Source organism: Hibiscus syriacus, unplaced genomic scaffold, assembly GCF_006381635.1.
Source record: "Hibiscus syriacus cultivar Baekdansim isolate YM2019G1 unplaced genomic scaffold, ASM638163v2 tig00014445_pilon, whole genome shotgun sequence".
NCBI lineage: Eukaryota > Viridiplantae > Streptophyta > Magnoliopsida > Malvales > Malvaceae > Hibiscus > Hibiscus syriacus.
Genome location: NW_024062327.1, coordinates 47403 through 119491, shown reverse-complemented (window position 1 = coordinate 119491; position 72089 = coordinate 47403). Strand labels below are relative to the sequence as shown.

At 33.9% G+C, this 72089-nt stretch overlaps 2 protein-coding genes and 3 pseudogenes across 2 annotated transcripts; 3 read left to right on the top strand and 2 right to left on the bottom strand.

The window, feature by feature from the left end:
• Nucleotides 1–24775: 24775 nt before the first annotated feature.
• On the top strand, nt 24776–26299 carry LOC120207337 (annotated as a pseudogene).
• Nucleotides 26300–27581: 1282 nt separating this feature from the next.
• Nucleotides 27582–30138, bottom strand: LOC120207336 (annotated as a pseudogene).
• Nucleotides 30139–35453: 5315 nt separating this feature from the next.
• On the top strand, nt 35454–36269 carry LOC120207323 (profilin-2). Its single transcript, XM_039206803.1, has 3 exons — nt 35454–35645; nt 35732–35869; nt 35962–36269. The coding sequence occupies exons 1-3, from the start codon at nt 35517–35519 to the stop codon at nt 36094–36096; spliced, it is 402 nt and encodes a 133-aa protein (XP_039062734.1). The 5' UTR covers nt 35454–35516; the 3' UTR covers nt 36097–36269.
• A 10076-nt stretch (nt 36270–46345) lies between these two features.
• Nucleotides 46346–54374, top strand: LOC120207335 (serine/threonine-protein kinase VPS15-like). The gene is given in 12 exon segments (XM_039206810.1): nt 46346–46832; nt 47069–47191; nt 47285–47330; nt 47428–47588; nt 48642–48721; nt 49161–49266; nt 49499–49675; nt 49760–50132; nt 50135–52917; nt 53333–53580; nt 53658–53757; nt 53989–54374. Coding segments are annotated over 12 exon segments (4647 nt in total). The 5' UTR covers nt 46346–46559; the 3' UTR covers nt 54166–54374.
• Nucleotides 54375–65300: 10926 nt separating this feature from the next.
• LOC120207327 lies at nt 65301–66835 on the bottom strand (annotated as a pseudogene).
• Nucleotides 66836–72089: the final 5254 nt, after the last annotated feature.

Sequence of the window (72089 nt, the reverse complement as noted above, 5' to 3'; positions counted from 1 at the left end):
AATAGCAAAGAAGTAAAAGAACAATGAAAATTATTTAGATCTCACAATCCTTGAAGAACCAAAACTTCAATTATCCTCTAGTTGGAACAAAAGTATTTAGCCACTCAAAACCAAAAGAAAAACTTAAAGAAAACCTAATGAAAACTTCTTGTCTCCTATGAAAGCCCTAGCTCCCCTTTTATAAGGATTTTCCTATTCTAGATAAGGAAGTTTCCCATAAAGAAAATCCCACAAAATAGGAGTTTTAAATGCCCTCATCATTTTCTAAAGATAAAAATAATTAAAAAGAGTCTTTCAGCCATCATAAAACTTTTTTTCCCTTGTAAATTCATAACCCTAATTTAGGGTTGTACGGACTGGTAAGGTGCGCCCACGCCTTAACTGAAGACTTCTTTTGTGATAGCTCAGGATTAATAAGACGTGCCCACGCCTTATGCGAAAACCTCTTCTGGTCTTGCCAACTTCTTGGATTCTGATTTTTCCTCCTTAATTTGGGGATTTTGTAAAGAACATGGTAATCATTAGATTTTGAACTTGTTTTATCCAAATCTTCAACCTAATCCACAAAATACAAAATATAATCAAAATCCATGATTTAAGCAATTTTAGTTATTCAAATATGAGGAAAATATCATAAAATATATGTCTAATATGCATCTTATCAAATTCCCCCACACTTAAACCAATGATTTTCCTCAAGCATACAATAGTTCAAATTCATAACTCTTCTCAACATCAATCCTTATTCTTCCTTTGCTCATCCTTCTGCAATCAAAATTGTCAAGCCTTAAAGACTCAAGTCTAAACACAAGTAAGAAACGAGCAATTCGTAGAAGAAATTCTCATAAATCAACACATAGGAATAATCACTCCATCAATCTTTTCAAAATCAAAATGCAGTTGGATCTAATACCCTCACATTGGATTCACTCTATACGCTCGAAGTGTTTAGGGTGTCAATAAACTCTCAAGCCAAAACATAGAATTTTTTTACCATAGGCTTGCTAACATATCACATCCCTACCACTAATCAATGAATTGAATGCATAAAAACCTCAGGGTCTTAAACAGGGTGTAATGGGGGTTTGGTGAGGTTTGGTAGGAAATGAATTTGAGTTGTTTTATCGAACGAGTCATGCAAACTTATCCACATGGAACTCAATCTCAAATGTTCTCTTTAAGCCGCATAACTTTTTTTTCATTGCACAATCTCTCTTTCTTCCTTTGCTTTGCACGATTTTTGTTCTTTTTATTTGTTTTGTTTTTTTTTCAAAGAAAGAGATTGCAACTCGAATCACTATATTTCAACATCTTCATATTTTCTCAAGATAATTTGAATTCTTATGTAAAGAATCTCATACAATCCTCCAATTCAAGGTTCAAAAGAGGGGAAATTAACAAAAAGGATTTGATATTTGCTTGTACCATGGTTAATTTCAAACAAAAAGGCTCAGGCTCAAAATTGGCTTTCTAAGGATGATAATTAGGGTAGGCTCTTTATGAAAGCTAAAAGTGGTTTCACATAAATGTCCTTATCGTTCTTGATGCATCCAATTCTAAAATGTGGTATTCGACATGTATAGCAAAGCAAGTTTTTGAAAAATTGACTATGTATGGTAATCACTCAATCAAGAAATGGAGCATGCTGAAAATGAGTGCTCATTGGCCCAAAAACTCGCAAAAGGGGTAAACATGTATTAAATACCACACATATTTCATTCAATCAGTCATCAAGAATAATCAACCAGTGTGTAGCAAATAAGAATTAAACTACTCAAGCTAATCCCCTATTATGATTCAAATTAATTTGATAATTCAAAATAATTCAAATCATGTAAGGACAAACATCGAAAGAATCTAGAATTTCAAAGAGAAAAATCACAAACAATAACTAAAGCATACATGTTTTTTTTAAAAATTGAAGCAAAATTATGTTCAAAGCAAAAACCATATATGAAATACTCTCCCCCACACTTAATCCATACATTGTCCTCAATGTATCAAAAGTATATGCTCAAAAACTATATAAAAAATAAGAGTAGAAAACTCTCCTGAAAATGTTGAGCATCAACCATAATATCTGTCACAAGCTAGGGGTAAAGGTTTTGTTCATCGGCTGGGTTGGTTCTCGGACTGAGCGGAGACGTGGGTCGGGTGGAATGGGAGGTACGGCTGGTGGCACACATTATTCTGAAGGAGCACAGAAAATAAAGGAAAGATAAGGCACATTTATATTTAAAAAAGTTTATTTGAATCTTGTTTCCTGAACTAGAAGTGGCGTTGAGTTTAGACGTGGGCACATCTTATACAAAAACATCTTATGGATAGAGAGAGACTTTAGGAATAATTCTTCTTTTGTTAGGTGTGCCCACGGGTTACAAAAATTCATCTTCTGACCTAAAGAGGAAAATAAGATTAATTGTACTCCGAAAAATCAAGGAAAAAATAAAAATAAAATAAAATAAAATAAAAAGAACGAAAATAGAAAAAAAATTGGGTTGCCTCCTAAGACCGTCTTTCTTTAACGTCTTTGGCTAGACGTTGTAGCTTCTCAATCATCCTAAGTTGGGTACTCCAAAATGGTTTGACCAATAGTATGCACCTGAGAACCTTCATAAAAAGGTTTCAAATGATGATTATTGACCTTAAATATTTGACCTGTATCCAAACTTTGTGTTTCAACAATAGAGAAATTTTTCCTCCACCCAATAGCTTCTTTGTACTCTCTAAGCATTTAAATCAACTTTTCTTCTTCTAAGCGAGAGAGTTTGTTGGGAATAATCACCGGAATAGTTTCCTCTTCTCCTAAATATACATGCTTTAGATGATTTGGCAAAGACTTCGTTTCCAATTTGGGTGCCTGCACAAGAGAAGGAAGAAGCTTGGTGTGAGAAAAAGGTGACTCAATATAAGATATATCATACCTCATGGGTTTGAGTGATTCTAGTTCTTGGATTGTATCTTGCAAATCAAGATCCAACACAGACTTTTTCATGATTCTTTCAATCCTTCAGAAGTGAAATTCATGTTGAGTGTATCTTTCAACTAAAACGTTTCATGTTCTAGAGGATCAATAACATCCATGAAAAAACAGAGGACAAGTCACTAGAACATCTCATGGCATCATAAATATTGAATTTAATAATTTCACCATCTAATTCCATGGTAAGTGTACCATTATTTACATCAATTTTTATCCTAGTTGTTTTCAAAAATGGCCTTCCTAATAAAATTGATATTGATTTATAAAAATCATCTTCTTGCATATCAAGTACATGAAAATCTGCAGCAAAAAACAAATTCATTAACTTGCACCAAAACATCCTCTAAAACTCCCTCAGGATATACATTAGATCTATCAGCAAGTTGAATAATCACTCCTGTTTCTTTCAAATGACCAACATTCAGAGATAAGTAAATAGAAAGAGGCATGATATTTATTGAGGCTCCTGGATCTAACATTGCTCTTTCAATCCTAACATTACCGAGTTTACAAGGGATAGTAAACATACCTGAATCTTTGCACTTGGGGGGTAGTTTTTTTTCTGGAGGACAGCTGAAACATTCTCCCCTCACTTACTTTTTCATTAACCTTGAGCTTTCTCTTGTTGGTGCATAATTCTTTAAGAACTTTAGCATATCGAGGTACTTGTGGGTATCGAATCCAACAAATAATAATACTTGCTTTGAGAAATATAAATTGTAGTAGTGATAAGCAAGGTCGAATCTACAGGGATTGGGTAGACTTATTTTAATGAAAATTAAAGCGAAGAAAAAAGGGGTTTTGAAATTGAGGAAAATAAAGAGAAAAAGCAATTATAATAAACTAAGAATTTAGAGAGATCAATACCAAGAAAATATCCAGCAAAAGGTATAATTTCATAATTGGTTCAGAGAATTGATCATAGATGCAATGATAAAATCTTCTACTTTTCACTAAATTGGTTATGTTTATTGAGAAGCTCTGACAACCTATCTCTCCTTAGTTTCTCGATAATCAAGAGAAGCTCTTTGATTATTTCCCTTGTTAATGAATAACCCTAGACAAGCTCTTAAGATTTAATCCACCAACAGCATTAACCACTAGAGGGACCACCAATTCTAGCCAACAAATACACAAGCTCGATTCATTTAGACTAGGTTATATATCTTCATAACATAATCAAAATCAATTATGTTACTTTACCAATAATATTAGAACGTTTAAACAATTACGGATTTAAAGTTATAAATGGCAATTTATCAACGTGACAATTGAACAACGGGCCCTTTGCACAATCAATCAAGACAATAATTCTTAATAAAAATAGAAGATATATAAATAGCAAAGAAGTAAAAGAACAATGAAAATTATTTAGATCTCACAATCCTTGAAGAATCAAAACTTCAAATATCCTCCAGTTGGAACAAAAGTATTTAGCCACTCATAATCAAAAGAAAAACTTAAAGAAAACCTAATGAAAACTTCATGTCTCCTATGAAAGCCCTAGCTCCCCTTTTATAAGGATTTTCCTATTCTAGATAAGGAAGTTTCCCTTAAAGAAAATCCAACAAAAATAGGAGTTTTAAATGCCCTCATCCTTTTCTAAAGATATGAATAATTAAAAAGAGTCTTTCAGCCGTCATTAAACTCTTTTTCCCTTGTAAATTTGTAACGCTAATTTAGGGTTGTACGAACTGTTAAGGCGCGCCCACGCCTTAACTGAAGACTTCTTCTGCGATAGCTCAAGATGAATAAGTCATGCCCAAGCCTTATGCGAAAACCTTTTCTAGTCTTTCCAACTTCTTGGATTCCGATTTTTCCTCCTTAATTTGGGGATTTTTTGAAGATCATGCTAATCATTAGATTTTGAACTTGTTTTATCCAAATCTTCAACCTAATCCACAAAATAAAAAATATAATCAAAATCCATGATTTAAGCAATTTTAGTTATTCAAATATAAGGAAAATATCATAGAGTATATGTCTAATATGAATCTTATCAAATTCTCCCACACTTAAACCAATGCTAGTCCTCAAGCATACAATAGTTCAAATTCATAACTCTTCTTAACATCAATCATTCTTCTTCATTTTCTCATCCTTCCGCAATCAAAATTACCATGCCTTAAAGACTCAAGTCTAAACACAACTAAGGAACGAGCAATTCGTAGAATAAATTCTCATAAACCAACACATATGAATAATCACTCCATCAATCTTTTCGAAATCAAAATGTAGAGGGATTTAATACCCTCACATTGGATTCACTCAATACGCTCGAAGTGTTTACGATGTCAATAAACTCTCAAGACAAAACATAGAAATTATTTACCATAGGCTTGCTAACCTATCACATCCCCACCACTAATCAATGAATTGAATGCATAAAAACCTCAGGGTCTTAAATAGGGTGTAATGGGGCTTAGGTGAGGTTTGGTAGAAAATGAATTTGAGTTGTTTTATCGAAGGAGTCATACAAACTTATCCACATGGAACTCAATCTCAAATGTTCTCTTCAAGCCACATAACCTTTTTCTTTCATTGAACAATCTCTCTTTCTTCCTTTGCTTTACATGATTTTTGTTCTTTTTATTATTTTTTTTTCAATGAAAGAGATTGTAACTCGAATCACTATATTTCAACATCTTTATATTTTCTCAAGATAATTTGAATTCTCATGCGAAGAAGCTCATACAATCCTCTAATTCAAGGTTCAAAAGAGGAGAAATTAACAAAAAGGATTTGATATTTGCTTGTACCATGGTTAATTTCAAACAAAAAGGCTCAGGCTCAAAATTGTCTTTTTAAGAATGATGATTAGGGTAGGCTCTTTACGAAAGCTAAAAGTGGTTTCACCTAAATGCCCTTATCGTTCTTGATGCATCCAATTCTAAAATATAGTCTTTGACATGTATAGCAAAGCAAGTTCTAGAAAAATCGACTATGTATGGAAATCACTCAATCAAGAAATGGAGCATGCTGAAAATGAGTGCTCATTGGCCCAAAAACTCGTAAAAAGGGTAAACATGTATTAAATCCCACACATTTTTCATTCAATCAGTCATCAAGAGTAATCAACCAGTGTGTAGCAAATAAGAATTCAACTACTCAAGCTAATCCCCTATTATGATTCAACTTAATTTGATAATTCAAAACAATTCAAATCATGTAAGGACAAACATCGAAAGAATCTGGAATTTCGAAGAGAAAAATCACAAACAATAACTAAAGTATACTTTTTTTAAAAACAAATTGAAGTAAAATTATGTTCAAAGCAAAACCATATATGAAATACTCTCTCCCACACTTAATACATACATTGTCCTCAATGTATCAAAAGTATATGCTCTAAAACTATATAAAAAAATAAGAGTAGAAAACTCCCTTAAAAATGTTGAGCATCAACCACGATATCTGTCACGAGCTGGGGGTGAAGGTTTTGTTCGTCGGCTGGGTTGGTTCTCGGACTGAGCGGAGACGTGGGTCGGGTGGAACGGGAGGTACGGCTGTTGGCACGCATTATTCTGAAGGAGCACAGAAATTAAAGAAAGATAAGGCACATTTATATTTAAAAAAAGTTTATTTGATCTTGTTTCCTGAACTAGAAGTGGTGTTGAGTATAGACGTGGGCACGTCTTATACAAAAACATCTTATGGATAGAGAGAGACTTTAGGAATAATTCTGCTTTTGTAAGACATGCCCATGGGTTACAAATATTCATCTTCTGACCTAAAGAGGAAAACAATATTAATTGTACTCCGCAAAATCAAGGAAAAAATAAAAATAAAATAAAAATAACGAAAATAGAAAAAGAAAAATTGGATTTCCTCTCAAGAGCACCTTTCTTTAACATCTTTGGCTAGACGTTGTAGCTTCTCAATCATCCTAAGTTGGGTACTCCAAAATGGTTTGACCAACAGTATGCACCTGAGAACCTTCATAAAAAGGTTTCAAACGATGATTATTGACCTGAAATATTTGACCTATATCCAAACTTTGTGTTTCAACAATAGAGAAATTTTTCCTCCACCCAATAGCTTCCTTGTACTCTCTAAGCATTCGAATCAACTTTTTTTCTTCTAAGCGAGAGAGTTTGTTGGGAATGATCACCGGAATAGTTTCCTCTTCTCCTAAATATACATGCTTTAGATGATTTGGCAAAGGCTTCATTTCCAATTTGGGTGCCTGTACAAGAGATGGAAGAAGCTTGGTGTGAGAAAGATGTGACTCAATATAATATATATCATACCTCATGGGTTTGATTGATTCTAGTTCCTGGATTGTATCTTGCAAATCATGATCCAACACACACTTTTTCATGATTCCCTGCAATCATTCAGTAGTGAAATTCATGTTGAATGTATCTTTCAACTTGTCATCTTCATTTTGATCAAAAGTTTCCTGTGCTAGAGGATCAATAACATCCATGACAAAAACAAAGGACACATAACTAGGACATCTCATGGTATCATAAATATTGAATTTAATAATTTCACCATCAAATTCCATGGTAAGTGAACCATCATTTACATCAATTTTTTGTCCTAGCTATTTTCAAAAATGGCCTTCCTAATAAAATTGATGTTGATTTAGAAGAATCATCTTCTTGTATATCAAGTATATAAAAATCTGTAGGAAAAACCAATTCATTAACTTGCACCAAAACATCCTCTAAAACTCCATCAGGATATACATTAGATCTATCAGCAAGTTGAATAATCACTCATGTTTCTTTTAAATGACCAACATTCAGAGATGAGTAAATAGAAAGAGGCATGATATTTATTGAGGCTCCTAGATCTAACATTGCTCTTTCAATCCTAACATTGCCGAGTTTACAAGGGATAGTAAACATACCTGGATCTTTGCACTTGGGGGTGGTTTTTTCTAGATGACAGCTGAAACATTCTCCCCCATACTTACCTTTTCATTACCCTTGAGCTTTATCTTTTTGGAGCATAATTCTTTAAGAAGTTTAGCATGTCGAGTACTTGTTTAATTGCATCAAGTAAAGGAATATTTACCTCGATCTTGTGAAATGTCTCAAGAATTTCTTTTTGTTATGTATCTTTCTTGGACTTAGCAAATCTAGAGGGAAAAGGAGGATCTATGACAAATTCCTTTGGTTTTTCGCTTTTGAGTCCTCTAGGTTGGTCTTTTTGAGTCTGAGGAGCAATAACTTCTTTTTCAGTTTCTTCTTCTAAGGCTCTCCCATGTGCCAATTGACTAGGTTCCTTCAACTCCTTCCCACTTCTCAATGTGATTGCACTAACATTTTGCTTTGGATTAACAATGGTTTGTGAAGGTAGCTTACCTTGGGATTCTAATCGACTTATGGATGATGCCAATTGACTCATTTGATTCTCCAAATTTTGTATGCTTGTTCTTATCTCTTGCTGAAATTTTTGTGTATTAGTTTCAAGTGATTTGACAATTTCCTCTAGAGACATACCTAGCTTTGAAGAATACTGCTTAGGTGGAAAACGCTGGAATTACGATGGTCTTGGTCCATAGCTAAGGTTAGGATGATCCCTCCATCCTGGATTATAGGTATTTAAGTAAGGATCATATTTCCTTTGTGGGGGATCGAGAAACCTTCTAACTGTATTGGCATACTCATGAGAATCATCTTGAAGTGTAGGGCACATGTCAGTTGGGTGACCGATCGCAGTACATATCCCACAAGCTTTCACTTGTTGTGTTTTTTCTATAACTAGTTGCTGAACAAGGGAGGTGAGATGCTATAAATGATGTTCAATAGAAGATGAACCTACCTCATTCACTCTTCTTGGAGATGTGTCTTACCTAAAACCAAATTGTTGTGAATTGGGATGAAGATCAATTCCCTAGCATCGTGAGGAGTCTTATTCACTATGGCACCTCCACTAGCTGCATCCATCATCTTCCTCTCCATGGGTAAAAGTCCCTCATACAAATATTGGAAGAGAAGTTGTTCAAAAATCCCATGTTGAGGGCAGCTAGCACATAGTCATTTGAATCGTTCCCAATACTCGTGAAGGGTCTCAATATCTTTTTGTTTTATTCCACATATCTCCCTTCGAATGTCAACGGCTCTTGAAGCAGGGAAAAATTTATCAAGAAACATCCTCACCAACTCGGCCCAAGTAGTTACAGAACCAGGGGGTAAATAGAAGAGCCAATCTTTAGCTCTATCGGTTAGCGAGAACAGAAAAGCATGCAGTTTTATCTGCTCTTTAGTCACTCCTTGCAGTCTCATACTTGAACATGCCACGTAGAATTCCTTCATATGCTTATGAGGATCTTCATTCTCAAGTTCATGAAAGTAGGCAACAAATGAATCAAACCAAATTTTAATTCAAAAACTACCTCCAAAGCTGGGTAGTCAATGCAGAGCGGTTGTTGATTCACATTTGGTGCAGTTAATTCTCTTAGAGTTCTTTCTTCGTTGGCCATTGTTCCTTCTATTTCAGAATCGTTGGATGAATCAACCAAGCTAAGTGCAGATTCCAATTCAGGGGATGAAGAATAAGAAGCTTGTTTGTTGCGTAAGTTAGTTTTTTTCTTAACCTACGAGCGGTCTTCTCAATCTCAGGATCGTATTGGAGTTCACCTGTACGAGAAGAACAGGGCATCAAAATACATCTAAATAACACCAATCCCCGACAACGGCGCCAAAAAGTTTTTGGGAGTCGAATCCAACAAATAATAATACTTGCTTTGATAAATATAAATTGTAGTAGCGATAAGCAAGGTCGAATCCATAGGGATTGGGTAGACTTATTTTAATAAAAATTAAAGCAAAGAAAAAAGGGGTTTTGAAATTGAGAAAAAACAATTATAATAAACTAAGAATTTAGAGAGATCAATACCAAGCAAATATCCAGCAAAAGGTATAATTTTAGAATTGGTTCAGAGAATTGATCATAGATGCAATGATAAAATCTTCTACTTTTCACTAAATTGGTTATGGTTATTGAGAAGCTCTAACAACATGTCTCTCCTTAGTTTCTCGATAATCAAGAGAAGTTCTTTGATTATTTCCCTTGTTAATGAACAACCCTAGACAAGCTCTTAAGATTTAATCCACCAACAGCATTAACCACTAGAGGGACTACCAATTCTAGCCAACGAATACACAAGCTCGATTCATTTAGACTAAGTTACCTTGGGATTCTAATCGACTTATGGAGGATGCCAATTGACTCATTTGATTCTCCAAATTTTGTATGCTTGTTCTTGTCTCTTGCTGAAATTATTGTGTATTAGTTGCAAGTGATTTGACAATTTCCTCTAGAGACATACATGGCTTTGAAGAAGACTGCTCAGGTGGAAAAATGCTGGAATTACTATGGTCTTGGTCCATAGCTAAGGTTAGGATGATCCCTCTATCCTGGATTATAGGTATTTAATTAAGGATCATATTTCCTTTATAGAGGATTAGGAAACCTTCTAACTACATTGGCGTACTCATGAGAATCATCTTGAAGTGTTGGGCACATGTCAGTTGGGTGACCGATCGCAGCACATATCCCACAAGCTTTCACTTGCTGCGTTTTTCCTACAACTAGTTGTTGAACAAGGGAGGTGAGATACGATAATTGATGTTTAATGGAAGATGAACTTACCTCATTCACTCTTCTTGGATATATGTCTTGCCTAAAACCAAATTGTTGTGAATTGGCAGCCATGATGGAGATCAATTCCCTAGCATCATGAGGAGTCTTATTCACTATGGCACCTCCACTAGCTGCATCCATCATCTTCCTCTCCGTGGGTAAAAGTCCCTCATAGAAATATTTGATGAAAAGTTATTCAGAAATCTCATGTTGAGGGCAGCTGGCACACAGTCGTTTGAATCGTTCCCAATACTCGTAAAGGGTCTCAGTAACTTTTTGTTTTATTCCACATATCTACCTTCGAATGCCAGCGGCTCTTGAAGTAGGGAAAATTTATCAAGAAACATCCTCACCAACTCGGCCCAAGTAGTTACAGAACCAGGGGGTAAATAGAAGTGTCAATCTTTAGCTCTATCAATTAGCGAGAATGGAAAAGCACGCAGTTTTATCTGCTCTTCAGTCACTCATTGCGGTCTCATACTTGAACATAACACTTGGAATTCCTTCAAATGCTTATGAGGATCTTTATTCTCAAGTCCATGAAAAGTAGGCAACAAATGAATCAAACCAGATTTTAATTCAAAAGCTACCTCCAAAGCTGGGTAGTCAATGCAGAGCGGTTGTTGATTCACATTTGGTGCAGCCAATTCTCTTAGAGTTCTTTCTTCGTTGGTCATTGTTCCTTCTATTTCAGAATCGCTGGATGAATCAACCAAGTTGACTGCAGATTCTGATTCAGGGGATGAAGAATAAGAAGCTTGTTTGTTGCCCAAGTTATTTTCTTTTCTTAACTTGCGAGCGGTCTTCTCGATCTCAGGATCGTATTGGAGTTCACTTGCACGAGAAGAACGGGGCATCAAAATACATTTAAATGACACAAATTCCCGACAACGGCGCCAAAATATTTATGGGTGTCAAATCCAACAAATAATAATATTTGCTTTGATAAATATAAATTGTAGTAGCGATAAGCAAAGTCGAATCCGCAGGGATTGGGTAGACTTATTTTAATGAAAATTAAAGAAAAGAAAAAAGGGGTTTTGAAATTGAGAAAAATAAAGAGAAAAAGCAATTATAATAAACTAAGAATTTAGAGAGATCAATATCAAGCAAATATCCAACTAAAGTTATAATTTCAGAATTGGTTCAAAGAATTGATCATAGATGTAATGATAAAATCTTCAACTTTTCACTAAATTGGTTATGGTTATTGAGAAGCTCTAACAACCTGTCTCTCCTTAGTTTCTCGATAATCAAGAGAAGCTCTTTGATTATTTCCCTTATTAGTGAACAACCCTAGACAAGCTCTTAAGATTTAATCCACCAACAGCATTAACCACTAGAGGGACCACCAATTCTAGCCAACGAATACACAAGCTCGATTCATTTAGACTAGGTTATATATCTTCATAACATAATCAAAATCAACTATGTTACTTTACCACTAATATTAGAACGTTTAAACAATTACGAATTTAAAGTTCTAAATGACAATTTATCAACCTGATAATTGAACAATGGGCCCTTTGCACAATCAATCAAGACAATAATTCTTAATAAAAACAGAAGATATATAAATAGCAAAGAAGTAAAAGAACAATGAAAATTATTTAGATCTCACAATCCTTGAAAAACCAAAACTTCAATTATCCTCCAATTGGAACAAAAGTATTTAGCCACTCATAACCAAAAGAAAAACTTAAAAAAAACCTAATAAAAACTTCTTGTCTCCTATGAAAGCCCTAACTCCCCTTTTATAAAAATTTTCCTATTCTAGATAAGGAAGTTTCCCTTAAAGAAAATCCCACAAAAATAGGAGTTTTAAATGCCCTCATCCTTTTATAAAGATAAGAATAATTAAAAAGAGTCTTATAGCCGTCATTAAACTCTTTTTCCCTTGTAAATTTGTAACCCTAATTTAAGGTTGTACGGACTGGTAAGACGCGCCCACGCCATAAATGAAGACTTCTTCTACGATAGCTCAAGATGAATAAGTCGTGCCCACGCCATATGTGAAAACCTCTTCTAGTCTTTCCAACTTCTTGGATTTCAATTTTTTCTCCTTAATTTGGGGATTTTGTGAAGATCATGCTAATCATTAGATTTTGAACTTGTTTTATCTAAATCTTCAACCTAATCCACAAAATACAAAATATAATCAAAATCCATGATTTAAGCAATTTTAGTTATTTAAATATGAGAAAAATATCATAGAATATATGTCTAATATACATCTTATCAAGATGGTTGTATAATTGATACTCATCTTATACACCTCAATAATCATTGAAGAGACCTTCTAGTGTTCTTTGTTTTATAGTGTTAGAAGACAATGCAAATCCTAAATAATTATATGTGTCATTTAGTGTGTGTGTGTGTGTGTGTGTGTATATATTAGGAATATTCTAGAATAATATGGAAATGGTAGATTTGTAGAAATATCCATGGAAAAATCTAGATATTTGTATTATTTAATATTATATCTAGAATTATCTATTAGAAGAATCTACATATTTTTAATGTTAAATGGCTAAGATGTTTATATGTGTCAACAATCTAATGGCCTCTAGAAACTATAAATAAGGGTGAGTTTTTACCATTGTAGTAAGAGTGAAAAAGTGAGAAAATGGTGCCAAAAGTGTGAGCTAGAGAAAGAGAGCTTTAGAGGTTGAGAAGAGTAAAGTATTGGGGTAACTAAGTAATATTGTAATTGTATTTTCTATCAATAAAAGTTTTTTCTTCTCTTAAGTTTCCCAATTAAGCCTTAGTTATTTCTAAGTTCTTAGTGCACCTGTATTAGTTATATTATATGGTCGGCTCTGCCGCCTAATTGATATATGGTCGGCTATACCGCTTGAATGATATATAGTCTGCCTTGCCGCCTAAGTATTATTGTGCACTAAGAATTTAAAAGATAAAAGGCTTACCAACGTCAAAAGTGTTGGTGTATTGTCAGTGGTAAATTTTAGGTCCTCTATAGTGGGTATGTTGGGCTCGTCGAAGTTTCCAACAATTGGTATCAGAGCAGGTGATTCGGGATCTTTTCTAGTGGGGAAAAGCTTCGATAAGCATTGGACGCTTACATCGATGTGTTAAAAACAATGCTCTAAAGGGAGATTCTTCCGAAGCGCAGTTAGGAACTGTGAATCTCATTGGTCTAGGACCAAGTCTACTTGACGTCAGACGTCTTTCATGATGGAAGATGTAACACCCTTAACCCGCATTCGTACCCGAATAAAAGTTAAAAATGTCACACTTTTCGTATAACAAATACTGTTAAAAAACGATAAAAAAATTGTTTCTTTTAAAATTTCCAAATTTAATAATTTAGACTATTTAACCACATAAAATCATAATATAATATTTTAATTTCCACTTTATATTCGATCTCGCATAGTATATGGGCAGTTTAATATTATTTCATATCATAATCTAAAACTGCCTAATTTAAAACTTAACTGATTAATCTTTATAATAAAATATTGTAATACCCTCATATATAATCATTTAGTATCTTATCATGTTTTCGCCTTTCTTTATTTCTTATACTATATCATTTCCCGTTTGGGCACAATTTCTAGAATTTTTTTACAAAATTATATATAAAATATATGTAACATCTATAATCAGATTTATTCTAAAATAGGTTTCTTTGGTTGTTGTCTACCGCCACACGACCTCTCACTAACACCAACTTTTATTATATTATCTTCATTACACAGATATACATATCATTCGTATGTAAATTCAAACCAATATAATTCATAGTCTATAACTATTCAATGTAATTTACACTATGTTTATAACATTTTACTGTAATATGTAATAATTAAACCTGTATCGTTCCTTATCATATACTTACTCTTTTTCCTGTACCAATCCTTTCACTATATTATTCTTTTTCTTGTATCGTTCTTTTCACTATATTGTTCCTTTTTCTGTACCGATTTCTTTGCTATATCTTTTCTTTTATTACATTATTTCTCTTATTGTAATGTATCTTTTATTGTTATGTATATGATGTTGTATTGTTTTATATAATATATCATGTATTGTATTATTTCTTTAATTTCATTTTATAGCCCAATACATAATCATGAGAATGTATGATACTCGAGTCTCATTGAGTGATCTTTGCAGTATTCAATTATCGCTCCACCTCATGCACCACAAAGGTACATGAGTCATATGAGTGATTTGTATTCTATTCAATTATCACTCCACCTTATGCACCACAAAGGTACATGAGTGATATGAGTGATTTGTATTGTATACAATTATCACTCCACCTCATGCACCACAAAGGTACATGAGTCATGTGAGTGATATGTACTGTGTTCAATTATCACTCCACCTTATGCTCCACAAAGGTACATGAGTCGTATGAGTGATATGTACTGTATTCAATTATCACTCCACCTCATGCACTATAAAGGTACATGATTCATATGAGTGATATGCATTGTATTCAATTATCACTCCACCCCATGCACCACAAAGGTACGTGAGTCATATGAGTGATTTGTATTGTATTCAATTATCACTCCACCTGATGCACCACAAAGGTACATGAGTCATATGAGTGATTTGTACTTGTTCACTTTACCTATTGCATCATTGACTCTCATAACTTATACAATGAGCTTTTATTTATATCTTATATCTTTGTTAATATAAAACATTTAAAGAATAATTATCAGCTTCATATATTATTTTAACATATATTAATACTTTAATTAACTTAATAATTCATGTTCATATAAATGTTTTAAAAATATTATTAACGGACATTCGATACTAATTTCTTTTTCCAAATCGATACTAACGTTATTTTTTACAATCATTCACTTAACTTTTCAACATTTCATATTTAACCACTAATAAATTTTTCTTTCAATTATAAATCCAATATTTAGTATATATGCAAATTAAATCCTTAATATCCAATTTAAATCCATATCAACTATTTTCACATTATATTAAATGTAATACATTAACTTTACCCAATTGTCATATCACCGCCAACTTTTCTAAAACTTACGAATGGGATCTCTATCTTATACAACTTTCCACATTAAGCCAAATTCTAATTTAACTATTCAAGTCCCTCTAATAATTATTTAGACTTTACACATCATCTCATACTCAATTCCTACTTTAATCCCTAATTTCTCTATATTTACAATTTATTTCTTTAGCTTATACATTCTTCCCAATTCGATTCTAAATCCATAATATCATAATTTAACCATAAGTTAAATTCTTTTAAATTTTCATCTCAACTTTTCTATTTTGTTTAATATAGTCATTCTTGTCATTTAACCCTAAATTCACAAATATTCCAATTCACCATCTAGACATCAAATTTATCACTCCCACTTTTAATATCATCCTAATACATCAATTATTAAACAATTACATGTTAATCCTCATACTTCTCAATTTATGCAATTAAATCCCTATACTTGCTTAATTATAACCCTACAACACTCCTAATATCAAAATCTAACTTAATTTCATCAAATTATCAACTCCCCTTCATCCACAAAAATCACAATTTTCACCATTCAAGCATGAAATTAATAAACAATTACACCAAATTGTAGAGAATTTAATGGGGTTTATTTTCTTATTTCATACTTTAGCCCAAAATCTTACTAAATTTGATCCAAAATGCAAAATAAAAGAAATTGGTCACCTTGGCTATGAGTTTCAGCAACTTGTTGGAGAAGAAGAGACTCCCGAAATTTATGGAAAAAATTCCCCTAATTTTGACTGTTAAAACCAATAAAAAAATGTATTCATTTTAGACCAAAACCCTAAATTACCATTAATAAATTCCCAAAATTACAACCATGCCACTCCATTATATATATTTTAATATTATTAAATAGCTGTAAAAATCTTATCTCTATATTTTTCTTTTTGCCCTCCAATTTTCCAAAATTTCATTTTAGTCACTAAATTGCACTATCTCACTTTATAGTGCAATTCTCACCAAATTCAACCAATCCAACTTAAATTTCTCTATTTAAAAATATCCATATAATTTTTCCAACCCAAATCTACCTTCCTGCAAATTTTTATAAACTTTCGATTCGAGTTGGTTATCCGAATAATATACCGAACTTTATCCTTTAATAGACTTTTATGGAAACTCTGGATCAAAAATCTGAAACACATTAAAATAATTTTCTTGGGCTTAACTACTATTTTACAAATCCAAAATATAACTTTTGAAAATATATATTATTAGTCCCTATACTTTTACAACTTTATAATTTAGTTCCCAAACTTTCAAAATTTACACTTCAATCACTAATCAAATTTTTTTGGGTATTACAGTAGATATTGCAAGATCAAGAAGTGGAATAAAAAATCTCAATAACCATAACTATGGTTATTGGCAAACGTACATAGAATCCTACCTACAAGGTCAAGATTTGTGGGAAATAGTCGCTGGCAGCGATATAACTCCTCCAGCAAAGGAAAATGTCGAAGTCTTGAGAAAATGTAATATCAAGGCTGGAAAGGCTTTATTTATTTTAAAGACTACAATCGAGGAGGATCTATTGGAGCACATCCGTGATGAGAAGACACCAAAGGCAGCTTGAGAGACTTTAAAAAATTATTTTCGAAGAATAATGAAGCACGCCTCTAACTCTTGGAAAATGAGCTTGCATGTATCTCACAAGGTAACCTAACTATTTCTCAATATTTCACAAAGGTGAAATCTATTTGCCACGAGATATCTCAACTTAGCCCTGAAGATAAAGTAAGTGAGACAATGATAAAGAGAATTGTTATCCATGGTCTAAGGCATGAGTATAACATATTTATAGTCGTTGTGAGGGGATAGCCCACTCAACCATCATTGGTAGAGTTGGAGAACCTATTGGCTAATCAAGAGGCATTAACTAAACAAATGAATCGAGTAACCATAAAAGACGAAGAAGAGGCACTCTTCACCAACAATAAGAAATTCACTCCTAAAAGACAAGAAGTGACGAAAGAAATGTGGACACAAGGAGGCAAGCGTCATCCAAAATCAAGAAGCAATAATTCAGGGGGAACTCGACGAGAAAGAGAAGACCACCGCCAACAACATAAGGGGAATGATAAAAGAAGAAAAGATGAATTCTTCAACTGTGGCAAGAAGAGCCATTTTGCTTGAGATTGTAGATTCCCCATGAGGTGAACTTTCCAAGGAAACATGGTTACCAAGAAGGAGGAGAAGAAAGAGGTCACATTGGAAGCATCCATTAGTGAAGAATAATGGGATGCAAAAGCTGGATTTTATGTTGGAGCTAATGAAGAATAGATAGAGGAAGACATGAAAGAACAAGCTCTTGTAGACACCATGAACTCAAAAATAAACTATAAAGATTATTGGATCGTTAATTCTGGGTGCTCCAATCATATGACCAACGATGAGAAGAAGTTACAAGACATGGATGAATACAAAGGAAGAAGAGTAGTGTTGACGACTAATAATTCAAGGTTGTTTATTTTTAATATAGGGAAGACAACATTTCCAAAAGAAGGCTCTCACAAGCTCCAACTCGAGAAGGTGTATATTGTCCATAGTTTAAAGAATAATCTATTGTCAGTGCCACAACTAACAACAGAAGAGAATTATGTTCTATTTGGGCCTGAAGATGTGATCGTATTCAAGAGAATAAAGGTGGTTGGCAATCCAATTATGAAAGGAAGAAGAATAGAGTTGGTCTATGTGTTGTCTACAGAAACATCATATATGGACAAAACTCATAAAAATGAATTGGGTGATCTTTGGCATGAACGTCTTGGGCACGTGAGTTACAACAAGTTAAAGGATATGACGAAGAGACATATAGTAAAAGGGTTTCCTCAAGTAAATATCCAGATAGATACAGTATGTGTTGGATCTCAATTTGGAAAAGCTCACCAATTTTCATTCAAGGAGTCAGAGCATCAGTCCAAGACACCACTAGAACTCATACACTCAGATGTCTTTGGCCCAGGAAAACAAGCATCAATCAAAGGAATAAAGTCTATGGTGACATTCATCGATGACTTCTCAAGGTACATGTGGGTATACTTCATGAAGAAAAAGTCAGAGACTTTTCTAAAGTTTAAATAGTTCAAGAAGAAGATAGAAAATGAACTCAATAAGAAAATTCAGTGCCTACGCACATATACTGGAAGAGAATATTTATGAACTGAGTTCAATATCTACCTTGAGAGGCATAAGATCATAAGGTAATTAACTTGCACCAATACTCCGTAATAAAATGGAGTGGCAGAGTGCAAGAATAGTTACCTTGTTGAAACTTGTCAAAGCATGCTTCATGCTAAGAATGTACTGGGAAGATTATGGGTTGAATGTATGAAGACAACATCATATGTGATTAATAGGCTCCCACAAGCAAAGTTGGGATTTATTTCACCATTTGAGAGACTATGGAAGATCAAGCCAACTGTCATCCATCTCAAGGTATTTGGATGTGTATGATATGTCTTCATACCAGATTACCTAAGGAGAAAATTGATAAAAAGGCAATGCGATGTATATTTGTTGGATATGATGATGCACGAAAAGGATTTAGGTATTGTGATATAACTACTGAAAAATGTCACACTTCAAGAAATATGGTATTTGATGAAGCTTCTTCATGGTGGTCACCTCAAAAGATCAAGCTTCCAGAATCTCATGGCTTAGAAGAAATTCCAGAAGAAAAATAAGAAGATGAAGAACAAACATTGGATCCAAGTGAAGAAGGAGAATGCTCATCCTCCAAGGAAAAGATTTTATGGAAGACTGGTGTAAATCAACCAACATTAGAGAAGCTTCATCCAAGCTAAATGGAATCTGAGAAGCACGCACAAGAATTACGAAGATCAACAAGGAAAAGACAACCTAATCCAAGGTATGTTAATACTGCCTTTATGGATGAATCTATACCTATTGAGCCTTCCACTTATGAAGAATGAGCACAAAGTCGAGAGTAGCAGAAAGATATCGAAGAATAAATTAAGTTCCAAACCCAAAAGATGTGAAGTCAATATCTTGTAAATAGGTTTACAAGGTGAAGACTCTACCAGATGGCTCCATTAAAAGGCATAAAGCTTGACTTGTTGCTATAGGTTTCTCTTAACAATATGGGCTAGATTATGAAGAAACATTTAGCCCCGTGGAAAAGATCAGAATAATTCGAATCTTACTATCTTTGGCTACTAGTAAGTCTTGGAAGTTGTGGCAGATGGACGTCAAGAATGCTTTCCTACATGGAGAACTTGACAAAGACATATATATGGAGAAACCAAGAGGCTTTGAGAACAAGATCCATCCCGAGTATGTTCACAAGTTAAAGAATGCATTCTATGGCTTGAAACAAGCTCCAAGAGCATGGTACGGGAAAATCAATGAGTTCTTGATACAAAGTGGTTTTATAGTTGCTTCTTCATATTCTAGTTTATTTGTGAAAGAATATCAAGGAAAACTAGCCATAGTGCTAGTATATGTGGATGACTAATCATCACTGGAGATTATTACAAGGAGATCCAAAGAAAAGGGAAAATATTTCTATCAGATTTCATATGAATGAGCTTGAAGAACTCAAACATTTTCTTGGACTCGAATTGGAGCAGACGAAGGAAGGATTATTTCTAGGACAACAAAAATATACACAAGATCTTTTACAAAAGTATGGGATACTTAATTGCAAACCTATCTCAACTCCTATGGATAGTAATATTAAACTACGAGAAGATGAAGGAAAAAGTTTAGAAGATGTTACCATGTATCAACAATTAGTTGAATGTCTTATCTATCTCACACTAAGTCGACCATACATAACTTATGCAATTGGAGTAGCTAGTCGATACATGAGCAATCCAAAGATGCCTCACCTTGATGCAGTACGACGCATCTTACGGTATGTTAAAGGCGCCATTAATTTTGGCATTTTATACAAGAAAACAAAGGAATGTCAGGTGACTGGATATTGTGACGCCGGTTATGCTGGAGACTACGATACGCGACGATCGATAAATGGGTACATGTTCAGTCTTGGATCGGGAGCAATATCATGGTGTAGCAAGAGACAACCAGCAGTATCCTTATTAAGCACCGAAGCAGAATATCGATCAGTGGCATCAGCAAAACAAGAAAATACTTGGTTGAAGAAACTAATGGAAGATCTTCATCAGTCAACAGATTTTCATGTAAGACTTTTCTATGATAACCTATCAGTTATATGTCTAGTAGAGAATCCAGTCTTTCATGCAAGGACAAAACATATAGAAGTGCACTATCACTATGTTCGCGAGAAGGTCCTTGAAGGAGAAATCAAGATGGTGCCAATAAGTTGCAGATATTTTCACGAAGAGTCTAAGTAGACCAAAGTTCGAGAAGTTCAACGAAGCACTTGGAATAATCTGCAAATCATCTATGAAATGAAGTTTGCATTGAGGGGGAGTGTTAGAAGACAATGTAAATCCTAAAGAATTATATGTGTCATTTAGTGTGTGTGTGTGTGTGTGTGTGTGTATTAGGAATATTCTAGAATAATATGGAAATGGTATATGTGTAGATATATCCATGAAAAAATATAGATATTTGTATTATTTAATAATATATATAGAATTATCTATCAGAAGAATCTAGATATTTTTAATGTTAAATGGCTAAGATGTTGACATGTGTCAACAATCTAATGGCCACTAGAAACTAAAAATAGGGGTGAGTTTTTACCGTTGTAGTAAGAGTGGACAAGTGAGAAAAGGGTGCCAAAGGCGTGAGCTAGAGAAAGAGAACTTTAGAGGTATAGAAGAGTAAAGTAATGGGGTAACTGGGTAATATTGTAATTGTATTTTGTATCAATAAAAGTTTTCTCTTCTTTTAAGTTTCCCGGTTAAGCCTTAGTTGTTTCTAAGTTCTTAGTGAACTTGTGTTAATTCTATTATATGGTCGACTCTACCGCCTGATTGATATATGGTCGGTTTTACCGCCTGAATGGTATATGGTCGGTCTTGTCACCTAAGTATTATTTTGCACTAAGAATTTAAAAGATAAAAGGCTAACCAACGTCAAAATTGTTGGTGTAGTGTGAGTGGTATATTTTAGGTCTTCTATAGTGGGTCTGTTGGGCTCGTTAAAGTTTTCAACATGTAGTTTTCTTTATGGTGCATTAATTCACACTCACTAGAAAAAAATATTTTATCAATCCTCTACAATATATATTAATTTGCATATTATGTACAAGATATGTTCACCACCATCGGTGAAGGAGCGTCGGGCTCAGTAAGTTCATGCTTCAGGTAGGCTCCTACTCACATGCCTAGATAGAAACACCGGTAACTAAATTCAGTGATGCGAAAAGGCACGATAGTCTAGCTAATATGGGCTTGGCTCTCACCATTCTGCGCATAACCACAAGCTCCTTGCCACTAATACTATCAAAAGTGCTATGATAGCCTTCAAGATCCTTTTCTAATCATAATTGCATCTGATGATGGAGAGTTTGTAGTACTTGCCTTTTGGAGCTTGCTATACTCCAAAATTGTCTGCTCAAAACCATTCACAACCAAGTAATAAACAAGATTAACATATGATTTTTTTATTAAATAAATTGTTTTTTAGTATTTTTAGAGGTTTTATGGATTCTTTTATAATTATGTGTCACATGATTTGTTTTTGGATTGACAAGTGAATCTTTTTGTAATGAAAAATGGGTTAGGATTATATTTTTTAAGGTTGAAAATTTTATGAGTCAAATTGGACAAAATAAATTCTTCAAATAATTAAAAATAATAGATCAACTTAATATTTTATTAAAAGATACTAAATTTAGTTAGATTTTTTTTAATAATCAAGGGTGGTGATTATAAGATAATATACACACTCTACACACATTGGAACCTAGGGCTTCTAAAGGAACAACACTCTACTTAATCACTTAGGTCAGTACGTGAGTATAATTAATTTTTTTAATAAATATAAATATTAGAAGGTAGAAGGGTAACTTTTGCCCTGTAGTAGACTCAATTTATCACTTTCATCCCTATCGTATTTTCGCATCAATTTAGCCTTTAAAATTATTCAATTGCATCATTTTATACCCTATCCCTAACTTAGGTTGAAGGTTTATGGTTTAGATGTTATGGAGGTGTGGTTTAGGGTTTAGGGTTTAGGATTTACCATAAACATTCAACCTTCAACCTAACTTAGGTTTTATAATTTAGAGTTTTAAGTTAGGGCATGGTATAAAATGATACAACTTTGAGATTAAATTGATGAGAAAATATGATAAGGGAGAAAATAATAAATCGGATCTACTATAGAATCAAAGGTGACCCTTAAACATATTAAAAGATAATATAATTAAAAAGTAAATATAAAATAAAAGTATGAAAATGTTTTTTTACTGAGTGATGGGTAGTTTCCATGTTTCCTATTCTTAACTTTACGGGTAAAGCTCTTGAGTAAAGGACAAATTTGGCGGCTTAATTTCGGATTTCCATGTTCGCTTACATACTTCAGCAGTAAATGTATCAACGTAATTGGTTCAAGTAATAAACAATTTAATATTACTTAATCATAGTTTCAAGTTCAAATTTTTTTGTATATAAAAAATCCCTACCCATCAAAACCAAATATGTAACTAGGGTCGATTTGAATTAATAAGATGAAACCTTGAAATTGGGAGTACAAACAATATATATATATATATATAACATTTCACACAAGAGAATCTCATAAATTTATGTGCGTTGGTGATGATGAATTGATGACGAGCCCAATAGGTTGGTTCTTCATGACCAATTAAAAGTGGCCCATTAGATGAATTCAGACCTCTTCCCAATGTTGGCCCATTTTTTGGTGCGAAAAGAACCATGCAGTTTCAGTGATGTCGTCGTCTCCTATATAACCATATTCGTATTGGCCATCACATTATGAAAATAGATAAGTAGAAAACCACATTATAGATAGGTTGTCATAAATGCAAATTTAATGGATGCATCGTCTTTTACATAACCCATGACATGGATGTTTCCAACATTTTGATTGCAACGCGACAAGGAATACCCCTTGAATTGTATTTGTCACGGCTGTGCAATTACTCACAAGTATGTAAGTGAACATGGAAATCCCAAATTATGCCATCAAACTTGTCCTTTACTCAAGAGCTTTACCTGTAAAGCTAAGAATAGGAAAAATGAACACTTGTTAAATGTGATAGCAATAAATATCAAAGATACAAAATGTCCCAATTTGATCACGGTATAATAGTAATTAATCTGTTGGGACTGGACTTTTTTTTTACATGAAAAATGTTCAATCTTTATTATGTGAAAGCCTAAGCTACTACCTTTAAAGCTTAGCTGCCATCCAATAAGGAAATTAAAGATGCATGCGTTTCGCTTTATTCACTCACATGAAATTCTCCCTTTTTCTTTCTTCCCCGAATGATTACGAGTTTAGTTGGTACCATCAGACATGGAAGGAAACATTGCACGTTAAATCTTTTAACAAATGGGTGAATCGTGCGTGTAGTAGATTTAGCCCAAACTTGAAAAGATTTGTTGTGAGCCAGTGGAACGAGAGAGAAGTGATCTGGGCCTGTTGAATGGTGAGCAAAAATTTGTGGGATTCAATTTTCAAGAAAAAGGCATTGGCATTGAGTTTTTTAACAGAGGTTAGATGAATTTATTTAAAAGCCACTCACATCACAATCAATGCTGCTGGGGATGGTTCTGAGATCTTTGTATGTGAGGAAGGTAAGGTTGGAGATAGAACAGATGATCTTTTAAAACAACAAATTTAAGGTCTTGTCTGTTGTTGATAGCCCAATTCCTTTTTCACCTCTTTCGTAAACTCGACTTAATCATTTCTAAATGACTATTTCTGGTCCCAAGTGTGAAGAATCAACATCCATTGGAACCCGCCATAATTCTCGTGCATTTGCAACCTAATCATTGTATATGTGTTTTCTTTTTATTTTTTCAAATTTAGCAATCAGATTACACAATAATATGCAATTATTCTTCCTCCAAGAGCACACCCATAGTCTCAAGTCAATGTTTGCATACAGAAAAGATATATGTACATTAATAAAAGCCTGAAACTGTGAAATATACCTAAAATGTCCTCTCATCAATGCAGATTGCAGAAAGCCTCCATTTGACAACCCTACAAGCAAGACTAACCGCATCACAATAAACCATCTATCAATCTATCTAGGTGTCTTCAACATTGAAGAATGGGGAAGAGCTGGCTCCCGCTACTAGCTTTTTTAGTCCTTCGGCAGATAGTTCCAAATGAAGCGGCCATCACTGTGGGTGGTGGTGTTGGCATTGGTATCAGCAATGGCGGCGGCATTGTCGGTGGTGGTGGTGTTTGGATTGGTGGAGGGATCGGCAACACCCAAACTCCTCCTTCAGGCCCTTCGGTGTCAAAGCTGAGTGCTGCTTACACTGCTCTCCAAGCATGGAAATCTGCAATCACTGACGACCCATTGGGATTTTGAAGACTTGGATTGGCTCAGATGTGTGTGCTTATAAAGGGGTGTTTTGTGCTATGGATTCTGATTCTGAAACATTTGTTGCTGCAATAGATCTCAACCATGCAAATCTCCAAGGCATTCTTGTTAGTGAACTATCTCTTCTTACAGATGTTTCGATCATTCATCTTAACAGCAACAGGTTCTCAGGCACCGTTCCCGACACTTTCAGAGGCCTTTCATCGCTTCAAGAGTTGGATCTCAGTAACAATCACCTCTCGGGTTCTTTTCCTGTAGTCACTCTGTACATTCCAAATCTTGTTTATTTGGACCTTAGGTTCAACAGCTTCTCGGGACCCATCCCTCAAGATCTATTCAACAAGGGGCTCGATGCTATCTTCCTCAACAACAACCAGTTCGAGGGTGAAATCCCTCAAAATCTGGGGAATTCTCCAGCTTCGGTGATAAACTTGGCGAACAACAAATTCAGTGGGAACATCCCAGCTAGTTTTGGCTTAACGAGTTCAAAATTGAAGGAGATCTTGCTTCTTAATAACCAGTTAACAGGCTGCATTCCACAAGGCGTTGGGGTGTTCTCGGAGATGCAAGTTTTAGATGTGAGCCACAACTCACTCATGGGTCATTTGCCAGACACAATCTCTTGCCTAACTGACATTGAGGTTCTCAATTTGGCACACAATCAGCTATCCGGTGAGCTACCCGACTTGGTTTGTTCCTTGAGGAACCTCATTAATCTGACCGCTGCGTACAACTTCTTCTCTGGGTTTAGCCAAGAATGCTCCAAATTGTTCATCGGGAATGCCGGTTTCGACTTGTCGCTCAATTGTATCCCCGGGAGAGACATGCAGAGACCACAACCAGAGTGCTCTGTGATCCCTGGAAGTGGGTTGAGTTGTCTGAGAATTCCAGCAGCACAGCCTCTGGTTTGTGGGGCATTGCTAGGGAACTTGGAGGCTAATTTAACATCATCATCGTCTCCATGAATCTCATTACACAAGAAGTTAGCGTTTTCTTCATGGATTTGAGTCACATCTTTGTTATAAATGTTATCCGTCTTTGAATGGATAAGGCATGTATGTTCAGGTACTTGAAGAAGTCCAGGAAGGGATTTGTAAAGATGATAACAGAATATTCAGGTAGGAATGGAATACTTGTATAATCGGATCTTTACTACCCAAATCAAGGATCCGATTATAAAAGACAGTATTTCGTTTGTCTCATTTCCTGTCTCTCATTATGATTTTCTGTGCAACTGAAATTAGATCGTTTGTCCAAACGCCAATGCCCAATGAGCCTATAGCCATTTTAGAATGCTAAATACGATGCCACGGTTACAGAATTTGTATATACGTATTATTAATGTAGTGTTTAATTTTTAGGCTCTTAGTAAATCTCGACACTGGTATATTAATGTGGGCCAAGTTATCGAGCAGGAAAATCTCTATAAATTAATGATGTTATAAATTAATAATAATAATTTATAATGTTACACATTAATAATGTTAGGTGATAAGGATCACGTAATTTTATTAGTATAGAAATTATTAATTAATCGATAATTTATTAATTTAAAGAGATTTATTTTCTATTAAACGAACTTATATTATTCTTTATGAATAAAACATATACATTGTATTGAATGATGTTCATGTGCAATTGACTAATTAAATATAGTACATACTCCTAAAAATAAAGTTTATTATAGTACGTAATATTAGTTTAAAAATTAATGCAAATTCATTGTAACCAGTGTTATTGAAAATCCTATTGAGAATGAAACTGAAGATGTTACAATATCGTTGTAACCAATTACGTAGAAGGAAGCACTCATAACGGTAACAATTCTTCACAATTTTTTGTTGCAGTACAAGAACGTAACACCGTAACTTTTGGATGCAGTAAGCAAAGTTAGAGATGAAAAACAACTAGATTTAAATTTTAAGAAGAAGCAAACAACAATAGAATCATTTTACTAAGTTGTTATAGTTATATTTGTAATTTTATAGAATTATTAATTTATAATATCAAAGGATCATAAATTTATATTAAAGTCTTTCGAAAAATTATTATCTAATTAATTTATCGAAATTATTAATTTAGATCTTAAATCCAAGTCGGGAATTTTTTTTTATTAATTTATTGAGTATTAATTTACAGGGAGGTTACTTTACTCCAAATCCTAATTTAATGAGCATATGATACACATAATCCTTGAAAAACTAGCAGAGAGCACACCAAGATACAGTGGACTCACATGCGTCTGATAAGTAGTCTCTCCCCTATCATTATTTAATCATCCTAAAGTAAACTCAACAGGCGATGGAGATAAAAAAAACTGTTAATGAAAGTAAAGAATGGAAATGTAAAAAACCATGAACAAAAACAACAGAAGTGTTCAATCTGTACAATTTCAGTCTGCAAGGTATGCATGAACCCAACATCAAATTAAAGAAGTGTTCATTGTATACTGTGTCGAAAGAAGAAAGAAATACAGGACGATCAAAAACTGAGTGAATTGTACGCAAGTATTGATGTTGTCAACCGAAGAAGAGCCTCTTCAAAACCAGATGATCAACAGGCACACCTCGTACAAAATAAATTTTGTAAAAAAAAAAAGTATGAGCTAGAAAAAAACTAAATAATTAAGGACGGAAGAAGGGGAGTTAAATAGGGTTTAAAGAGAATGAGTTGTTGTCGTGATCATGGCAAAGCTCCTTCCTGAGTTTACTCGAGAAAAGTTGGCAAGCATCCATGCTAAGATCAATGGCGGCTGATAGTGCAATAAACAATGCGGCATCAGCCATACATGTCACATGTTGCATCCCAACTTGTACCACAGGCTTGCTGATTTTTCCTTCACCTTCCACGGTCGCCCCCATAACGAATCCTTTAACGGGTGACCTTAAACTCAATGCAAACGAGTCGCTTGATACTCTCTTATCTATGCAAAATTGGCCACCCTTTTTGACACTCATTGTAGCTTCGGCAATAGAGATACCATTGTTTGGGCCGTTTTCGGTGACAAGTTCAAACTTGTAGCCTAAGCCATCGATTGGACCCCGTTCGCCATGCTTCAAGACGACCCCATGGTTTCCAGCTGCTGACAGAGAAGCCGTTGGGGCAGAGAATTAGCCATGCACCGGGGTTTGATCTGGAAACCCGATCTGTGCCTGGGGAGGGTACAAATGGAGTGATCATTGAAGCAGCTGCAACGGGAGAGCCTGAGAGATCATGTATCATTATCATCCACCCCTTCCTCTCTCTTCCTTGCCTTTCCTTTTCTCCTGAGAATGTTCTCATCCATCCTCTATTCTTGTTACTAAAATCCGGTGGGAGGAATCTGATCGCACGATTAACAACGAGGTAAATAAAAGTAAGCAATCGGTACACAAAAGATTGCAAAATAAAACTAAGTAAACAAATACGTTTTCATCAAATAAGAATATCCAAAACAAAAAATCATCATCAAGTGTCTGTGTACATGGGAGAGAATCAAAGATGACAGTTAGGGAGATATGAAAAGAAAATTGTCTGTTTGACATCAACTAAAATTAAGACCAAGAGATATTATTCTACATCAAGTATCAATAATAAGAGATTTGTTCTCAAGAGGATCATTTTCTAAGAAAATTGAAGTTGAAACAGAGTTCACCAATGGAATTTGATGACTGCATTAATAGTTGAACCTGTAAATTAGTCCCGACAAGGTGGCAAAAGGAATGCAGCGACAGAGGAAATAAGAGATCAAACATATTCAACCATGATCATCTTGTTCCATTAATAGCAATAAAGTAATGCTCTTTTTGGCTGTGATTTTCATACCAAAGGAAATCCTGATCAGATTATATATAAAAAGAAGCTTTGCTTGAACAACTATCATGTTTAAAAGCTAGAGGTAAGTTCAACTAATCCATAGATCCTTTCATTTTCATGGAATTCCATCCATTAAAACTTCAACTAAAGTCAATATTAAAAAAAAGGGACAATGCCACAGCCAACCTGTACTCAAATGAAAAAAGAGAGCAAAAGACAGAGACTTTCCCATCATCAAAGAACCCATTAGACTGACTTTTGGCATCCAGTTAAAAGTGTAAAACTCACTGGAAATGATCCGTATTGAAAGTGAAAACGGAAACAGAGGAACGTACCGAGATCTTGAGCGATCGGCGCTGAACTTACAACTGAACACGGGTTGTCTAATGTTGCCTTGAATTTGAAACACGACGGGGCTACATTCCGGTTCTCCGCCGAATTGAAAGACGAATCGGGGATCTGGTTCACCCTTGACCGTTAAGTAAAGTTTAGCGGTTGGTTTTCCCGGTTCGTTCCCCAGTTTCATCCACCCATTTTGGAATACCGAGGGCCTGGTTTGTGACACAGCTAAGTCTATAGTGATCTGAACACGACCCACCAGCTTCCCAGAACTAACACCACACGTGTGACCCATTCGCCCAGTGTAGACTTCGATACGTAGAGTCACAGGCTTCCCGGATAGACGCCGGAGAGTTAAGCCATCGAGGTGGAAACCGGCGGCGGAAGTTGAAGATTCGGGCGTAGAATCGCCGGAGCTGTTGCTGAGAGGTAACAAAGCCGTTTGAGACGGGAAGTTTTTGAGTTTCAACTTGCAAAAACACGGCGTCGTTGTTGGGTAAACGCCGGAACCGGCTGGCTTGGTGGCTTGTGGGGTTTCAGAGCCAATGATTCGATGATCAAACGAACAAATGGGCATGGATCCATCGTACGAATCAGCCTTTTTTCCGGCTGTTTCAAGAGAATTGTGGGTGGGAGCTGTTTTTTAAAAGAAGGAAGGTGGCTCGAAATAAAGGGCGTGGACAGGGAAGAGCTTCGTAAACATCTACGCTATGGGTTGAACTGTGGAAGTCTCGAAGTCGGCTCTACAACAAACCTCCTCTATAATGTTTCGCTTCCTTTGTCTGTGTCTTCAGGAACTTCAGTAGTGTTTTGTTTTAGACATGGTAGCATGTGTGGTGGTTTCTTTTTGGCTTTGGTTTCTTTGTTCTCGCGGGAAAATGAAAATAGATATGGATATGCAAAAGGAATTTGTTTTATTTTCTCGAGGAATTTGGACTCTCATTTGACCCCATTTTATCGCTGCTTTTATAATCTCTTTTGGCTCTCAAATTAAATTCAGTTATTTACAACTAAATTACTAAAGTTTAAACTCTATTTATATAGTCTTCTCAATTTATGACATTTTTTTTGTTTGGTGTAATCAATTAAACCACATCAAAGGAATTACTCACCAAATCCAATTAATTCCGAGCTGACATAACTTAATCTCTCGTATCATCTTTTTAGTTTAAATTAATTAATTTTAAATTTTATTGATGATGTATAATTGCCCATAATCTTAATTAATATATATCTTTAATTTTTTTTTTTATTCCTAAGGTTTTATCTTGATAATTCATATTGATTTGTGTCACATACATGGTTTTGCCTTGATTTTATGTATACACGAGATTTAATTAAATGATATCGAGTTGTTATCACTTAAATTAATCTCGTTGATTGATTAATATTTATTTTGATAAATTATCTGAATATATTTTGATTAGTTGATTTTAAATTAATATTTAAAAATTAAACATCATTTATTAATTATAGCTAAAATTTATATTCATATACAATTAATAAATAATACTTAAATTTTATAAAGTTGCATTATAATATTTAAGCTTATCATATGATGATTTACAGTCGTTGGATGCATCAAATCAAAATAATAACTTTGACAAATGTTTTTAAAGAGGTAGTCCGCAAAATAAAATAAAAAAACGGATATGAGATATTGAGGAGAAAAAAGAGGGCGAGAAAATAAGGCCCCCCGAATGTGGGGGCCATAACAGCTGGGTTAAGGCTGGAAAGATTGGAAGGGTTCACCTAGCAGGACTTTGATTTGGTGGTCGGTCTGGGTGACGGAATTTTTTAAGAAATATTAATAGCAGCAGCACCTCACGGATTGTTGACGTGGCATTCACTGGCGTCTCCTGTTTCCAAACTCGCCGTTTTTCCCATGACGGCGCTAACAGAATTTTATTCTATTTGCTGTATCTTCCTTTCGATGGTTGGTTAGCTTATAGCTTTGGTTTAACAAAAGGCAACGATTTTTTGTACACCGTCCAAATCACAATTCCAGCTTGTTTTGTCCTTTTTCTTTTTAATTTCGGGGATTTCTTGGTGCATAAGCCATTAAAAAAGTCAAAATTGCTGTAAGAAAATCATTTTAATTGCAATGGATACACCTTGGTTTCATGTATTGTCATGTTTTTGTGGGTGAATTTCTTAAATAATGTAGTTGAAAAAAAATTTGTTTGAATAGGGCACTCTGTTACAGTAAATCTAAAGACGCATTAGAGTTCAAGCGATTTATGTATAAATTTGGGGGAGACGCATGGAATGCAATGCGTCTCCCATATTTTTTCACCAATTTCATTCCTATGTAAATGTACAAAGGGTAATTACACAATTAATCATTAACTTTATTCTCTCTCTAAATTAATTAAATACAACTGCACTGTTTTGGATAACAATTTCAATTAGAAATCATGTAAGCACGATGTTGGTTTCTTTAGTACACAAATTCAATGCTAGAGCTAATGGATCAAATTGGCTTCCATATAACAACTTGAACAATGGTCGATGAGTGATCAAAATAGGAGTAAAACAAAAGTTGAGTGATTAAATTGAAAAATTAAAAGTATAGTGAGTGAATTTAGAGAGAGAGTAAAGTTGAATGATTAATTATGTAATTTAGCCTAAAAATATTGGAGACGCATGTCTCTCGTATTTTCAAAGGGTAAATTACACAATTAATTATTCAACTTTACTCTCTCTCCAAATTTACTATTGTAGTTTTAATTTTTTTAATTTAATCACTCAACTTGTGTACTAAAGGGTAATTTTTTCACTTTTTCATAAATATACAAAGGGTATTTTTTTGGAGTCCAAGCATTGAATTTGTGTACTAAAGAAACCAACATCGTGCTTACATAATTTCTAATTGAAATTGTTGTCCAAAATAGTATCATTATGATAATATCTCGTGTATTTTAAATAAAAATAGTTTTATAATTAAATTAATGTTAAATATATTCGTAATACCAATTTAAATTGAATATTTAGTAGATATAAAGTTTATATATATATTTACATGACTAACATAAATATATGAATGATTAATTGTGTAATTTACCCTTTGTACATTTACATAGTGAAAAAATATGAGAGACGCATTACACCCCATGTGTCTCCCCAACATTCACTCTATTTCGCGAAATAATTTCGAAAGTGTCCTATTTAAACAAATTTTTTTCAACTGCATTATTTGAGAAATTCAGCCTGTTTTTGTTGATCCACCAAACTCGGACCAACAAAATCACATTAATTAATAAAAGATCAAAGCAAAACTTACCCACGTTTTATTTTAATCATAACCGTTAAAACTTATTTTTAATAAATTAACGTTCTTAAAAAATTAAAACAATCTGATTTAAGGTGATAATATATGGTTTAATTTTGTTAAAAGAAATAATATTTATTTACTAAAAGATAAAAATTGGTGGTCTTGATGAAGTGAATACAGTTAGCATTTGCCTAGTATTGTTTTTTGGTATAAACTTTATGATGAGAATTTAAACCTTAATAACACAAAAATATAATGATCCCAAGTATTGGATCAAAGGCCATGCAATCTTCACTTTTACCCTTTATTTATCCCCACATTTCATGGGCCCCAGTATTTAGTTAATCCCAACATGATTATCTTACCCATAATTTTCACTTGTCTTTTTTGCATCTTTTTCAAACCTTATCCCTTTTATTTTTACTCCCCCAAATTTCGAGACCGACGCCACTATTTCTTCCTTTACGGGGTATGTGGGTGGGTGGGGGCATTTATCAGGTGACCGGCGAGTGGGAGGCAAGCGTGAAGGCGTCCCCCCAATCCACATTGTTTCTTTTTATTAACTATTTTTACTACATCATATTTGTTTCGTTACTACGCTACTAGATGCTTTCATAAGACGCACATGCATGCCATGGTCCATCCATACTCCTCACATATCATTCCATACGATTGACTATTGTAGAGAAATTAATTTAGAAACTATAGCTATACTTATAATGTGTTTCCAGTAATAACTCCTTACAAGTTTTGAGTTTGAACAATTATGCTTACAGACTATGCATACAACGTTTATAATTAAAAATTTAAATAAATATTATCCTATAATTATACTAGATTATTGAATAAATTAAAAGTAATAATTTTATGGGTATAAAAAGATTTTAGTGACAAGCCAAAATCGTTTAATCATCAAATATGATTATTATTAACGACGACATGCTTCAAAAGTCAAATTTTTAAGCTTGTTGCTTCTAGTAGGACCATCTTCAAAAGACCTCAATCGTATAAATTGGGTTGAGACCTGAGGTGGGTTACGTTGAAACATGGCTAGGTAATGTGGGCGTCATGAATACGTGGTAGCACGATAGGATTGGTTGTTTCATGGAACATTGATGGTATGATGAGAGGTCTAAGGAGAGGGATATATATTCATAAGTTAAACCAAAATGGTAGAGAATTAATGAAGGGTGATTATGTTGCCCAGCTATGTGTTTTGCTCCCACTGTTTTTCCTCGATAAAAAAGAATAACTAATTCTCCAAGTGCTACATACTTAATCAAAAAAAAAAAGATTCGAGATATGAAATATCGAAATTAAAATGATTTATGGATGTTTTAAGAATATGAAAAAATTTCGATTGTTAGAATTTAACTCATCGGAAGATCAAATTAAGTTGCTCTTAAACATCATCTTATTCTGATTAACTCATCAAAATATGCAAAGTATATTCGGGAATATATTTGAGTGTACATGTATGTAACATCAACGGGTTTTTTAACGTTGTCAAGTTTCACGTCAAGACAATAGACAACCACTTTGTATGTTTCCCCCTTCTTTTTATTTACTTATATTATTTGTCATCAAATTAGCTGTCTCTGGACCCACGAAAAAGGAGGATTGGAGAGAGAAAGCAGAAAACCTGCTAGTTTTTTTCTCTGGTGGCCCACGAACCGAAAAAAATGTTTAATTTGATCTGGAGTTCGGGCCTATCACTAGTCGTGTTCGGTCCATAAAAAATGCAAGCCATCGTGAAAAAGCAATGGTTACCGTAACAATTGTTGTGGTGATGATGATGATGCCAGCTATGGAGTTGACAGACAGGCCTGTGGTGATTTCGGTGTATCTCAATGTCAGATTTTGTGCAGCTTAAAAGGAGGAGTCCCCTCTCTAGCTACCACCATCTTTACATGAGCCTACCAAAGTCAATTATACTGATAATCACTCATCTTGGGTTGGTTGGCTCTCTGGTTTATTTTATTGAAAGGCAAACATAAAATTATGCTGCTTTATTAAACAACGAGGTCAGCGAGAATCCCTCTTAAGAAACGCCATGCTGGACTGTTATACTCATCGTTTGTTCAATGAATGTTGCAGTTTTGGTTCCTTGAATGAATAATGTAAGCATGTAGGGCATACAAGCCCAGAAAATAGTGAAAAAAGAAAGAAGCTGTTTCTGGAATGACTTGTGATACTTTAGGAAAAAATTATGGCAAAGTTAATGATCAACGGTCACAATGCCAAATCATAATTGTTTCAATAACTTGCTTAACGAGCCCAAACTTCAATTATTTCACCTCATAGTATTTGTGTTGTTGATTGTGTGCTTGGAGCTTGGACTGATCCTCGTTTGAACTTTGGGACACATTTTGATGCTAACAAAGCTCGAGTCTAACGTCGATAAGGTTTATGAAGTATGACTCGCCTACACCAGGCATATAGGCTTTCTTTACTATTTAGGCCCATAGGGCTTTCTTTGCTTCGGGTATAATATGTTGTAATGTGGAAGACAAAAAGCTCGCTAACTGTACATCTTTTTATGTTTAAAGTTTTGATTCTCTAAATAAATTGTGAAATCCTAGTTATTATATTTAGTTCTCCCTATCTTTATCAGTAGAATTCTCTTATAACATAAAATAAAATTTCTTATTTCTATATTTTAAATATTTATCTTTTATTTTTTATTTTTAAATATAAAACCAAACTTTAAAACAGAAGAAAATAATGTGGACAATAGGACACATGAAGATTGAAAAGAAAGTTTAAAAAAAAGGGAGGGGACTTGGGAGGGTCATGGGGCTTATGAGTTGCTAAAATAAAGGCGGATCTAACTAGTAGTAAGCAAAATGGACGGTTGACAGATCATCAAATCAACTTTTTCAATGCCCCCTTCATCAATGTTACCAAATCTCCTCGTTTCTTTTTTCCCCAAGGCCACAATTTGACCCTAATAAAACCAGCTTTATATCCCCCCACCCAACCAAAAAAAAAACATAAACTAATCATGTCGTGGCAAACTTACGTAGATGAGCATTTGATGTGCAACATCGATGGCAGTGGCCAACACCTCTCCGCCGCTGCTATCGTTGGCCACGATGGCAGTGTCTGGGCTCAGAGCCCTAACTTCCCCAAGGTCATCATCATATATAATCCTTATTCATCAAAACTATTTGATCTTTACATCGTCAATATTATCGATTCTTTATTATGTGATTGCAGTTGCAGCCCAAGGAGATAACTGACATCATGAAGGATTTCGACGAACCAGGCCACCTTGCACCTACAGGCTTGCACCTTGGTGGCGCTAAGTTTATGGTCATCCAGGGTGAGCCTGGTGCTGTCATTCGTGGGAAAAAGGTGAATAATATTGATATATATATATATATAACATCAACGATTCCGACTTGAAAAATCTCAAATTGTGGATGTTTTTTTTTTGGTCTGGGCAGGGATCAGGAGGGGTGACCATTAAGAAAACTGCACAGGCTCTGGTGTTTGGGATCTATGAAGAACCGGTGACTCCAGGGCAATGCAACCTGGTTGTAGAGAGATTGGGCGATTATCTTGCCGAACAGGGACTCTAGTCGACCACCTAGCTACCTTAATTTCCCTTTTTTTTAAAGTCTTTGGGTTCCAAGTAATATGAATCTTCTTACATTTGAGTTGTTTTTTCACCATGTTTTATTTCTTTTTTACTGGATTTTATTTGTATTTGTAATCCCTCACCGGCCATCGGTGATTGAGGGGTTTTTGTTTATTTGGGTTTGATGCCATTATATATATATATATAAAGAACGTTCCAACTTTGAATATATCCTATTTCTTGTATGAATCAATATTACTATTAGAGGATTAGATTTCAGGTTCCTCGACTGCCATATTTTTCTTTTCATGATCCACCTTTTGACTTGTAGTTTTCGAAGATATCTGGATTTTCAATTCCTTCAGGAAAGATTATAATAAACCTTCCTCCTACTCCTTCCTTCACGCCCTCTATATTGGGACACTGTTAACTGCTGATCATATTGTGGATGTTGGTTAAGAATTATTTAATTTCTTATCTTTAATGAATGTATAATCAGATTTTCATTATTATTTTATTCGATACCAACCTTTTTTTCTCTTAATATATCTAGTGACTAGTGGGAATGAATAAGATTCTGTGTTTATTCAAATTTTTTTCTACTTTTAAAAATATTTTAATGCATAAAATATTCTAAAATTTGTTAATTAAGTCTATAGTGTAATAACAAATTACTTTTACCAAAAATAAAATTCTAAAACATTTGTTAATTAAGTCTGTAGTGTAATAAAAGATTCTAAAAGATTATGTGTTGGGCAAGTACAATTAGGTACCGGAATGAGACCTGAACTCGAAGAGTTTATCGATTTTTTTAAAATTTTGACTTTAAGTTCGGATGGGGTCGGGTTTTTTAAAGTTATGTTTGGGTCGGGTCGGGTTCAAGTTTAGAGTGAAAAATATCCGACCAGACCCGAAAAAATTATAATTTTACCTTATATATTTAGGGATAATTATAATAATACCCCTTTATATATTATTTTCTTTTCAATTAAATCCTTATTTTTATTGTATAAAAATAAGGATTTTAATAAATATATTATTTCGGGTCGGACTGGGTCAGATTCAGATTTTATCTCAAATAATCGGGTCGGGTGGACAAAAAATTCGACTTGACCCATGCACATCCCTAAGTACAATGTAGTATCTGTTCAAAAATAACTCAAATCATTTGACATTGAACGCTCACATCCCTAGCATTACTAATGCTTGAACCGAGGAATTCAAAGAATAACATTAATTCCTTTGCCATTGAGATCATTCGGCTGTTGCTTAGTCATTTCTTTTCAGTTGTAAATTTTATACTATAACTCAATAACAAAATTATATATATATATATAATCATTTTTTTGTTGCATAATTTTCTTTTCATTTCTCATACTTATTTATAGAGGAAGCAATCCATTTCCATTAGTGAATAATTAAAACAATCTTATATGTAGTAACATTTTTATGATTTATATTTTGACAATCAAATCGTAATATTTAATTTTTTTCACAAAAATAATGCACATAGAGTTTTGAAATATACAAAAATTGTTCTCCTCATTTGTGCGTACTGTATATAATAATTTTTTTTTTGGGTAATGTAAAGCTAATAATTGAGTAAGCTAAAGTCTTCTTCCTGTCTGATCATGTTTTCCACCATAGGTGGAGGACTTAGAAGCATCTGGACTTCAAGGGTTCCATTTGTCTCAAGTTTGGCTAATGCGTCAGCAATCTGGTTACCCTTCCTAGACACGTGCTGGAATTGTATTCTCCATTCTCTTTTTTCCAATTCCTTAATATGCTGCAATATGTTTAGAGCTCCTCTTCGAATGGTATTATTCTCCAGGAGTCGAATTGCCTCCATGCTGTCTGATTCAATTATCAGCTGAGTGATTCCTTTGTTCCAAGCGATACTCATACCGATGTATATTCTCCATAGCTCGGCTTCTATCACCGAGCAAATTCCTATGAACTTATGAAAGTGGATTGTCCATTTTCCTGTGTGGTCTCTGATGATGCCTCCACAAATTGTATTTCCATTTCTGGCGTTGCAGCTGGCATCTGTGTTCGATTTGAACCATCCATTCGGTGGCTTTGTCCAATGTTCACTCGTTCCTTGGTGGCTGGTTTGGTGTTGCAGCTGTGTTTGAATATGATTACGTTGAGAGGCAGCGATTGTCCTGGAGTCTTCTACTCTTGTCAAGCATGCTGCCATTCTCTTCAAAAGGGGAAAAGAAGACTATCGCAATTCCTTTCAAGCCAAATGTTCCATAGTATTGCACCAAATTGAAGATCCCAGTCTTGGTACTCTATTCCCAATTTGCTTGGTTCGGCCAAATTTAGGCGAATCCAGCTTCTCATGTCCGTTGCTAGGAACTCTGCTCGCTTTTCTGCCTTGATTAGGGATGACCAGATTCATAGCACAGGAGGGCACCATCTAAAGACGTGGTCTATTTCTTCAGGGGTTGATTTGCACATTGGGCATCTATCATCCATGGTGAGGTGTCTTCGAGGTCGTTCCACATTCATCATGATTTTGTTGGAACAGATTAACCACAAGAAGATTTTTACCCTTTGTAGACCTCTGTACTTGTGAATTGTCTTCCACAACGGTAGTTCCGCATCGTAATCCATAGGCTGTTTTGACAGAAAATTTCGTATCTTCACGACCTTTCCACCCAATCGTGTCCTAATAAGTATTTATTAATGAACTGCAAAACTATAATTTAAGTAAATAAATTCAATAATAAATGTTGAAAATTAAAGAAATTATTGTTTATTGAAGGAAAGAAGTGGTTTAAATAATAAGGGAAATAACAAATGAGATATCATTTTCTAGGAATGGAAATGAATGGACCCCAAAACCATAAGAACTATATGGGCCATACATTGGGTGTGGTGTTATGCTAGGAAAATAAATAAATCTGTCATTCAATTCAACCAATCATATAATCATTGTTTTGAAAATCGGATCGGACCGGTCGGTTCAATCGAGAATCGTTGTCTAGTCCGGTTCAATCTACACCGGTTGAACCGTACTAATGAACCGGTCAGAACCGTTGAACCATTCGAACCGGACCAGTTGAAAATCGGAAAAAACCGGAAATTTTATTTTTTTAAAAAATTAAACCAAACGACATCGTTTGTTAAACTAGCCAAGTCGAACTCGAGTATTGCTGAGCTCGACTCGAACTTGAAAACTTTAAAAGTAAGCTCAACTTGACTCAAACTCACTAGCTAAAAATTATCAAGTTCAACTCAAACTCGAAATATAATATTGAAACTTGAACTCAAAAAGAAATTTAGAAGCTCGATTAAAGCCTAAAATTCGAGCTTGATTGAAGTGAAAGAATAGTTCACTCAATGCTCACCAAAAGGCTCCATGATTTTGAATGTCAAATTACCTCTATTATTTATAGAAGTTAGTTGTGATGCTCTTCTATGTTTCTTAGCCATGTGAGATTGTTTTGTTCTCATATTTTTACTCTTTAGACTTTTGGGATGCTCTTCTATGTTTCTTAGCCATGTGGGATTGTTTTTAAAATAAAATTAAACCAAACAAATATCATTTTGATATGATTTTTTAGCCCCAAATTTATTTTTTAATTATAGTTATATAATTATATTTATTATTTAATATGTTTTACCTTAAATATTATGTTGTAGTTAATTTGAATCATTTTGTTTCATTTGATTTTATGGTTTTTAACTTATATATGTTATGAATTGCTTTGAATATGACTTGTGATATAAAAAATTATTTTTTATTAAATATTTTTGATATTTTTATTTAATTTTTTAAATAATTATGACGTCGTCCGATTCTTCCGACCGGTCGAACCGATTCGACCAGTCCAAGTGAACCGATAACATAATCGATTCGCTAACCGGTCCAGTTCTAAAAACCATGCATATAATCCATCCTTTGGCGCTGTATCTTTCCATGGGTCTCATTAGGCCTACATTTAAAAAAAATTAAAATATATATTATTTTTAAAATATTTCATTTATTAAATAATATTTTAGAAAACAACTCTAAACTTATTTCAATATTTTTATTATATTCAAACTCATATGTATGAGTTCTTTTTCATCGAATTATAATTGGGATGGGAACAACTAAGAGCTCAAATAATATGAATTTCTTCTCTCTTTTTCCTTTAATCATTTGCCTTAGTATAAAGGAGCTTAGCTGTTTTTGTTTGCCACGAACTTTCCAGTTGCTTTTCGATAGAGTAAATTAAAAATGGCAAATAATTAGCAACTGAGTAAATTATAGGGTAAATTACACAAATAATCACTAATGTTTGAGTAAGCTTTCGTTTTCCCCACTAAAGTTTCAAAAGTAACAAGTTGGTCACTAACACTATCGATTTGTTACAAATCGATCACTGGTCACTTCCGTTAACAGTCGTTATTGTAGTAACAGAATGCTAGTGTGACACGTTAAACCAACTAACTATCATGTTTGATCGATCGTTTGACTCTTCTTCTTCTTCTTCGGTTTTAGACGAGATGATTCTAGTTTCTGTAAGGCTCGAGAAGCTAATAATGTGTGGTATGATTCATGAATTGTGCTTGAAACAATCATATCTTTGCTGTTGGTATGATGTTAGACTGGGATTTCCTTGAAAAAATCTTGATGCTACAATTATATTTTCGAATTTCTGGCCTCTACTACAAGCATGCACTTCTTTGATATCGGTTCTTTTTTAAAATTACTTTGCACTTAGTTATTGGTGATAGGAAAAGGTTTAAAACATCTCAAAATAACATTTAAAATATTTGTTTTTCCCTTTTACCATTCAGATTTATGTTTTGGTGAAGATATTATTGATCAGAGGAAGAGCTCATAGCCTAATACATGATAGTTAGAGTACTGTTTGATTGGTACTTTTAGTTTTTGCTATTGGTCCTTTATATTTAATTCGATTTAATTGGATTCATTCAATTTAATCCAAATCATGCTATTGAGAAAAGTAAAAGACGTTAAGAAGAGCACCAGCAAAAAACAACTTAATCAAAAGAAATTCAGAGAAATGAATTTTAATCAAACTTTTTAACGTGTAATCTGTCATGCCACCTTTAGTTTAATTTTTTCCTACTTTCCTTTTTCATTTCACTTTTGTTTTTCATATGGCCATGTCTGTGAAGAATGCATAACTTGACAGCTTCCTAAAATGGGATATAATTTTATTGACTGTGTAAAAATATGCAAGAGAAACTTGTTCAAGATGGTGTTTGTCCAAAAGTCTAGAATATTGTTGGTGTCCAACAAACTTGTAGGTTCCTTGTTTCCCCAGCTTATGAAACTTGCCAAAATCCAATATTGTTAAAGTAATCTTGTATTTCTCATTGTCTTTTTGGTCATTCTTTTCATTAAAGTTCTGAAATTTTTTAGAAAGAGACCCTCATCATTCCGTTGACTGGCTGTTCTTTGATTATGCAAGAAGGTTTCATGTAATCAACTCTTAAAATTGAAGAAGAAGAGTCAAACGGTCTATCAAACATGTTGAGTCAGTTGGTTTAATGTGCAACGCTAGCATTCCTTTACTGCAGTAACGACGGTTAACGGGAGTGACCAGTGACGATTTGTAACAAAACGATAGTGTTAGTGACCAATTTATTACTTTTGAAACTTAATTGAGAAAAATGAAAAATTACTCCAACATTAGTGACTATTTATGTAGTTTACCCTAAATTATAACTATTTTCTTTTGTATTTTGTCCCAGAGAGGAGAGATTGCTACGTAATAGGTGATATGCCAGTAATAACGAAAATCAAATTATATTTAAAATTTTAAACATTTTTTAATATTTTAATATATTTCATAATAATATATATTTTATGAGAAAATATATTTGATCAGTTGAATAAATTACTTATGTTTATTTCTTATATTTTATGAGAAAATACAAAAAAAAAGTAATTTTTTAAATTTAAAATTTAAGTCTTAGAGTTAGGACAGAAAAGGAATTTGCATAATTAAAAAATAAAATAGTGTAGCGGATTCGTTGTTTCAACGCTACGTCTGGGTGTCTCTTGCTTAGCTCACTTTGCCTTTGTCCATTCAGTCAAAATACTTTCCCAGCCTTCATCTTGTTTTCTCCAAAGAAAACACATCAGTGAAAACTTCATCAATGAAGAGAAAAATATATTCGACAGAAGTAGAGGAAAGAGAAAATGTCGCGGCAAACTTATGTAAATAAGGGCGTAAATAAATCGAACTTGAACGAATAAAATTATGTTCGTGTTCATTTATTTATTTTTGAAGGTGTTCGTGTTATTTTATTTATTGTTCATGAACATATTCATTTAATGTTCGCGAACGTTCATTTATATGTTCATGAACCTATTCCTGAACGTGCTCATGAACATGTTCGTTTTTTACATTGTGTTGATGCAAAGAGATTTGTCATTTTGTTCCAAGCATAATTTTAATACATAGAGCACCTAAGAAAGTGTTATTATCTACTTGTTTTATGAAACTTCAAAGTCTCATATCCACTTCGTTTGCAACCTGCATTTGCTGCTATATTTTATAAGCAGCTGTTATGTTGTATCCTCAAACCCTGAGATTCCTTATGGGATTGTATTTTCTCCGGATAGAGATTCCTTGAGGAAGGAGAGATAAATGGTCACTTCTGCATAACTTTTCGTACTCTTGGTTTTAACTGGTGGTTGCATTCTGAGCCTTTTGTGATTTTAACTTCAGGAGCCTGGTGGTGTTACTGTTAAAAAGACCAATCAAGCCTTCATCATCGAGATCTATGACGAGCCAATGACTCCTGGCCAAAGCAACATGATTGTTGAAAGGCTCGGTGATTATCTCAATGAACAGGGTCTTTAATTTATTTGCTGTGCCTTAATTGTAACATTTCTTCCTGGCTTCTTTTTTCTATACGAAAGTGCACCGGCCACCTCCGTAGTTGTCGTAACCTAATTTTGTCCGGTTATCCGAAGCGGATAAAAAACGAGCAATGATTAATTTAAGGTGGTTTGTGCGCTAATTCAAGTGACCTTGGTGATAAAGATTGAAATTAATTCAAATGGCATTGGAAAAATGTGAGGATTGATGTGGAAGACGATTGATTTTGGGTTTTAAGCATTAGATTATTTGGGTCTGGTAATCATTCGTGCTTATCCATTCTTTATCATTACCCAAACACATTCAAATCAACGCTTAACCACCAATACAACTTTAAGCATTGAAAAAGTATGTCTTGAGTTATGGTGTCTCATTGATAATCAAATCCGATTTTGATTCACCTTAGTGGATCATCGCTAAATTTATTCCTAAGAAGTTGAATTATGACCATATGATTCTTACTTCCAAACTTTAAATCAAAACACCTTCAAATCAATGTCTTTTTGAAATGAGAAGATTATTAAAGATATGGTCGTTCGCCAAATAAAGTTTTCAAAAAATTATGAATGTTATCTGAAGATATTAAGTGTACTTTTTAAAAGAAAATAAAAGTCTAAAGTAAAAATAAAGATAAAAGAAAAAGGAAACTTTTATAAAAATAACTCCAAAGAACAAAATCAAATTTAGCACATACTTAAATATTATAGAGGTAGAATAAATATTTAAAATAAAATATCCTAAAAGATAATCCAAAAATAATTTAAAAAACAAATCTCCAAAGTATTTTTAAATTCAAATTCAAACTTAAATCCATAAGATAATTTTGCACGTCCTCCTTCCAGAAAAATGTTAATCGGACTGTCTTCTAGAAAATATTGTTGACTGGATCGCTAGATTCTACCACGTCGGAATCAGTCGTGTCCCAAACCGTGCCCATGGCTCTAGCCTGATTCCAAAAAAAAAAAAAAAAACTGCATATTTTATCCTTATACCGCTGGTTTTGGAAAATAAATCTATGCACGAAAATAAATCAAAATAGAACCAATTCAACAACATCAAATAAACAAAGAAGAATAATTATCAACAAAATATATACAAATCTAATCACTCAACATACACATTGAATTTTAGTAAGTACATCGATCAAGGACTTCTACTCTTAATTTTACCAGAAATTTTAACACAGTGAAGGACCAAACGTGGTTAATGCCTCCTAAAGTATTCCAAAAATAAAGGAGATGATATGTACATATTTGATCAGCAAGCTAAGGTTGTTCTGGCTTGATAAAAAATCCTGAGTTCAAAACCTTAGAAAGAAATATAATAATGTTAAATTTTGGATCGGGTTTAGACGACTTTTCTTCTGAGGAGGCTACACTCGATAACTTGCCCACACGACACAAGCAGCTCACTGCAATGGATTCAACGTCAACGCCCAACGGCACTACATACTTTCCTAATCAAGATATCTATCTTCTTCTTTAATCATCTTGTGATTTTGTCTATTATGTTATGTTTGCTCAAAGCCAAAAGAGACCAGTCAGTAAACGGATATATATTTATCTAAAACAAAATTTATAGTTTATAACCCTAAGTATTATAAATATATATATGGTACAAGCAATAAATCCATTGAATATTATTCCTTTGAAACGACAGTGAACAGTTCTTACGAAACCACGTCTAATAGATTTTGTTAGAAATTAGAAATTAGAAATTAGAAATTAGAAAAAAATAATCAAAGCGATATCAGAGTAAAATAAAACGTGTATAAGAGTTAAGACTTAATATGATTCAACATTGTCTATCTTCACGGACGAGAAGAACACCAACTCACTATAGATGTAGAGATTACAAAATGTACAAATACAAGATATCATGTGTATCTTAAAATCTTATATCTATACCAAAACCCAGAGTATCCCGAATCACTCTCTTAACATACTACAAAATTATTTCTACAACATAAATCCCCAAAAGTTACAAAAATCTCAAAAAGGATTAATCTCTCCAAAATAATTCTCTCTCTCAATTCTAAAGATTAAGACTATTCTCTATTTATAGAATCGAATACTTAGTCACCAAGAATACCATAAAATCTAATTTAATTATTAATTATAATTTGGATTAAAATATAACATATTTGAACTCAAATTTTATTTGAAATTACATTAACACATACATCAGAAATAGTTTTAAGAACACAAGGTAGTTAAAAATGGAGCTCCTCAATGCCACAAAAGCAATCTATTTGGGTTTTGGTGGAGAAGTTTAAAGATGAAGAAGACATCTCTAACAATCTATAAAACTCTAAAACAACTGTATGCATTAAACGAACAAGTTTCAATGTTTAAGAGATATGGTTGCTTGATCAGATAAATGTTGATAATTTTATTTATTTAGTATTATGGGTGATATTTGTTTGAAATTTTCTTAATCTATAATAACATGGTTACACCTTATAAACACAACTGCTCTAATTCTTTAGAGAGAATAACATGTCATTTCACCACAAATTTCTTTTATTGATACGGGATAAGTACAAGGTAGTATACGTTCAAACATTTGACAATACTTAATGCTCACACCTCTAACATTTTCGGTACTCGAACTCGGAACCTCAAAGAATATTTAGAATAAACTAATCAACACTCTCTTCTTCGTAGAAATATAATTAATTGATGAATATTTAGTTTAGAATATTAATATAAGTAAATTTATCATAGAGGTACATAAATTTTATTTAGTACATCTTTGTATAAACATGAATGGGATAATTTTTCACATTAACATAAATAATTATCATTGCTTATGAAATTTTTAGATTGCAATGGTTAATTGTGTACCATTGTTACATTTGATAGAAGTGTTATTTTTTTTGTTAGTTTTTTTGTTAGTCTATGCAGTATACATAAATTGTATATTTAGTCTATATATTATACTTTTAGTCAATTTTAATTTTTTGCTTTTCAAATACAATTAGAATGAATTTTCATTTTATTTAATATTTTTTCTAATTGAAATGATTATTACTCCTTATTAACTTTTTTAGTTTGTATACTCTAATTTAATAGTTTGATGTTAAACATGAGGATGGTCAAAGTGAGATGAAGATTTCTTTAATTAGATTATTTTAAATTCATATGATCATATTATTTTTATAAAATCGATCGATTTATAATTAAAATTTGAAAAATAAATGGAATTAAAGTCAAAATTTATTCATAATATAAATAATAACGATAAAATTTGACTAATCTAAAATAATAACAAAAAAAAACGTAATTTAACCTAGTTCTTAATGATGGTAGGCTTCAGCTCAGGGGATGAAATGCAAAGAGTGGAACCGGATGTACATAGAGATGAATGGATCCGGTTGATGTGTTAACGGACCCGAGATGGTTACCCATCTTCCCACGCAACGTTGTATAGAAGCTCATCTGATCTGAGCTTCAAACTCCTAATCCTACTCGATGTCTCCATCTTAATAAACACCAAATCCGAAGCACAACTTTCCAACAAAGCCAAATCCTGTAGACTCACGATGCTCGCATAGAGAATAAATAGATAATATAATATCGCAAAATCGAAGCGAAAACTCGAATGCTCAATGGGGAACAAGATCGCGCGAACGACGCAAGTCTCGGCGACGGAGTATTACCTGCACGACCTGCCGTCTTCGTACAATTTGGTGCTGAAGGAGGTACTCGGCCGGGGCCGATTCTTCAAGTCGATCCTGTGTAAGCACGACGAAGGGCTCGTCCTCGTTAAGGTCTACTTCAAACGAGGCGATTCCATCGATCTCCGTGAGTACGAGCGCCGTCTAGTTCACATCAAAGAAATATTCCGGTCACTTGACCACCCCCATGTTTGGCCCTTCCAGGTCACTGGTTTTCTCTTAATTCTTCTCTCTCTCTCTCTTTTTATTATAAACAACCCTGGATTCTTAGTGTTTGATTTGAATTTAGCTTAGACCTGACTTGAATTGAATGATATAAAATTTTATTGCCGGACCTTTCTACATAGCATTAATTCCTGAGATTGAGATTATTCCATTGATTTTTTTTTTAAATTTTATATCCGGCGCTTTTCTGATTGTAATGGCTGGTTTTCGTACAGTTTTGGCAAGAAACAGATAAGGCAGCATATTTATTAAGGCAATATTTTTTCAACAATTTGCATGATCGATTAAGTACTCGGCCGTTTTTGAGTCTCGTTGAAAAGAAGTGGTTGGCGTTTCAGGTCTGTCTCTGTTTCTTCCTCTTTGCATCTTACTCTCTTAGGTTATGAAGAGTAAAATTCGTCTCATTTTTTTCTATTTTGGGGGTGTTGTAGTTGCTTCTTGCAGCGAAGCAGTGCCATGAGAAGGGGATATGCCATGGTCAGTTAAGTTAGTTACGAAGGAATTTATTTCGTTTATCTTCTGATTTCATATGTGTATGATGTTTTTAATCGTTGTGCTTTCAAAATTGTTTTAGGTGATATTAAGTGTGAGAATGTGTTGGTTACCTCGTGGAACTGGGTTTATCTAGCTGATTTTGCCTCATTCAAGCCTACATATATTCCTTATGATGACCCTTCGGATTTCTCCTTTTTCTTTGACACTGGAGGAAGAAGGCTGTGTTATCTTGCACCGGAGGTTGGTTCTAGCTTCACTTATTTTATTGCTGCAGTTTCTTTGTTTTGTTTGTTTCCTGTGATAGATGTTTTGATAAACAGTCTTATGTTCTTATATTGACACCTTTCACTTTTGAATAGCAATTTGGGTCAATTCTTTTAGAAGTGGAACTGAACATGAAATTGATCTTCTGAAATTACTGCTCACAAATAACTAAGTTTGGATACATACTCTGATGCCTAGATAGCCCTATGGATTATGAAATCTCTTAATGAGTATTGTCAATTACTCTTGCAGTTTACTTCTATGTTATCTGACTTAGGTGTTTGTTTTGGACATGGATGTGTTTAACTTTTTCCAAGATTTCCATGTATTTGGAGGGTCCTCAAAGTATCATATTCCCATATCTATTTCACTATGTGTTGAACACAAGTGCTAGACACAAATTCATCAAGAAAAATGAAGGGTTGGAGTAACATAGGTTTACTTGCACCCTTTCGTTTTGGGCTCTAAACCAGCATGTACAAGGAAGGGAGGTTTGATAAGGGCTGACGGTTGTGCGAAATTGGTGATTGGATTCTTTTCTGTTTATGTTGAGCTTGGAAAAAGAATTGATGCAATGTTTTGCCTGTTTATGTGGTTATTAGTTTGATTCAGGAAATGGTTTAGGGCCATCTCTCATAAAAGAACCATTTTTTTTCTTTTGTTCCCAATGACTACATCTGTTTAGCAGCTAAAAGTTTTGGATGATAATTAATCAATTAGGCAGTTCCAACTTCCAACTGATTTTAGTTCTATTTGGATATACATGTCTAGCTTAAGACATGATAATTGCTAAATGTGAATCACGTGTTGACGTGTCTGGTTTTTGACACATGTTTTGTAGCTTTGGTATTTTGTATAGCTTGGTAATTGTTTGGTTATAATATGTTGATCTGATTATGTCTTGTTCACCTATACATAAAACATGTCTTATTTAAGTTTCAGCACTACACTTGAAGAGAGAACATATTATATTCTATATGTGTATGGCATGTTTTTTTTTCAATACTGATTTTCTCTATTGCTATATAGAGATTTTATGAGCATGGAGGTGAAATGCAAGTTGCCCAAGATGCTCCTTTGAAGCCATCTATGGACATCTTTGCTATTGGGTGAGCTTTCTAAATGTAGTAGTATTTTTGTGGAAACTACAGTTCCTTCTAAATTTGTTTTTCTTTTTCAAAGACATTCCGATCTCTTATCTGGAACCATATGTTACAAACTAAATAAATGGTAGGTGAGATCCTAATACATTGTAAACTAGTGTACATTATATAGGTATGCTTACCTGTACTATTCATTCTAAATATATTAGCTTACCAACTGATACATGTTCTGAACGTTTTGAGTAGTATCGCCTGATGTTAAGTCCTCTAGTGAAGTAATGATTTTTGTGAAATTTTGTTACGTCTAAGTTTCTGAGTCCTGATGATATAGTTTGATCTTCATGAAGAAATAGTGGTTTCAATCTACTTGTTTTGAACAAAATGTAAATTCCAAATCATTTTTTGTCCAACAATAATAATATGTGCTTGCTATACAACTGTTTAGATGTGTTATTGGGGAGGTTTTCCTTGAGGGCCAGCCACTGTTTGAACTTTCCCAGCTTCTTGCATATCGCAGAGGGCAATATGATCCTAGTCAACATCTTGAAAAGGTGGTAATTTCTTTCCCTGCCTTTCTACTTGATGCATTTGCTATCCCTTTTCACTGATTTTTCTTCTACATATTGAGTTTTATTTAATCTTATTGCTGCTATTTACTTGCTTGCACAAGACTACTATCAGTGCAATTCTTGTTAGTCGTAAGAAGTTATTCTCACTTTCTTCATGTTAAAATCAGTTCATGGTTAACTATTGCTTTTCTAACAATTTGATTTGCATGTGCAGATCCCAGATATTGGAGTACGAAAGATGATACTTCATATGATCCAGCTTGAACCAGAGTCTCGCCTCTCTGCTGAAAGTTATCTACAGAATTATGTAGCTGCTGTATTTCCTGGCTACTTCTCACCATTTCTGCATGGTTTTTATTGTTGCTGGAATCCTCTTCATTCTGATATGAGGGTAAACATGTTTTTAATCTAGGAATTGTAAAATTAATCATTCTTGCATCTAATATCTGCCCTTGCTCTGTAATTTCTATTGTAGATTGCAATGTGCCAGAGGGTTTTCCCCGAGATATTGAAGCAAATGATGAGCAAGAGGTCAAATGATGAGATGGGAGGGGGTCTTGGCAAATTGCATACCTTAAGTGGTAAACAGTCGCAAGATATTGTTTCAAAACAACAGTCACAAGAGATCGTTACAAAACAAAAGTTGAGCTCAACAAATCACTTGTTGACAAAAAGAGAAAAGATGGATAATGGTTCTGTTGGGGATCGGTTCAAGCTTCTTGGCAACATCGATACCCTACTTGGAGATGTTGAACAGAGCAATCATTACCTTGGGGAGAATCCAACAGAAGGAGATACATCCAAAAGTGCACTTTCCCAAGATTTTAAACAAAATGGCATTGAATCTCCCACTTCCTTCATCAAAATATTTCTGATTTGTTTAGGAAAAATGATCACCCTTTTCTGAAAAAGATTACAATGGATGATTTAAACTCATTGATGTCTGACTATGACAGTCAATCAGACACCTTCGGAATGCCTTTTCTACCATTACCCGAAGATAGTATGAAATGTGAAGGGATGGTTTTAATTGCCTCTTTGCTTTGCTCCTGCATACGTAATGTTAAGTTACCTCATTTGAGGAGAGGGGCGATACTTTTGCTGAAGACCTCTTCATTATACATTGATGATGAAGATCGCTTGCAGCGAGTACTTCCATATGTAATTGCAATGCTTTCTGACCCAGCGGCAATTGTGCGGTGTGCTGCCCTTGAGACTTTATGTGACATTCTACCCTTAGTTCGAGATTTTCCTCCTAGTGATGCAAAAATTTTCCCAGAGTACATCCTTCCAATGCTTTCCATGCTTCCTGATGATCCAGAGGAAAGTGTGAGAATTTGTTATGCAAGCAATATAGCTAAGCTGGCTCTAACAGCTTATGGATTCTTGATACATTCAATAAGGCTTAGCGAGGCTGGAGTTCTTAATGAATTGAATTTGTCTCCGAAGTCTTTAGCATCATCTGGTGAGTCATCTGGGCGCATTCAGAGGTCAAATAGTGATGCACAGCTAGGCCAATTAAGGAAGTCCATTGCAGAGGTAGTTCAGGAGCTTGTAATGGGTCAAAAGCAAACTCCAAACATTAGAAGAGCTCTCCTTCAGGACATTGGCAACTTATGCTGCTTTTTTGGCCAGAGACAGAGTAATGATTTTTTGTTGCCCATACTCCCAGCCTTTTTGAATGATAGAGATGAGCAGCTAAGGGCAGTGTTTTATGGGCAAATTGTGTTTGTCTGCTTCTTTGTGGGCCAACGAAGTGTGGAGGAATATCTTTTACCTTATATTGAGCAGGCTTTAGGTGATGCAATAGAGGCCGTTATAGTTAATGCACTGGATTGTTTGGCTGTTCTGTGCAAAAATGGTTTCTTACAGAAAAGAATATTGCTTGAAATGATAGAACGTTCCTTTCCATTGTTATGTTTTCCTAGTCAATGGGTAAGGAGGTCGGTTGTCACTTTCCTTTCATCTAGTAGTGAGTGCTTGGGTGCTGTAGATTCTTTCGTTTTCCTTGCTCCAGTAATACAACCTTTCCTACGTCGACAACCTGCATCTCTGGACTCCAAAAAAGCTCTTCTTTCTTGTTTGAAGCCACCTGTCTCAAGGGAAGTATTTTATGAAGTCTTAGAAAATGCTAGGAGTTCAGACATGTTGGAGAGACAGAGAAAAATATGGTACAATTCATCAGTGCAATCGAAACAATGGGAAATTGCTGATTTACTGAAGAGAGGGGCTGGGGAATTAGACTCAATGAAGTATTGGTCTGAGAAACAACAGTCTATTGGAGGTCATAGACCCATTGATAGTGCATTGCAGCAATCTGGGCTAACAGAAGATGATGACGATACCAAGCTGAGAGTTCTGGGGGGTCATATACGAAATGCTTCTAGTGTAATTGACATGCGTGATCCATTATGCTCAGAGAAGCTAAAGTTTTCAGGTTTAACATCTCCGCAGCTCAATGGTTTAAACAGTTTCATGTGTGATAAGTCTTCAGAAGGTATACCTTTGTACTCTTTTAGCATGGACAAGCGAGCAATGGTAGCTCCTCCAGCAGCTTCTGATACTCCTTTGCCTTGTATAGATCCAGTTAGTAAATCATTTACCATGTCTAGTTCAGTTCCAGCACCTAAGCTTGTTTCAGGCTCCTTTGGTATCACTGGTGGTTCTAAACAATTTTACAGAGTTGTACATGAACCAGAAAGTCGTGAAAATGATCAAATAGCCTATGTTAATAGTAAATTTCAAGACATGGGATTATCTGGTACAGTAAAAGGAACTTCTGTTCCAATGGAAGATGCTTCTGCTTCAACTGATTTCACAGGACTACCCTCATTTGCTCGGTCTTCATCAATTCCAGATTCAGGTTGGAGGCCGCGTGGGGTGTTGGTTGCACACCTGCAGGAGCACCGATCTGCTGTCAATGATATTGCAGTTTCAAATGATCACAGTTTCTTTGTGAGTGCATCTGATGATTCCACTGTCAAAGTGTGGGATTCAAGAAAGTTGGAGAAGGATATATCGTTTAGGTCAAGGCTAACTTATCACTTGGAAGGAAGCCGAGCACTATGCACTGCAATGCTCCAAAATTCTGCTCAAGTTGTTGTTGGAGCATGCGATGGGACAATCCATATGTTTTCTGTTGATCACATCTCTAGAGGTCTTGGAAATGTTGTTGAAAAGTATTCAGGTATCGCTGATATAAAAAAGAAGGATGTGAAAGAAGGTGCAATACTTACCCTTTTCAACTACCCTGTGGATAACTGTGGCATTCAGACATTTATGTACAGCACCCAAAATTGTGGTATTCATCTTTGGGATACGAGATCAAGTTCAAATGCATGGACATTAAAAGCAGTTCTGGAGGAAGGTTACATATCGTGTCTGGTTGCAGGCCCTTGCGGGAATTGGTTTGTTTCAGGGTCTTCTAGGGGTGTGCTTACCCTTTGGGATTTAAGGTTCTGTATTCCTGTGAACTCATGGCAGTATTCTCTTGTATGCCCTGTAGAAAAGATGTGTCTCTTTGTTCCTCCTTCAAGTGTCTCAGTTTCTACAACTGCAAGGCCGCTTATTTATGTGGCTGCTGGCTGCAATGAAGTTTCACTTTGGAATGCAGAGAATGGGAGCTGCCACCAGGTAAAGAGGCAATTGCTTCTATTAATCAGACATAGTGTATGCATGATTGAAATAAAGGATGTTGGTATTTGGAACAATAATTAGAAAATTTTAGCAATAGCCTTATATTAAAACTGTGCTTGGTAGGAGAATACATTTGGGGAATTTAAAGGGCGGATGGTAAAAAAGGAAAGAGGATTTTATCATACTTTGTAGGACAGAAAAGTGAGGGTCCTTCCAAATTGCATTAGGAGGAGAGAAAATGGAAGGATGTTGTTCTAATTATATATTTTGAAATTTTTTGTTAGAGATTAATGTACAATGGAAACTGATTGAGGGATATAAAATCCTGGATTTGTCCCTCTATAATGAGAACTAGTTTTTGTTATTATCGTTCATTGTGATTGAATTTTTTCCTCCCAACTTTTGTCTCCAGGTATTTAGGGCTGCAAATTATGACACTGAAGCAGAAATGTCTGATTTACCATGGGCCTTGGCAAAGCCATCCACTAAAAGAAGCTCTAAATCTGATCCAAGGAGGAATGCAAATCCAAAGTATCGAGTGGATGAACTAAATGAACCCCCACCACGTCTTCCGGGTATCCGTGCATTACTTCCTCTACCTGGTGGTGATCTATTGACTGGAGGCACTGACTTAAGGATTCGCCGCTGGGACCATTGCAGGTTTTTATTGAATTCCTTTTTTATCCCTGTTCAGTGATCTTATGGAATATGCATTATTTACATTATTTCCATTGCAGCCCTGATAGAAGTTACTGTATCTGTGGCCCAAATTTTAAGGGAGTTGGAAATGATGATTTCTATGAAGCAAGATCAAGTTTTGGGGCACAAGTTGTACAGGTATCGTCTAATGATATATTTACATAAAACTTCATTCTTGTGTTTTACCTTTCAGAATTTTATTGGATTACTATGTATTATGGTTTTTCACTTTTCACTCATTTTCTATCATGGCTTTTTGTGCAAATTATCTCAACTGCCTTTTCACTAGAACGCAAGGGTGCCTTCTGGAACTGTTTGGTTTAGGGTCTCCTGCTCTTAGTATTTATGTTTTCTTTTCTTGGCAAACAGGAAACTAAGAGACGACCTCTAACAATGAAGTTGACAGCAAAAGCAGTTATTGCTGCTGCTGCTACTGATTCTGCTGGATGCCACCACGATTCCGTCCTCTCTTTGGCTTCTGTGAAATTGAACCAAAGACACTTGATATCAAGCAGTAGAGATGGGGCTATTAAGGTTTGGAAGTGAATAACCCAAAAGCTTGAGTGCTTTAATATACATATTTAGTTACAGAAATAGTAATTGTACATGGTGAAATTGTGCATTCAGATTCAGATCTTAAATTCTGCAGCCTAACCATTTACCTCCTTTGGTTCGTAGTTTTGTACAGTTAGTACGCTTGTAAGTTTATGTGGGATTTTTCTTATTTATTATTAATACAATCCCTTATTTATCAATGAAAGAGAGAAAATACTTTGGTACTTATTCTTGTTTAACAGAAAATAACTTGTATCTCCATACAGTTTCTTGCATTTATGTGCAAAGTTCATTGATGTTAAATCTGAACCCTTTTAATGTCCAATCCCCATTTTCTTTTGCATTAGTTCAATTTGTTTGTAGTTAATAAATTAATGTCCTCTTGGCATGCTCTGATTAAACAGTATTATGGTATGGTAGCAAACAATGAGGTTTCCGAATCAGCAACACTTGCTCTGTTTTATCTAGTTCAAATGCATAGGAGTGATAATCATTCAGTTCTTAAGGAGAGGTTGTTAAAGTTGTGTTTTACTTACACACTGAGGAATATATATATAGTATCATGTCATGTCATGTGCATGTATGAATGAATGCCCTGGCCTCTAGGTTGGATTAATGTCTAATGAACTGCATGCGTTTGTTTACATGGAATTTGAGTCATTCTTGATGGTAAAGCATGAAAAATATTTGCAATCGTTTCGGATTCTACCGTCTTGATCGGATTACTGGTTGTTCTATTATCTAATGTCATAACCCTTATGATATCGTTTTTTTATCAACCTGCTGCGAAAAGAATGAATAATTTCTTCAGTGCTGGAGAATGCTACATGGTTTGCAAGGTTTGGTATTTATTGTGCATGTAGTTGTGTGATCTTCGTATCTGCTAACTTTAAGTTAAAGCATTTATGTGTGCCTTGATTAACATATTGGAAACTCTGCCATTTATTTTTCATCTTCACAGGTTATGTGCAGCAGGATAATATGTATGCCACTTTGGTTTAGACGTGTAAATTATAAGTTAGCTAGTTTCATTATGCTTACCGTAGAAGGATCGCCAATCCTTTTGCCCCTACAGCGCCTGCATCGCATTCCTTCTATATATTGCTTTACTTTGATGGTAAAAGAACTAGTATCTGGTGAGTTAAATAACACGATCTGATCTAATAAAGTCGATTTTTTTTATAAGATTCAGGTTTCAGATTAAGTCATATTTAACTTAAAAAGATCTCAATCTTTTTTTGGGATAATTACGAAAATACCTTTATATATTATTAGTTAGTTTTTGATATACGATACTAGGACTATGCTATTAAATTAAACTTTTTTTAAAATTTATGTAGTTAAATTAAATAAAATTAATATTTTTTTGAATTTTTTTTTATTTTGATCAATTGTGTCAAGTTCGACTTAGGTTTTGATAAAATTATTTATGTTGTAATATTGGATCAAGTTCGACTTAAATTTTATGACTACAGTATTAAATTGAATTGAGGTCAATTAAAAAGTACTCCGAATCCGCTAGTTGTCATCCCTGTCCATATATTTCAATGTTTAGGGTTCTCTACCTGCCCATATTTCACATAAATCACTGTTTCAGTGGGCAAAATTCGTGAGATAATGGTGTGGAAAAAAAATTCCTGAGATAATGTTGTTGGAGAATTATTGACTGAGATAAGACGTTTGCTACGGTTCGAACGTTGGTCGCCAAGTGTTTCAAGCGACGAAGGAGGTCGCCAAGCCATCCCTCAACCTGTGCTGTTGGTCGCCATGCAAGCCCACTTGTATATTCATGCCATGCACCTTTAAAATTTATTAGTGCCCCTGCCATGCAACTTTAAAAGTTGCTTTCACGTGAATGAATAAAGTTTTTTTTATTTTTCTTTTGAATTTCAACATGAATATTCATGCCATGCAGGAGCCCACGTCAATTTCAACGTGATTCATGTCATGCTGTACACCTGATTCATACCAAACAAAATTTTTAATTGATTTTTATAAATTTTAAGATTATATTCGATTCAATTTTTATTCCTTACTCAAATGAAAATTTTTTACTAAAGGTTTTGAAATTTAATCAAGTAAAAAACTTAATTTAGACTAAGTAGTACTGATACTGCTAAGACAGTATAGAAACCATGGAAACAGAACCTCAAAATGGTACTAATACTACTACTAATTTATTATTAATATTTAATGATCTGATATTTAATGATTTAGTAATAATATGATTTAGTAATGATTACTAATAATGATTTATTATTAATATATAATGATTTGATACTAATGATTTAATAATGATTAGTAATAATAAAATTATAATAATTATTAATAATGATTTAATAATGATTACTAATAATTATTTAATGATATTAAATATTTAAATCAAATTTATTCAATTAAATCGAATTTATAAATAGTTGAATTTATAACTAGTCGAATTTATATTTAACATATGCAACTTTAAGTTTATTTTAAATTGAAATTTAAGTTTTTAAGTTAAGGTTAAAAAATTCTAAATAATAACTAATGTTTACAAAATAAAATACTAGTCTAATTTAAATATTTAATTTTAAGCAAATAAAAAATGAGTTTATAATTGTTGTTGATGTTGGGGTGTTGTTGAATGATAATGAACGTTCGGACGTCTAATGCGTTGTGGTCGTTGCGGTTGCTCAGAGTATGGTACCCATCTTCTCATTCATTGGGGGCATTTCAACTGGTGTTGTAAATATATTCCAACCACTATGCTCTGTCATTCCAACAGTTTGCTCTTTAATCCCACTTGGAAACAATGACTGACAAATATTGGTATTTGACATCATAGATGTCATTTGGTCAAAGTCATACGTCAACTCAAACATAGGAGAGTAGATGGGTGCCTGAGGCTGCACAAACTATGGTACGTATGTCGGGACAATAGAGTCATCAATAGCGCACCACAATGTTAAATTGTGTTATTAAATTTACTGTAAATTTTTTTAAATGTTTTAGCATTAGTTTATTTTTAAGTTCGTATATTATTTATTTAATTAGGTGTATTTAATCTATTATTTTTGCAGATATAAGACTCTCAATCTTTTAAACTTTCAAACTCTAAAAATGATGTATATTTCAGGTATTGTTTACTATGATGGATAAATTATGGAAGATAAAGCATGCACTGTCTTCGTATCAAATCATTCTGTCAGAATATCCTTCAAGAGAAACATCACTCTTGAGGAGTTGATCACTAAAATTTCAAGGAAGGTTCATGTTGGAAGTACTAGAAGAATGTCCTCACTTCAGTACAGATTTTTAAGAGCAATATTTCTCTTAACTTATATATCGTTCGAACTCTCCATCTATAATGGTTGATTCTCATAATCAAAATTCAGACACCGACACACATATGTATGCGACATTTTTTGAAGTGCCTATGGTTCGTGGTATGTCATTATGTTCCCACTATGGGATGGCTCAACAAGCTGATCAAGTTGACATCCCAACTACAATAATGTGTAATGATTTTAACGTCATAATGAGAAATTCACATCATGGTACCATCACATCAAGTTCAATGGGAATACATTCATCAGCAACTTGTTAAGATGTCTATCGATGTGGCTCCACGAACAATCCATATATCAATGTCGCTTCCAATTCAAGGGGAAGACATCTACCAATTTATTTTACTTGAATATGGGGATGCCATCGACACAACAATCTGTTCAGTACCCATTTGACACGATGCCTTCAAGTTCCAGGGGGAGGCATTCAACTGCAAGCTTATTCAACCTCAATGTCGAGATGCATGCACACATCACTCAGTCCAAAACCCGTATGACAAGATGCCTTCAAGTTCAAGGGGAAGACATTCAACTACCAGCTTGTTTCGACCTAAATATTGGCATCATAGATGAACCCTCATCTCCACCAGAAGAACCTCTTCGTGAGCCAGGTGCAGATGGTGCTGAGACTGAACTATTCGTTGAGCCAGAATTAAACGGACCGAAACTGATAGTATATATATAGGATGAGGAGAAATCGAAGGCTGAGATTTTAGTACCCCACTATTAAATGCCTTATTTTTTTTCAAATGAATATCTTCTCATTTACTATTGTTAATCTCATCCTTTGATTTCTCCTTATATAACAGCCCTAAAAAGATGTAAAACTTTTTAGTTTTACATTAGGAAAATTCTACAATGTTCGACTAGTACCTCTAAACACCACTAACGATGAGCACCGCTAAGCACGATTAATTTTAATTTATTTTTTAAATTTTTAAGGAATCAACGTATAATTATAAGTTAGTTAAAATTTTAAAGATAAATTATTTAAAATAATATATTAATTACATTTTTTTATAAATTTTTAACAAATTTTAAAAGATAAATTATATTTTTTATTATTGAAAGTATTATGGAAAATAATTTAATTAATATTTTAGTTTAAATAATTTATCTTTAAATTTTAACTAATTTATAATTATATGTTGAGTCCTTTAAAATTTTAATTTTTTATAAATTAAATTAATGATGCTCAACGGTGCTCATCATTAGTGGTGCTCAGTGTATGATGTTCATGGATGGTTAACTGTACCATTTGGACTAAAAGGTCGGTTAACCATTATAACGATTATGAAAATTTTCTAATCATAGCCTAACCGTTATTAACAGTTCAGTTACAGGTTAAATGTAGCTTAACCTATTACAACTATTTGTCAAAATGTTTCCATAATTCATACTACAAAAATGTAGAACTTAACATATACTTAAACCAGTGTAAGTGAATAAATAGAAAAAGTGTAGCATTTAACACATACTTTACACTGGTGTAAGTATGTACATCTCCCAAGTTCTTAGTAACTATTAATAAACATATAATTATATTGGTGTAAATATGTTTCTATATTTTTAAAGAAATTAAAAAATATATTAAGTTATTTATATGCAAGTTTTATTAAATATATATAAATTATAAATAATAAAAAATCATATTCACTTATTTGTGTAAAAATAACATAAATAAGAAATATAATTATAAATTTAATTTATTAATGGTTAATGTTTGTCAGAATTCATAACCGTAATCTTAACCGTTAACTATTATTTTTTGTGGTTCGACTAATCGAAATCGTTTAGTTTTAACAGTTTGGTTAATTAACATATTAAATGTAACGGTTATATCGATTAACGATTCCATATTTTTTAACACCTCTAGTTCATTGGTGCTTGTCAAGTGTGACAAACTCATCCTTTACATTATGTAATTATGTAATTAGATTCTATGCGATATATATATATATATATATATATATATATATATATATCAACCTGCCACGCTCGACGAGCACCATTAATTTAATTTCTAAAAAATTAAAATTAATGTATAATTATAAATTAGTTAAAAATTTAAAGATAAATTATTTAAAATAAAAAGGTAAACTATTGTGCCTTTTTCATTTTGAATACGAGTTTTGAAAATTTATCAATCAAATCACTCAACTATTTAAATGCATTCAATTAAGCCACTTGTCGTTGATATTTAATAAAGAAGCTAATGTGACAGTTAAAATATTTTAGTATAATTACGCATTTATTCATTGTTACTTATATATTCTATTAATTCGGTCCTAATTTTAATAAATTAAAATAAACTTAACTCTCAAATCAAATGGTGCCACGTGTCATTGGTATTAAGTGTAATGACATGTGTCACCATTTGATTATACAATTAAGTTTATTTTTATTTTAATATATTTTCTCACCAATCAGAGTGTGTCACCCTCTAAAAGAAAGAAAATTTTAGATGCTTAAATGATACTCACCCCTCGACTGAAAAAGCAAGGCTCAACCATTGAGCCAAGGTATTAATTTGTTCAAATTTGACTACATATGTTATTTATGTTGTATACTAGTGTAAACTTAAATTATTAATATTTTATATATCTTAACTTAAATTCACATATTAAATTAATGTTGCATATTAACATTAAAAATAAATAAAGTTATATTAACTTATTAAATATATTTTATTATTGCCTTAACCTAAAAATAAATTTTATTCTTATTTTAACTTAAAAAATATTTTAATCTTTATCTTAATTTAAAAAATATTTAATAAAAATAACTTAAAAAATTATTTTATTCTTATCCTAACTTATTATATAAATTATATTCTTAACTTAAATTATTAAATGTATTATATTCTTACCTTAAATTATTAAATATAATTTATTTTTATTTTAACTTAAAATATATCTTTTATTCTTATCTTAACTTAAAAATATATTATATTTTTATCTTAAATTTAAAATATTATCAGAATAAAATATAAATATTTAAATTAAGATAAGAATAATTATAACTTTTAATTCAAGATAAGATTACAATATATTTTTTAAATTAAAATAAGAATAAAATATATTTTCAAGTTACAAAAAGAATAAAATATATTTAATAAATTAAGATAAAATTATTTTTTAATGTTAAGATGTCAAATTAATTTAATATGTGAATTTAAGTTAAGATGTAAAAAGTATTAAGAATTTTAAGTTTACACTAATATACAACATATATATAATATGTAGCCAAGTTTAAACCAAATAACTACTTTGGCTCCATGGCTGAATTTACATCTTCAACCTAGGAACTCCAAATTTGATTCCCCTGAACATCATTTAAGTGCCTAAAATTTTATTTTTTTAGAAAGGTGTCACGTGTTACCTTCTGATTGGTGAGAAAATACACTAAATTAAAAAAAATTAAAATAAATTTAACCATCCAATCGGATGGTGACACATGTCATTATACTTGGCACCAATGATACATAGCACTATTTGATTTAAGGGTTAAATTTATTTTAATTTATTAAAATTATGATCAAATTGATAGAATATACAAGTAACATTGACCAAATGTGTAATTATATAAAATATTTTAACTACCACATCAACATCTTCATTAAATATTAACACCAAGTTGCTTAATTGAATGCATTTAAATAGTTAAATGACCTAATTGATAAAATTTAAAAAATTGTAATCTAAACCGTTATTATAATATTTAAAAAAAAAGTTATATTCCAAAAGGCTCCTTTTGCTTTAAATTTTATATAGTTTACAGGGAAAAGAAAATCAATCTTGTTTTTTTTTTCTTGTGCTATAATTACTCTTTTCTTTCTTCATTTTTATGGTTGTGTGATCACAACAATATTAATCTTAGTGTTAATCGCCAATCTTCAATATTTATTTATTTATTTTATCATATCATATTTTTATTTTTTGTCTTTTCTTGTTTTTTAATCACTCTACATTTATGTCACGTTTTCGGTCGTTTGACCAATAATTTTGTTAATTTTTTTCAATGTTTGATGTGGCATCATCGCAATTAATCAAGATAGAGTTTATTGTTATCATTTGATTTTTTTCTGCTTTAGACTCTTGGATTGGATTTGGATATGTGATTTGTGTTCGTGAATAGTCTTCTCGGGTCGTTTAATTATGATTTATAGTTTGCCAGTGATATTTTAATAGTTTAATATCTTTTCATGGTTCATTTAAAGATGCATATAGATCTGTTTGTATTTATATTTTATTCGAGTTTATTTGGTTAAGTTTTTTAACATTTTTCCTTATAATAATTATAGTAAAATGTCCTTATTATGTGTTTAGTTTAGGATTGAAGTTGTAAACCATAATTTTAATTATTTTTATTTTCAATAAAACTAACTGCTCCATCTTGTAAAAAAATTATACTCCAATGTCCATTTTTAATAATAAACAATAATTACTTTTACAAGTTTAGTTTAATTAATTATCGAGTTGTATTTTAAAATAATTTTTAGCGTAAAGTATAATAATGGTCACTGAACTTTTCTAAAGCTTGCATTTAGGTCCCCAACTTTTAAAACTTGCAATACAGTCCTCCAACATTTAGTCCGTTTGCAATATGATCCCCGACGTAATCGGCCGTTTGACGCCATTTGCAATATGGTCACTAAACTTTTCAGGCGCTTGCATTTAGGTCCCCTAACTTTTAAAACTTACAACACAATCCTCAATTTCATTATAAACCCTAAATTCCTTTTTGATCTCAATTTTCTTTTTCCCTTCTCTTTTCTCATTTTAGTGTAACTTTTCAGTTGGGGATGCATGGGAAATTCTAATCTAACTTTGAATTCTGTGGAGGTGTTGACTTGAATAAGGGTCCATTGAGAGAAGACCCGACCAAGGGACTATCGAGACCATCAACAATTCAAGGGGTAATGTTATATACATGTCATCTCAGGTGAAGCATAGATGTTCGATGAAATGCTTGTGAGAAAAAATAGGGTTAGAAATGCAGAGTTGACAAATACTACTAAGATGAACTAAGTATCATTGTTGAAAGTCGCCAACAAAGCTGGAATTATTTTGCATAAATGGAATATAATAATTTCTTCGTTTAATCCTTGTAGTTAAAGATTTGCCAACAGATGATCAAATATAATGAAATCCCAAACAACGCCTTCACCTCTCAATCTCTTTCGCTCACATGCACTCTCGTTTGGTTTTTGTTCTTCAGTTTTCCACCATGTAAAATTGTAAACCCAAGCAGTGGTATGTCTTTAAGCTTTTTATTTACAAAGAAAAAATGGAGGAAGAATTGTTGGAAAGCAACACCGATTGCGTTTATTTCTTAGCCTCTCCCCTCACTTGCAAGAAGGTATTTATTTTCTCTTTTGGGCTATCTGGAAGTAAACTTTTCCTCTTTCGCACTTTCCCATTTTCAGCTCGCATTGTGTGTTTTTTGTTGAATTTTTATATTTATGGAACTGTATGTCAAGGATCTGGATATTCATTATTAGTTTTGAACCAAAACCATCTAATTTTATTTCTTTCTTCTTAATCAAAACTTTTAATACTCCTTATGAAAGATATTCAGTCCATCAGAATAGAAGTGAAAGAGGGTCCTAGGCTAAATGTGTTTGATCTTCTTGTTTGGTTTTTCTTTAAATCAGGGAATTGGTTGTGAGTATCGACATAGTGAAATCGCCATGTTCAATCCGAGAGACTGCTGGTAATAGTTTAATGGGAATTGTATTGATCTAACTTGTGGTTTTCGGCATCCTATGAGCTCATATTCTTTTTAATAAGTTTTAAAAGTTGATATGAGACTGATATATCGTGAACAGATTGAATTTTTTTACATGTTTTGGAAGTTTTACAGTTGAATTTGTATTGAATTATAGCTTTAGAAGACAATTCTGTATGCACGTAACTCGAAAGGCATCATGACAGGATAGTATATTTGGAGCAACTACTTGATATGTTGCCCGATCATTGCACATCGACACCTTCATTTCTGGCATATATATGTTGGTTTCAGTGTCATCTATGTTTTACAATATCTTTTATTGCTGACATGCCATGAATTTATAATTATGGGGTCTTATGATTTTAGTCCCGATATCTGCTTTAGATTCTCATCATGTTTAGCTATTGAGGAACATTAAACATGAAGCATTAAAAGCAATTATATGTTAAAAGGGTAGGCCATTAATGCATTTGCAACTGGTAATGTTGTATTTGGCATCTAATGTCTATCTTAAAAAACCCATTTGACGCCTTAGCTTTTGGAGTGACTATGACCAAACCTCTTTCCCTTTATTTATTAAGTCCTCCTTTTGAATGAGTTATTACTAGATATTCTTGGTTTATTTTAGTTATTGCTTGGTTGTATGTTGTAGTCCTATGAACTAAAACTCTTTACTATTTTCGCATCCGTTGGATGTGCATGCTCAAGTTCCATCCAAACCTATTGGATTGTCATACCAAAGTGCGGTAACTACGAACAAGACAAATTGGCCTTGTTACTTTTACTTCAACGATTTATGCAATAACCGTGATAGGTGCACTTTTCATGTTCAAAGTGCGGCAGCCGTTTGATGTGCATGCAATAAACCTCAAATTTATATTGAAGTAAACACTATCAAATAGCAAATTCATATTCAAAATTCCAAAACACTTTAATTACATTCTAAACCCCAAATTCTAAAATACTTTAATTACATTCTAAACCTTAAATTAAAGTATTTTAGAATTTAGGGTTTAAAATATAATTGAATTATTTTAGAATTTGGGGTTTAAATTGAGGAATGTGTTGCAAGTTTTAAAAGTTGGGGGACCTAAATGCAAGCGCCTGAAAAGTTCAATGACCATATTGCAAACGGCATCAAACGGTCGGTTACGTCGGGCACCATATTGCAAACGGACTAAATGTTGGAGGACTGTATTGCAAGTTTTAAAAGTTGGGAGACCTAAATACAAGCTTTAGAAAAGTTCAGTGCCATTACTATACTTTACCCTAATTTTTATTATAAAAAATATTATATATATTTTGATTAAGCTATGATGATTTCAAAGTAGTTTTTGTTTTAAATAATTTTAGTCATTTAATAATGAACGTTCAATTATTTTGTTACAATGGTTGGTACTCGACCTCATAATTTCTAGGAAATCGATGGTTCCTTTAACCAGCGAGATAAGTTGTTTTGTGTGAATAGGTCATTGTTAATGAACTAGCAATGGGAGAGGGAAAAAATCAAAGCTATCTCACGTATCAAAAGCAAAGAAATATCAAGAGCAAATAGTTCCATTGTTGCGCACAATTCCAAAATGAAATACTAAAAGAAAGGAATAATGCACTGTAAAGGGCAATTCCAGTATTTTCAAATTGAAATTACCATTGCATTTTAAAATATAAAAATGTCTGAATATCAAGTTGGGATTTTATTAGATGAATAGAAAATTAGGATAAATTGTACAAAGTCATCTCTAGACTAATACGAAATCATCAAAATCGTAGTTTATTAGATGAAAGTCGTTGGTAGTTATCAAAGTCAAACCAATGATTTCTCATGACACAATAATTTTTTCACTGCAATAAATGATAATTTTACAAAATGGTAATTATCTTAAGATAATTTATCAAACATAACTAATTTATTAAATATTTTATTTTCATTCACTAAATAAGGTCACATTCATTAGATTGAAGAAAATATATATTTTGGAATCAAGAAAAATAAATAGGCTTACATGAAATCAATGAAATGATGTTCCCTTGTTCTTGAGGGTATCATCTCACATTTGGAATTTCATTTCATTGACAAGAAATAACACAAATTCCTTCACATATAACATTGAAATCTGAATTACATGATATAATTTCTAACTTGTAAATCACCACCTTCTGATCTGCAAATGGTTCCTCTGAATCTCTACCGAATTCAAAGGACCTATCAAGCTTTGCATTCATTAAATTAATAGCTTCTTGAGCTCGTGAGCACGATCTCTGAATCTTAACCCCACTTAAACTACACCTCCATTCCATCATTTCATTGAGCGGAACCCTTTTCTTCGGCCCTGAATCTGGTCTTTCTTTCGGGGCACTATGAGACCTCAACTTTGCCCTGAAAGATTGCGTGCCATATAATTTGGAAAATCCCTGCAGTGCCTGAAAAAGTTGTTGCCGCACACACTCTTGGCCGGTGTAACCGGCGCATTATACATACAAGGATTGGTAATCCGAGGCGTGCTGTGTGCCATAGAGAATCTGCATTCTTCTCCTGTTATTCCCCAATCGGTGTCGTGAAAATGGCGGCTATCTGGTATGGATAAACGGGCCGAAAATCGAGAAGGAAGCGGCAGCATTTGGTAAGGAGGGTCATCAATGAAATCCGATAAATAAGAGTTGTTTCTCCGAGATCTTGATTTAGGCCTGCCTGTATCGACCTCCAAGATTTTGGGACTTTCATCGATGTTAATTGCAGTGTCAAGAGAAGCTGACAGTCTTCTGATATGATTTGAAACCGTGTGTTCACTTATACTATCATCAAATCTCTCCTACAAATGGTTTTTTTTTTAAACGATTCTATAAATTATAAGGCTAAATGGGAGTCAAAATACAGTAGAATTATCGAATTAAAAGGAATAATTATTTGTTTACCATGGGTTTTCGTGCTCGGATGTCAAATCTAACGGCGTCGTTGTTTATGATTCCACGAGCTCTCTGGGATTTAATGGTAGCTTGTGCTCTCATCAATGCCAGCATGCTATTAAGAGTTGCTGAAGCTTCTTTCCTCACTAAATATCCTCTGACAAGTGCCTGTATTTTCACTAATCCTTTCAAAGCTCGTAGTGCTTTTCGAGCCTGCTTTTGAATCCAAAATCCAAACTTTTAAAACAAAGCTATTGTTTAAATCAATTGAGAAAGACTATTTTACTTACCAGATATCCTCTGAAAACTGTTTGAATCTTGACAGCAGCCCATCTCTCATGTTCGCCGCCGAACATGGTGCCTCTACCATGACTTGTCAGCCTCACCACCGCCACTGCGGCCTGCGCAGCGGCTACTGCTGCATCCGCGGCGGCTGCAGTGGCGGCGGCTACCGCAATGGCTTGCTTGTTCTGCTCCTTCTCTGTTTCATTGTAGCATGATCTTAGCCACGCAACCTTAGCCGGTGATATTGTAGTGGGGCTGCTTGAATCTTGCCCAGAATATCCAGTGCTACACTTGCTCTTATCTTTCCCTTCACTGGGATTCAAGTTGTCTTTGCTGTTCTTCATCCCAAACAAGCTCTTCAGCCACCTTGAAGCCCTCCCCATTTTGTTTCCTCCGGAAAGTAAGATTGTAAAAGAGAGATCAAAATAAATTAACTATCCCTATTCCCATGTATAACGGGTAAAGGGAGATAGAGTAGTAAACTGCCTCAAAACTAGGTTGAGAGGTAACTTCCGTGAAAGATCTTTGTTTATGAATTACCCTCAGTGAGACTTAATCCCACAACCAAGATTAAGAGCCTTACACTCTATCAACTGAGTTAGATGGACAACTTCAAAAGAGGGTTTTAATTTAAAAGTGAAATCTAAAACTACCCTATTTTATATAAGAGAAAATAACTCATTGACCGAAAATGCCTTATAATATACGATTTTAACCAATTTTTTTTGATTTGCCAAAATGACCAACTAAATCGCAATGCGAACTTGACGTGTCAAAGACACGTATTACTACGACCACGACCACGACCACGACCCCGACCAGACCCGACCCGACCCGAGACGGACGGACGGCGGCGGCGACGCGCGAGAGTCCCCCTTGTTCTCTATCACTTAACAAGGAAGTGGGAAAGCCAAGCCTTAAATACCATTCCCAATAGTGTTTCCAATACTATGTGAGATTGAGCATTACCAACACTTGTTTCCAATACAATGTGATTATTCAGGAAACAATTAACAATCATGCACCTTAAAACAACTGAATCAGCAACCAATTGCATTAGTATTATACGATTAAATATGTCATAATTAAAAGTCAATCTACAATCAATCGCGATTATTGCAATTTTAAGCAAAACATTCAAAAATAATATCACTATTTAAGGCTCAATCCCACATAGTATTGGGAACAAGTGTTGGTAATGCTCAATCCCACATAGTATTGGAAACACTATTGGGAATGGTATTTAAGGCTTGGTTTTCCCACTTCCTTGTTGAGTGATAAAGAACAAGGGAGACTCTCGCGCGCCGCCGTCGTGTCGTGGTCGTGGTAATACGTGTTTTCGACACGTCCGCGCGAATACTATCTTTTTAGAGAAAATTCTTAAGAAACAAATGCAACACCGTCGTTGCGATTTTGGACTATCGCAACGCGAACTTGGACTATCGCAACGAATTTGGAATAAATCGCAACGCTAACTTCGACTATCGCAACGAACTTGGAATAAATCGCAACGCGAACTTGGACTATCGCAACGAATTTGAAATAAATCGCAAAGCGAACTTCGACTATCGCATTGCGATTTACATAATCGCAATGCGATAGTCGAAGTTCGCGTTGTGAATCTGGAAACTGATTTGCGATACCGAAGATTGCGTTGCGAATTATCGATCGTATTGCGATTTAGTTGGTCATTTTGGCAAATCCAAAAAATATTGGTTAAAATCATATATTATAAGGTATTTTTGATCACTGAAGTTATTTTTCTTTATATAAAACGCTCACAATCATAATAACCTTTTTTCCATGTTGCAAAAAGTGGCGAAGCTCTCTCTTTATTGCCAGATTAATTTAATTTAAAAACTATTTTTTATTTTTAAATATTATACTAACGATAATCGATAAACGAATTGGACTAAATTTAATTTACATAGTTTTTTAAATTTTCAAAGCAACGTCAATGTAAGAGGAAAGAACACAAAGAAATGAGAAAGTTTGATTATTTTGATGCAGTGTGTTTGAAATTCAAAATAAGGTTGTGTAAAGGGAATAAAAAAAAAAAAGAAAATAACCTCAGTGACCAAAAATCCCATATAATATACGATTTTAACCAATTTTTTCCGGATTTGCCAAAATGACCAACAAAATCGCAATGCGATCGCTAATTCGCAACGCGATCTCCATTATCGCAAATTCGCGTTGCATTTCGCGTTGCGATAGTTGGAAATCGCGTTGCGATGGTATACAGCGTCGTTGCGATTTTCCCAATTCGCAATGCGAATAAGTAAATCGCAACGCGAATTGGGAAAATCGCAATGCGATACTGACTATCGCAATGCGATACTAACTATCGCAATGCGATAATACAAAATCGTAACGAGATACTGACTTTCGCAACGCGATTCTGACTTTCGCAACGCGATTTACATAGCGCCATTCATATTAACGCGTATTTTTTTTTCAAATTCCAAACACGAATTTTTTCTTAATAAATCGGAAACTGAACCGTCCACAGTAATCGCAACTCATAACCTCAAACCCAAAATCACAACACTCAGTCCCATCTCCATCTCTCACTCTCTATGGCGAAATCCGTCCCCATCTCCGAAGATTTCGTCCCATCGCCGGCGAAATCCCTCACAACCATTCACAGTCAAAAATCTCTCACAATCATTAGAAATGGAAAATCAACATCCGAGGGTTAGTTTTTTTTATTTTTATTTTGAAATTTTTGCATTATTTTAGGTTTTTCATATTGAGATTGATGATAAGTTTACTGGTAATTTCAATAATAGATTAACCATTTCACTTAGATTTCTTATTAAATTCATTTATTGCTGCAATACTGCTAAACTGTTTAGCCTGTGAAGTTAGTATTTGTCTTTGTTTTGTCTTTTGGTTGAAGTAATGCAGAAGAAGAATAGTTTCGAGAATGAAAATCGCAACGCGGAAATAACTATCGCAACGAGAGAATCGCAACGCGAAATAAAAAACGCAACGCGAAACAAAAATCACATTGCGATTTTCATTTCGCGTTGCGATTTTTATTTCGCGGTTGCGATTTTCATTTCGCGTTGCGATTGTCTGGTCGCGATAGTCATTTCGCGTTGCGATTCTCTCGTTGCGATTCTCATTTCCGCGTTGCGATTTCATTATCTCGTTGCGATTTTCATTTCAACCAAAAGACAAAAACATGTTGCAAATTTTAGTTTCAAGAATAAACTACTATTTATGTTTATTGTTTTGTTTTGGTATATCTTGACAGTGTAGTTTTTGGTATATCTAACTTGGTATGTTTATTTTTTTTTGTAGAAATTTTTTTTCGGCTTCATTGACATTAAGGAATAAATTTAGCCTAGCCACTATAATTGCTTCGAAGCTTTCACCTGCACAAAGAAAATTGTTTGAAGAAACCTGTTTCGGGCCATGGCTGAGAGTACAGCATCCGGGTGGAGATGCTAGTTTGACCCATTTGTGGCTTCAGACCATGACTAGCGATCTACCCGACAGTATACAACGTGGTGAGGAAGAGATATGGTTTCATTTTCCACCGGCGTATACTTGTTTTGGGCGGAAGGAGTTCTGCTTAATCACTGGTCTACGATTCGGACACGATGATGTAGGCCGGTACACTCGTCATATCACCCGCCCATCATGGTTATCCAGAGTTTTTCCTGATGAGTCAATAGAGAAGCCGAACTTACACGTCGACGACATGAAAAATTGTTTAATAAGAAAGATGGTTTACTCGGATGAATGACGTCGATGTTGTCCGAGTATGCCTTCTACTACTTTTGTATGCCGACTTTTTAGGCAGAGAGGCCAGACAACCTATTCCTCAGGAGATAATATTATTGGTAGAGGACCTAAATACATGGAATCTGTTTCCGTGGGGTTCGTATATATGAAAGCTACCTGGACTAAGTTGTCGTCTGCCTTTGATGACCGCAAAAGTTTGCGGGGCGATGGGTCGAAATACACTTTGTCAGGCTTTGTTTGGCCTTTAAGTAAGAATTTCTATATAATGTTTTAAAAATTATAATTAATTATTTAACAATTACTAATGTTTGTTATTATATTGTTTGTAGATTTGGATATTCGAGGCCTTTCCCGCCATGAAGACATATGCAATAAAAACTTCAAATGATATTCCCAGGGCTATTTCCTGGAAGAGGAAACGTCTGTTGGATTGGGAAGACTTAATACCATATGCGATAATAAATATGTAAGTTAACACAAATACTATCATATATAACAAGTTATTAATAGTAGACGTTTAACTTTGTTTGAGTTTTTATATTTTTAGGAGGCCAACATTCCATTAATGAGACTGACACCCACGGAGGCTGAGCTTGCCACTGATTGGTGGTAAGCTAGTCAGCGTTTTCTTGATGGCACGAATGATGAGCAGCCTCCACTTCCTCCACTTCGAGAGCCATCACCTCACCCAGAGCCATCATCACCTGATCGACCTGACTATACACCTCTACAACGAGAGCCATCACCTATCCCGTCACATCATCGAGCCTCTTCTCCACCATCACCTCATGATAGGCGATCGGCAAAGATGCCACGACTTCTATCTCCCTATTCTCCACCTCCACGGGATGAGTCAAGGGAGTTACGTGATGAGGTCAATGCCTTGCGTGAGGAGATCGGTACTCTACTTGATAACGATGGTGCATGGCGTGTGGAGGTGTCTACTTTACGTGGTGAGGTTGCCGCTCTACGTGAGATGGTAGTATCGTTACAAATAGGTTCATACTCTACGCAACGAGGTAAGTTTAAGATTTTCCATATTTAACTTGATGATAAATTTACTCGTAATTTCACTTAAATTAACCATTTCACTTAGATTGCTTAGTAAATTTATTCGGTTGCTGCCAAAACTGCTAAACTTTTTACTTTAACACTGTAAAGTTAGTATTTGTCTTTGTTTTGTCTTTTAGTTGAAAGTTTGAAATATATTTATCTTTGTTTTCACTGTTTAAATATCATGTCTGTTTATTTACTGATATTTGTATTTAATTATTTAGCGGACCGATAAGGTGGATGCTTTACGTCGGGTTTTTCTTGCACGACAGAGTTCACACATCAGACGGCGTGCACGTGCTATTAAGTCTCCGTATACCCCAATAGTGCGAAGACACTGCAAGAAGAAGCCCGACTCACCTGTCATCCCTCAAGAATCCACTCCTATCGTTGAAGAGGCCCCTATCATTCCTCGAGAGTCCCTTCCACCGTTCAAGAGGCCACTGTCATCGTTGAAGAGGTCCCTCCCACCATTCAAAGCCCGATTCACATGGCGTCATATGTAGGATTCTTGAGAAACCCTCTGACGTGCCAGACATGATGGATTCAAGTTGGCTCTCGTATGAGTTACCGGCCAGTACCATACCGGTATCTGAAGAGGAGAGGAAACAACTACCGGACACAATTCTGGATAACACCCTTTGGGCTAAGACCGCAGTTGATTTTTATCTACATGAGCGAAGCCAGGGTGTTTCACTGACATATGCAAGCTCAATGATGATATCTATTGTTGCTTGATCGGTCTTGGTGGGGGCTATTATTAGGGGTCGAACACAATGGCTATTTCGATGGAGGGGTAAGTCTTATATTTTTCTTATATTTTCATTTGATTATTTTTTTGTAAATTTATGTAAGTTA

What these genes read in the sequence shown, in the direction of transcription:
- LOC120207323 (XM_039206803.1), top strand. Translation starts at nt 35,517, where the DNA reads ATGTCGTGGCAAACTTACGTAGATGAGCATTTGATGTGCAACATCGAT. An exon ending in AGAGCCCTAACTTCCCCAAG is followed by an intron (nt 35,646 to 35,731) that starts GTCATCATCATA and finishes ATGTGATTGCAG; the next exon opens with TTGCAGCCCAAGGAGATAAC. An exon ending in CTGTCATTCGTGGGAAAAAG is followed by an intron (nt 35,870 to 35,961) that starts GTGAATAATATT and finishes TGGTCTGGGCAG; the next exon opens with GGATCAGGAGGGGTGACCAT.